This window comes from Triticum urartu, chromosome 3A (assembly GCF_056163025.1).
Source record: "Triticum urartu cultivar PI428250 chromosome 3A, HENAU_Tu73, whole genome shotgun sequence".
In the NCBI taxonomy this organism is placed as follows: Eukaryota; Viridiplantae; Streptophyta; class Magnoliopsida; order Poales; family Poaceae; genus Triticum; species Triticum urartu.
Window position 1 is genome coordinate 300,522,441 of NC_141875.1, and position 72,089 is coordinate 300,594,529.

The 72,089-nt window shown below is 49.7% G+C and overlaps 1 protein-coding gene across 1 annotated transcript; it reads right to left on the bottom strand.

Annotated features, from left to right (window-relative positions):
• Window positions 1–31,779: 31,779 nt before the first annotated feature.
• On the bottom strand, window positions 31,780–34,084 carry LOC147979518 (chaperone protein dnaJ 15-like). The gene is made up of 9 exons (XM_087515248.1): window positions 33,952–34,084; window positions 33,759–33,870; window positions 33,583–33,687; window positions 33,422–33,472; window positions 32,820–32,909; window positions 32,635–32,743; window positions 32,412–32,560; window positions 32,105–32,299; window positions 31,780–31,884 (listed from the first exon to the last, which is right to left on the bottom strand). The coding sequence occupies exons 1-9, from the start codon at window positions 34,014–34,016 to the stop codon at window positions 31,780–31,782; spliced, it is 981 nt and encodes a 326-aa protein (XP_087371374.1). The 5' UTR covers window positions 34,017–34,084.
• Window positions 34,085–72,089: the final 38,005 nt, after the last annotated feature.

Genomic DNA, 72,089 nt, shown 5'->3' on the forward strand with positions numbered 1-72,089 from the left:
CGGCGAAGCAATGAGGGTGTCCGGCACCTCTATATCGGGCCATATCGCGACGTAGCTCTGATGGGGTCTGTCTGCGGCTTTCAGCCCGCGTATGACTAGGTTTTTCACGTCCGAACAGGTGGCCGTCGTCGCGTGTCGGGGCACGTCCTCTTGATCCATAGATCGATCTGGTATTTACCTCTGCCTTTGTGATGAGGCAGGGTGGGCTGGTGTTTGGCTTGAGTTGCCGCGTTGTCCTGGCCACGTGGTGGTCGGTCAGCCGCATTGCACGATGGTGGTATGTGTTCCGGCGCCTCATCGTCGAACTAAGGTATTAATTTGCGCTTCGGGTTGCTTTTGGCCGGGCGCATGAGGCCGTATTCTTCGACTGCTAGGACGTCAGTACATTTATCGTTGAGCAGATCTTGGTCAGCTTGAAGTTGCTGCTGCTTCTTCTTCAGGCTCCTTGCAGTGGCTATTAGCTGGCGCTTGAAGCGCTCCTGTTCGAGAGGTTCCTCATGCATGATGAAATCCTCGGTGCCAAGGTTCGCCTCATCATCGGAGAGCGGAAGATAATTACTGTCCTCCAATTCCTCATGTGTGGCATGTTTACCAGGGCTAACCTACCCATCTTCCCGTTCATCATGTTCGGTAGCTGTGTCAATGGGGTCTTCGTTGTCTTCAACACCTTCCGGAGTGTTATCTTCTCCTGTGTCGGTGTTGCTATCTTTACTGAGGCGTGACTTAGAGCGGCTCCGCTGTCGCCGGTGTTTCGATTGTATCTCAGGAGGTTTATCCTCAACAGGATCTTCTTTGTCATCGCCGCTGTTCTCCTTTGGTGTGTCCACCATGTATACATCGTACAAGGAAGTGGCCGTCCATCGTCCGGTGAACGGTGGGTCCTAGGCCTCTTCTTCTCTGGCATCGTCGTCCATACCGTCGATGTCGTCGGAGCCGTAATCAAGTATGTCAGTTAAGTCTTCGACAGTGGCTATGAAGTGGGTGGCGGGTGGGGAGCAGAATTCCCTGTCATCAGCTTCTAGTTCGAACCGGGTATAGTTCGGCTACGAACCCCCCGCTAAGGATAGATTTTTTTAATGAGTTTAGCACATCGCCCAAAGGTGAGTGCTGGAAGATATCTGCGGCGCTGAATTCGAAGATCGATAAACGATCAAGTTCGGTGTCCGCGGACTCACACGGTTCGAAACTTATTGCCAGAGAAGAGTCTGGAGTTCCGGTGACACAAATATTGTGCGAGGTTAAGTCCATGTACAGCTCCAACGCCGGCGAATCTGTGGCCTCCGTGGTGGGGTTGAGCCTCCAGTCCTCGTATGGCGCAGTATGCTCCGGATCTAAGGCCAGAGCGGTTACAGGAGCTATCTCTTGGATGCGGTCCGATGACAGATTTAGGTCATGTCCATCGGGGTGACCAAGAGTGGTTACCGCGGTCTCGAATCCGGCGAAGATCAAGTCTCCACGGATGTCCGCAACGTAGTTCAAGCTCCCAAATCTGACCTGGTGGCCAGGGGCGTAGCTATCGATCTGCCCCAGATGGCCAAGCGAGTTGGCCCGCAGTGCGAAGCCGTCGAACACGAAGATCTATCCAGGGAAGAAGGTCTCACCTTGGACAACATCATTGTCGACGATTGAAGAGGCCATCAAACCTTTTGAGGACGGCACAGTGGAACTCTCAATGAAAGCACCAATGTCGGTGTCAAAACCGGCGGATCTCGGGTAGGGGGTCCTGAACTGTGCGTCTAGGATCGATGGTAACAGGAGACAGGGGACACAATGTTTTACTCAGGTTCGGGCCCTCTCTATGGAGGTAATACCCTACATCTTGCTTGATTGATCTTGATGAATATGAGTGTTACAAGAGTTGATCTACCATGAGATCCTAATGACTAAACCCTAAAAGTCTAGTCTGGCTATGATTATGAGGATTCGGCCTATCTATGGACCTAGCCCTCTGGTTTATATAGACACGGGAGGGATCTAGGGTTACAAAAGGTTGGTTATAGAGAAAGGAATCTTCATAGTTGGACGCCAAGCTTGCCTTCCATGCCAAGGAGAGTCCTATCCGGACACGGGTGGAGTCTTCGGTCTTCGTATCCTTACGGCCCATCAGTCCGGCCCATATCCAATAGATTGGACACCCGATGACCCCTTAGTCCAGGACTCCCTCAGGCTCCATGCTGGCCTCCATCGTGTCATCCTGCTGGTCTTGGTCTTGTTGAACTGATATGGAAACCTTTGCCTGATGCCCCAGGACTCCTCGCTTGCACTTGCCTCTTTAGCACCAAAGAGGAAACGAGGACACTGCACGCATTGGCCCCTCTTAGCTCCAGTTATCATGGCTTGCGTCACAGAAACCTCGCGAGGTGTCCCTTGCCTTGATCTCTCCGCCTCCTCGCGAGCCAGCCTAGTGAGGCCGCCCCTGAGGAGGACTTGCATCGTCCGCCTCGCGAGGCTTGGCCCCTCGCGAGGGTCTTTAGTGTTTGCTGGTGAAAATGGGCCATACAGGGCCACTGGTGGAGCCACGCTGCGGGCCGCAGACAGGCAAGCTTGGGGACCCCCATTCCCAGAACGCCGACAGTATCCCCTGGGCCCAAAGCGCGCTTGGACTTGGCTTCAAGGAGAATCCAAAGGGCAAGTGCGGAGCGCCGCAGGCCCCAAAAGCCTGCGGCCCCGCTCGACGCATGGCGATCGATTGGACGTGGGTGGCCCCGCTTCCCCACACAGCCTTGATATCCGCCTGGCTAGGCGGCCACAGCGTCCCACACAGTTATTTCCCCATTGCTGGCAACACACTCCCCAACTCCTCCGCTTCTTCGAACCTCAGCCTCCTCTCCCAATCCAACCTGAGCTCAGTCCTCTCCATCGCCATGGCGCCAAACTGGACAGAGAAAGGGAAGAAGCCCCTGTCCTCAGCGAGCCCGCCTTTGGCCGTCGAGCCCGCCGTCGGCCGATCGCGGGTGCTCAATCAGGAGGCCATGGAAAAGGTCCTCCTTGCGCTAGCCACCAGCTTCAACGAATGGGGACGGATGGCGGCCTGGCCTGCGTCCCAAGCTTCTGTCGATAGAACAGGTACCGAGGTCCAATTCTTAATCGACGCCCTGTGGGCCGGCCTGGTTCCTCCCTTCTTCAACGCCGTGCTTTCCCATTACTAGATTCATATGGCGCACCTAGATCCCCAATCTATCGCTCTTCTTGCCGTCTTTGCCTTTGTCTGCGAGGCCATGGTGGGCATCGCCCCCTCCGTGGCCCTTCTGCACCATTTCTTCTCACTGCACCTGACCGACCCCTCGCAATCCTCGGGGTGCCTGAGCTTCCAGGCCGTGGCGGCGACGGCCGGCTCGGGGATTGACTTTGAACTCCCGCCGTCTGTGAGCGGGCTCTGGACACGGTGGCTGTATGTGGATGTCGGAGTGCTCAACCCTTTGCTATTGCCTCTGTCGGCACCCGTCGTCCCCAGCTCCGGCTGGGCTCACAAGCCCCCGCCTCGCCTTTGTCTGGCTCCAGTTGAAGAGGTTGAAAGATCTTGGCTTGACTGCGCCCATGGTGATGATGGAGTTCCTCCGACGCCGCGTCACCCCACTCCAGCGCCATTCCCAACCGATGTGGGCCCTGTCTGTCAGCCAGGATCACATGAGGCTTCAGCGTCTGGTCGGCCTTGAGGGGTCCTGTGAGAACCCCGTCACCGTGGTTCCCCTCGTTATCGCCGGTGCCGAACTTTCCCCAAGAGTGGACGCGGGGGGCAAGCACGACTGAAGGCCAGAGGCGTGGGTGCCAACGTGTCGACGGCGCCCGTGGCTCTTGTGGCGCCATCTCCGGGAGCCCGTAACTCTCACTCTGGGGTGGCAGTTGAGGGGGCGACGCAATCCGCTGCTCCTGAGGTCGAAGCTCCCGAGGCCTCAGGAGGTTATCGCGAGGCGGAACTCGATGGCTCTCCCTAGCTTGGCGCTCCTGAGGTCGCCTCCTCGGGCGCTTCACCAGCCGCGCCCTGCGCTGGTCGCCATGTCCGACGGTTCGGCCGGCTCCGTGTAGACTTCGATGTGCTGCGCAAAAGGAAGGGGTCCCCAAGGTGCAGCAACGGCGCCTTCCGGCCATTGAAACAGGGGGAGTACATCGCCATAGATGAGTAAGTACCTTATCTTTGTAATTCATCGAGTGCCGCTTCCCTTCCTAACGGTGGCTCTTCAGTATCCCATCTGCTAAGGCCCTGAAGCCTCCCAGGAAGCAACCTCCTGCTGCCTTGAATCCCCCGCTGGCCTTGAGTGTCCCAAGCTAGCATGATGTCCCTGGCGCGAGGTCGGCCGGAGAGGCAGACACGCTAGCTTGGCGCCTCGATCCCGCGCTCCTGCCATCCCTTCTTCGTGGCCTCGCCGGCGGTGCACCGAGTGTGCCAAGGGCTCCTCCTTTGGTTGTAGGCGGCGGCTGGACGGCTTCGGTCTTGGTTTCTTCTTCGAGTAGCGATCCTGAACCCAACCGGGCTCCCGCCGAAGCCCAGTCAGCGACCGAGGGGGGGGGCAGCCTCTAGCCCCCTGCGAAAAGGGAGTGAGCCACTTCGGATCCCGTCGGCGACCGCCGCTATGGAGGACGGAATCGGCCGCGCGCTCAAGTTTGCGCACGAACAGAGTGTCGTCCGCCACGAGATATTTTGGGAGGCGATGGGCGCGATGAGCCGGCTTGGCGAAGAACTCGAAGATGTAGACGCACGCCTTGAGGCCGAGGGTCTTCGCCTGATGGAGGAGCGGCATAAACTGAAGGTGGCCATCAACCTCGGGTGCCACCAGCACGAGCTTGATAATGCGAAGGCCGAGGCGTCTCTTGCGACCTCTCGCGAGGCCCGCGCTTGAGCCTTGGAAGAAGCCCGGGAAGTTGATTGTCGCCGCGAGATCACAGAGAAATGCGTGTGGGAGCTCCAAGCCTGGAGTGCCTCCCTAGAGTAGCAAGTGGAGGCGCGCAAGGCTGCCCTAGCATCGATGAAGGGGATGCCTGCCGAAGAGGAAGAGATCCTGAGGCATGAGGAAGCGCTGGCACTTGAAGCCACGGAGCGCAGCCTTGAGCTTGAGCGGTTGGAGTCGAGGGAGCACCAAGTCGCCCAAGAGGAGGATGTTGTCGGCGCACGCGAGGCCAAGACCTAGGAGGAGGTCGATCGCCGGGTGGCCGAGGCTTGCGCGGATCTTGTGGGTAGGTACGACTTGAAGCTGAAGCTCGTGGAAACCGAAGCAGTGGGCAGGACTACTGCCCTTAAGACGGGGTTGGCTGAGGCGGGACAGCGCGAGGAAACGGCCGCAGCCACCCTGATCTCAGTGCAAGCTGAGCTGGCTTCCGCCCGCGCCGAGCTGCTTTATCTTCAGCAGCGGGTCGCCAACGCCGAGTCCTCTGCATAGTAGAGCTAGGAGGAAGCGCTTCGGCGGCGGACGCTGGAGCGCAAGCATGCCCCCATGCTCCAAAGCCTTAGGATCAGAGCTAACGCGACGCTGGGCACCATCTACGACGAAGATGCCCCTCATCCCCACTTGAACAATTATGCCAGTCACCTCCTCTTCTTCATTGATGTGGTCACACGCCTGGAGAATTGCTCCGAGAGGGCTCGCGAGCTTGTTGAAGAGAGGAGCCGTGGCCTGCTCAGGCGCACGTTCTTCCGTGTCTTCAGCCACCTCCAGAACACCTACCCCAACTTCGATTTTGACGCCGCCATTGCCCCTGTGCCTGAGGCCACCCGGGGCGACCTGGCGCGCTGGGTAGAAGACAATGTGGATGCTCTAGTCAAGGCCTTCACCTCCGAGGACGACGCGGTGGTGGTCACGGCAGATGAAGGTGACGTGGTGAATGATGGTGTGGGCGACGCCGGCAATGGTGACAGTGATGCCGACGGTGGTGATGGTGATGCCAGCGATAGTGACGGCGACGCTAGCGACGCGTCTGAGGGCGACCCAAAGGGCGCGGTGAGCGATATGTCCTTTTAAGCCCGTGCATCCTTGTCGTTGACCCTGCCTGTGAAATCTTGGGCACCGCCCTGAAAGTTGTAAGAGCATTTTGGGAGGGGGAGCCCCTCATGTAAACAGATTACTGCCTCTATTCCTTAGGCCAAGCTGGAGATGTGTTTTTATGAGCCTGCGAGTCCCGCCGCGAGCTTACTGCTGCAGTTTACCTTAGTTAGGGCCAGTTCCCGTCCAGCTTGTGAGGTCGTGAGCTTCTGAGGGGCCTGCCAATCCGTCCGAGAGGGCCTCGCGAGAAGCAAGTGCCAGCCATGGAAGGACGTGCGTGCAGCGCGCATGCGCCACGCCCATCCCCCGCTAGCGAGGAGCTCATGATGGGGGAGGCAGTAGGTGCAAACTCCAAATCAGGGGAAGGAACCAGATTGCAAGAAATCGCACGAACGAGAAAAGACACCCCTTGCGCATACCAACGAACATTCAACTCCAAATTTAAATCCAAAGCCAGAAAACAGGGCTGCAGAAAAGACAATAAAAGCAAATGGCCACACCCGGCGCCCAGTCTAGTCTTCTTGTCTTCTCACCAGCGTAGAGCTAAGTCCTACCACTAGGACATGGGAGGGAGCCCCCGAGGCTAGAGGGCGGCACTCTTGAGACTCCGGGGCGTGTACAGCCCCACTCATTATTACGTGAGAGTCTCACGAGCAGAGATCTGCACAGGCGCGAGCCTTACTTCATATCGCCAGACGAGGGCCCTGGCTTGCGCCACCATCGACCACCACTGGTGCGTCCGGAAACCATGGTTAGTGTAAGCTTGCTCCTAAGAGATTAGTGGTACCCTATAGTTGTTGTCGCCGGCATGGTTGGCGAGGCTCCGGGGGGGGGGGGGCTCCTGGAAGGCCTCAGCTTCGACCGCCTCCTCCTCCCAGCCTGTCTCGAGGAACGAGCCACGGTCGTCTTCCAGCACATACTCCTGGTCCATCATGCGGGGCACGTAGGCCTCTGAGGCCGTCACCCCGAAGACCTCGCCGAAGTGCCACACGCTCCACATTGCCAGGCCCAGCGCACCGCCCCGAGGATGGTAGGGCGGCACTCCGCTGGGGCCACGGGTGGCAACGCTCGTGCCCACGCTCATTGGAGGTGGCATGGGTGCGATTGGGCGTCCGGTGCTGCTGGTCGCGCCGGTGTCGATGAAGCCTCCTCGCGCACCTGGGGGAACGTGGGCGCGGCAAGGCCCGCCATGCGATTCGGCCGCAGCCTGAGGCATAAGCAGGGAGCAGAAGGGCGGTGCTCCCGAGGCCACAACGTCTAGTAGCTCGGCAGCGCGTGCCAGCAATGCATCTCGGTCGCTCTCCATCAGCCGGCATCACAGCAGCTCCCGAGCCATCGTGAGCGCGGCCCTCATGTTTTGCTTGTTCCCGTCGGGTGTGCGGCGCTATGGCCGCAGTGTGGCTTGTGGCCCTTGCGGCTGCCCGCGCTTGTCGTGGAGTAAGGGTGGATGGCTTTTGACCGCGCCGCCCGCGCCCCACAGCGTTTGGTGGTGCGCGTGCCGCCTGGGGCGCAGGGTTGAGGTCTTCTAGGGCGGACGGTGCCGCTCGGGCCGGCCAAGCTGCCATGCGGTCGGCGTTGGTCCTCTGGTCGCCGGACATCGGAACCGCGGAGTGTTGGCGGATCAACTTGCGGAAGAGAAGCTCTGACGCACCCCTACCTGGCACACCAAATGACGAATTTCGGGTTCCGGCAAAACCCTTGAGGTTCGAACACTAGGGTGCGCACGAAGATCTCTCCCCCCCCACTAGCTCGCACATGTCATGATCTCATGGCCTAGCTCGACGAACCCAAAGAACAGGAGACACAGGAGTTTATACTGGTTCGGGCCACCGATGTGGTGTAATAACCTACTCCAGTGTGGTGTGGTAGATTGCCTCCTGGGCTGAGGATGAACAGTTACAAGGGAAGAACAACCTCCTGAGGAGAGATGTTCTTGTGCTTGGCGAACTTGTGTGGTTGAGGATGATCTGGATGTGATCTCTCCTCTCTCTCTCTGGATGGGCCCTTTTTACTGTGGTGGCTAGTCCTATTTATAGAGGCCTTGGTCCTCTTCCCAAATATAGTGTGGGAAGGGACCCCACAACGGCCAAAATGGAAGGAAGACAACTAGTAGAAGTTATCCTGAGAAAAGTAGTCTTCGCCTGCCAAAGGTCTCTGGTGGTGACGCCGTCTTAGGCTCCACGGTGACCTCCGTCGTGTCGTCCTGCTAGTCTTGGTCTCGTTGCACCGATATGGAAACCTTTTCCTGATGCCTCAGGACTCCTCGCCTGCGCTTGCCTCTTTAGCACCAAAGAGGAAACGAGGACACTGCGCGCGCTGGCGCCCACCTGGCGCCCGTCGTCATGGCTTCTGTCACAGAAACCTCACGAGGTGTCCCCTGCCTTGATCTCTCTGGCCCTTGCAAGCTAGTCTGGTGAGGCCGCCCCTGAGGAGGTCTTGCATCGTCCGCCTCGCGAGGCTTGGCCCCTTGCGAGGGTCTTGAGTGTTTGCTGGTGAAGATGGGTCGTACAGGGCCGCTGGTGGAGCCACGTTGCGGGCCGCAGGTACGCAAGTCTAGGGACCCCCGTTCCCAGAACGCCGACAGAAAGGTGAAGATCACCATGACGCCCTTCGCAGAGGGAAGCTGAAGTTGTCAGGTGCTTTTATGGTTGGATGCAAAAAATCTTAATACGAAAGAACGTCACTTTATATTGCCACTTGTGATATGGACCTTTATTATGCAGTCCGTCGCTTTTATTTCTTCCACATCACAAGACCATATAAAGATTATTTTCTCCACACTAATAAAACATGCATATTTAGAGAGCAATTTTTATTGCTTGCAACGATTACAACTTACTTGAAGGATCTCACTCAATCCATAGGTAGATATGGTTGACTCCCATGGCAAAACTGGGTTTAAGGATATCAGGAAGCACAACTAGTATCTCTACTTGGTGCAAAGAATTTGGCTAGCATGAGAGGGAAAGGCAAGCTCAACATGTTGGATGATCCATGACAATATAATTTATTTCAAATGTAAGAAAACATAACCCATTACGTTGTCTTCCTTGTCCAACGTCAAGTCTTTAGCATGTCATATTTTAATGAGTGCTCACAATCATAGAATATGTCCAAGATAGTATATTTATATGTGAAAACCTCTCTTTCTTTATTACTTCCTATTAATTGCAACGATGACCAAAACTATGCTTGTCAACTCTCAACAACTTTTATTAATCACACTCTTTATATGTGAAGTCATTACTCTCCATAAGATCCATATGATCTCTCTATTTCTTTTTATTCTTTCTCTTCCCTTTTATTTTATTCCCTCGAGATCATAGCAAGGTAATCAAGCCCTTGACTCAACACTAATATTTATTACATATAGCTCACAGACTCGATTACATAGAAGAATCATAAAGCAAAACTGAAAACTAGATCATACTAAAACATTAGTCTACTAGATTAAGATATTACCAAAAGGATTGAACTAAGAAAAACAGTAAAGATAAAAGTGTGATGGTGATACGATACCGGGGCACTGCCCCAAGCCCGGGAGTGCCCATACCCATGTATTTATGACTCTTTCTTCGGAGGTGAAGGAGATGGTGATGATGGAGTTATTGATGATGTAGGTTTGTTGTCCATCTTCTAAGGCATAGGCTCACGATCATAGAAGGATGATCGAGTCTCCGGGATCCTCGAATCTGCAGCCAAACTCATCCTATGGAATCTATATTCATACTCACAGTTTTGGTTTTGCAGGTCATAGATCTGGGCTCGGAGATGCTCGATTTTGCCGTGAAGCTTGAAGATGGTCTCCCCGATGTTCCTGGCATCTAGCTTGGTGGTGTTGGTGAACTCCTTGATCATTTTGTGGTTGGTGTCGAGTCCATGTTCCACCATCTCCTGGCACTTGAAAACTTTTTGCTCCATTGCTTCGAGTCTTGCCTCCAAGCTTCTGGTCCTCCTTGGTCCCTCAACATCGCGGATGTGCAGCAACCCCTCACGCATCTCAATGGTTTGAGGGTGTTGCAGCACCTCCGTGAGGTAGGGGTTGATGACCTTCTCGAAGAACTTGTCCTTGGGGGCGCTTGAAGATGTCATGGTGATCTAGATCTGTCAAAAAAACAACTCGAAACAAAGACAGAAGATATTTGCGGGATACGGTGGTCAAAACCTTCGAGAGATTATATAATGAATTTTTACCGACCAAAAGAAGTATCGTGCAATGAAATGGAGTCCAGAGGGCACACCAGGTGCCCATGAGGCAGGGGCCATGCCTTCCACCCTCATGGATGCCTCGTCTCCTTTCCGGACTGCTTCTTATTTTCCTATTTTCTTAAATATTCCAAAACAGAGAAAAATTGCTATTAGAACTATTTTGGAGTCGCTTTACTTACCGTACCACATACCTCTTCCTTTTCAGAGTCTAAAACATTCTGGAAAGTGTCGCTTATGTATTCCTCTGAGGTTATGGTTTCAATAACATTGGTTTCAACATTTATGGGATTACCTGACATAAATGTTTGATTCTTTGACCGTTCACCACCCTTGGATTTGTGCCTTCGAAGTTGTTGATTTATGGCACCGGGACGATAGAACTCCTTGATGACGTAAGGATCTTCTCATTTAGAGAGGAGTTTGCCTGCAAAAAATCTTAAACGAGAGTTTTATAGCAAAACATAATCACCTACATTAAACTCCCGCTTTTGTATCCTTTTGTCATGCCATCTCTTAACCTTTTCTTTAAACAGTTTGGCATTCTCATAGGATCGGGTTCTCCATTCATCAAGTGAGCTAATGTCAAAAAGCGTTTTCTCACCGGCAAGTTTGAAGTCATAGTTGAGCTCTTTAATGGCCCAATATGCCTTGTGTTCTAGTTCGAGAGGTAAGTGACAAGCTTTTCCATAAACCATTTTATATGGAGACATACCTCTAGGATTTTTATATGCAGTTCTATAGGCCCATAATGCATCATCAAGTTTCTTGGACCAATTCTTTATAGATCTATTAACAGTCTTTTGCAAAATTAACTTAAGCTCTCTATTACTTAGTTTTACTTGACCACTAGACTGGATGATATGGAGATGCAATTCTATGATTAACATCATACTTGGCAAGCATTTTACGAAAAGCACCATGAATAAAATGTGAACCACCATCAGTCATTAAATATCTAGGGACTCCAAACCTCGGAAAAATAACTTCTTTAAGCATCTTAATAGAGGTGTTATGACCAGCACTACTAGTTGGAATAGCTTCTACCCACTTAGTAACATAATCAACAGCAACTAAAATATGTGTATACCCATTAGAGGAAGGAAACGGTCCCATATAATCAAAGCCCCAAACATCAAATGGTTCAATAACAAGTGAATAATTCATAGGCATTTCTTGACGGCTACTAATATTACCAATTCTTTGACATTCATCACAAGACAAGACAAATTACGGGCATCCTTGAAGAGAGTAGGCCAATAAAAACCGGATTGCAGTACCCTATGTGCAGTTCTATCTCCAGCATGGTGTCCTCCATAAGCCTCGGAGTGACACTTGCGTAGGATATGTTCCTGTTCATGCTCAGGTACACAATGTCCAATAACACCATCTACTCCTTCATAAAGGTGTGAGTCATCCCAAAAGTAATGTCTTAAATCATAGAAGAACTTTTTCTTTTGCTGGTATGTGAAACTAGGTGGTATAAATTTAGCAACTATGTAATTAGCATATTGAACATACCATGGAGTAGTACGAGAAGCATTTATGACAGCTAGTTGTTCATCCGGAAAGCTATCGTCAATAGGTAGTGGGTCATCAAGAACATTCTCTAACCTAGACAAGTTGTCTGCAATGGGGTTCTCAGCTCCCTTTCTATCAATAATATGCAAATCAAATTCTTGTAGCAAGATAACCCATCTAATAAGTCTATGTTTAGCATCTTTCTTTTCCATAACATATTTAATAGCAGCATGATCAGTGTGAATAGTTACTTTAGAATCAACAATATAAGGTCTGAACTTATCACAAGCAAATACAACTGCTAAAAATTCTTTTTCAGTAGTAGCATAATTTATTTGGGCACTGTCTAGAGTTTTACTAGCATATTGGATAACATTTATTTTCTTATCAACTCTTTGTCCTAGAACAGCCCCCACAGCATAATAACTAGCATTACACATAATTTCAAAGGGTAAATTCCAATTAGGTGGCTGAACAATAGGTGCAGAAATCAAGGCTTTCTTAACTATTTCAAATGCTTCTACACAGTCATCATCAAAGACAAAAGGAACATCTTTTTGTAAGAGATTAGTCAGAGGCCTGGAAATTTTTGAGAAGTCTTTAATGAACCTCCTATAAAAACCAGCATGACCAAAGAAACTTCCCATACCTTTAATGTCCTTAGGACATAGCATCTTTTCAATAGCATCAACTTTAGCTTTATCAACTTCAATACCTCTTTCAGAAATTTTATGCCCCAAGACAATACCTTCATTAACCATAAAGTGGCACTTGTCCCAATTCAAGACAAGATTAGTTTCTTCACATCTATGCAAAACTCGATCAAGGTTGCTTAAGCAATCATCAAAATAAGTTCCATATACAGAAAAATCATCCATGAATACTTGAACAATGTTTTCACAAAAGTCAGAGAATATAGCAGTCATACATCTTTGAAAGGTAGCAGGTGCATTGCATAAACCAAAAGGCATACGTCTATAAGCAAAGGTACCAAAAGGGCAAGTGAAAGTTGTCTTTTCTTGATCCTCTTTTGACACAGGTATTTGAGAGAAACCATAATCACCATCTAGAAAGAAAAAATGCGTATCTTTGGATAATCTTTGTAGCATTTGATCAATAGAAGGTAAAGGGTAATGATCCTTTTTAGTAGCTTTATTTAATTTGCGAAAATCAATTACCATTCTATAACCTGTAACAATTCTTTGTGGGATCAATTCATCTTTATCATTAGGGACAACAGTAATACCTCCCTTCATCGGGACACAATGGACAAGACTTACCCACTGACTATCAGCAACGGGATAAATTATACCTACCTCTAGAAGCTTTAGTATTTTTTTTTGCCACTTATTTCATCTTAGGATTTAACCATCGTTGGTGATCAACAACCGGTTTAGCGTCTTTCTCCAATTTTATTTTGTGCTGACATAGAGTGGGACTAATGCCCTTAAGATCATCAAGAGTATATCCAATAGCAGCATCGTGCTTCTTCAGAGTTTTTTCAATAATTTCTTTTCTTCATGCTTTGAAAGGTTAGTGCTAATAATAACAGGATATATCTCTTTCTAATCAAGAGAAGCATCTTTAAGAGTATCAGGTAAAGGTTTAAGCTCAAACACGGGATCACCCTTGGGTGGAGGAGGATCCCCTAGGATTTCAACAGGCAAGTTGTGTTTCAAGATAGGTCCCTTTTTAAAGAATAATTCATCTATTTCCCTTCTTTCACTCATAAACATATCATTTTCATGGTCGAGCAAATATTGTTCTAAAGGGTCATTAGGAGGCACGATAATAGAAGCAATACCAATAATTTCATCTTTACTAGTAAATTCTTTATCATGGGGTTGTCTATGAAATTTAGCAAAATTAAACTCATGAGACATATCCCCCAAACCAATAGTAACAACATCCTTTTTGCAGTCTATCCTAGCATTAACAGTATTCAAGAAGGGTCTACCAAATATAATGGGACAAAAGTTATCTTGTGGGGAACCAAGAACAAGAAAATCATCAGGATATTTAACTTTCCCACACAAGGCTTGAACATCTCTAACAATCCCCACTAGTGAAATAGTGTCTCTATTGGCAAGCTTAATTGTAACATCAATTTCCTCTATCTCAGCAGGTGCAATATCATGCATAATTTCTTTGTATAAGGAATGAGGTATTGCACTAGCACCCATATCACATAAGCCATGATAGCAATGATCTCCTATTTTAACAAAAATAACAGCCATGCCTACAATAGGTCTATGTTTATTTTTAGTATCGGGTCTAGAAATTCTAGCAGCTTCATCATAGAAGTAAATAACATGTCCATCAATATTAGTGGCCAAGAGATCTTTCACCATAGCAATACTGGGTTCAACTTTAATTTTCTCAGGGGGTGTAGGTGTTCTAGTATTACTCTTATGAACCACAGTTGAAGGTTTAGCATGATCTTTTATTCTAACAGGGAAAGGTGGTTTCTCAATATAAGCGGTAGGAACAATAGGATCAACATTATAAGTGATAGTCTTTTATTCAACTTTAATAGGTGCAACTACTTTTAGTTCAATGGGAGGATTGTATTTAAACAACTTCTCCTTAGGGAGATCAACATGAGTAGCAAAGGATTCACAGAAAGAAGCTACTATCTCAGAGTCAAGTCCATATTTAGTGCTAAATTTACGAAAGGCATCGGTGTCCATAAAAGATTTAACACAATAAAACTTTGGGGTTATACCTGACTCCTTACCTTCGTTGACATCCCAATCTTCAGAGTTGCGTTTAATTATTTCCAATAAATCCCATTTGAATTCAATAGTCTTCATCATAAAAGAACCAGTACAAGAAGTATCGAGCATGGAGCGATTACTGAGAGAAAGCCGAGCATAAATTTTTTGAATAATAATTTCTCTTGAGATCTCATGATTGGGGCATGAATATAACATTGACTTAAGCCTACCCAAAGCTTGAGGGATGCTTTCTACTTAGAGAGGCCAAAAATTATATATATAATTACGATCACGATGAACAAGATGCATATGATAAAACTTCTGATGAAAATCCAATTTCAATCGGTTGTACTTCCATGATCCCATATCATCACATAGCCTAAACCATGTCAATGCCTATCCCATCAAAGATAAAGGGAAGACCTTCTTCCTGATAACATCCTCGAGCATACCTGCAAGCTTAAATAATCCACAAACTTCATCCACATAGATTAGGTTGCAAATCGGGATGCAATGTTCCATCTCCTGGAAAAGGATTAGCTAGCAGTTTCTCTATCATACCCGAAGGAATTTCAAAGTAAACATTTTCAGTAGGTTCAATAGGTTGAGGAGCAACTCTTTGCTCTACTGGTCGGGGTGAAGATACCCCGAACAAGCCCCTCAAAGGATTATGTTCCATAGTAACAAGCGACAGTAAATTTCAGCACACTATATAAATTTTTCCTTATGAAATTCCACCTACCAAAGGCGCTTCACTCCCCGGCAACGGCGCCAGAAAAGAGTCTTGATAACCCACAAGTATAGGGGATCTATCGTAGTCCTTTCGATAAGTAAGAGTGTCGAACCCAACGAGGAGCAGAAGGAAATGATAAGCAGTTTCCAGTAAAGTATTCTCTGCAAGCACTGAAATTATCGGTAACAGATAGTTTTCTGATAAGGTAATTTGTAACAGGTAACAAGTAATAAAAGTAAATATGGTGCCTAAAGATGGCCCAATCCTTTTTGCAGAAAAGTACAAGCCTGGACAAACTCTTATATAAAGGAAAGCACTCCAGGGACACATGGGAATTATCGTCAAGCTAGTTTTCATCATGTTCATATGATTCATGTTAATAATCAGAGAGGTATTAATATGCATAAAGGATCTGAACATATGATCTTCCACTGAATAAACCAACTAGCATCAAGTACAAGGAGTATTCAACACTACTAGTAACCCACAGGTACCAATCTAAGGTTTTGAGACAAAGATTGGATACTAGAGATGAACTAGGGTTTGAGATGAGATGGTGCTGGTGAAGATGTTGATGGACATTGACCTCCTCCCGATGAGAGGATTGATGGTGATGATTTCCCCATCCCGGAGGGAAGTTTCCACGACAGAACAGCTCCGCCGGAGCCCTAGATTGGTACCGTCAAGGTTCCGCCTCGTGGCGGCGGAGTTTCGTCCCGTGAGTGTGCTTATGATTTTTTCTCGGACGAAAGACTTCATATAGCAGAAGGTGGGCACCGGAGGCCTGCCAGGGGGCCCACGAGGCAGGGGGCGCACCCAGGGGGAAGGGTGCGCCCCCACCCTCATGGATGGTGGGTGGCCCCCCTCTGGTACTTCCTTCGCCCAATATTTTTTGTATATTCTGAAAATTATTCCCGTGGAGTTTCAGGACTTTTGGAGCTGTGTAGAATAGGTCTCTAATATTTGCTCCTTTTCCATCCCAGAATTCCAGTTGCAGGCATTCTCCCTCTTCATGTAAACCTTGTAAAATAAGAGAGAATAGGCATAAGTATTGTGACATAATGTGTAATAACAACCCATAATGCAATAAATATCGATATAAAGGCATGATGCAAAATGGACGTATCAATAGTCTCCCCAACACTCAACTCTCTCTCACAGATTTGGATTTGGTGGAAAGATGATTTGAGTGGAAAGCAACTTGGGGAAGGCTAGAGATCAAGATTCAAATGGTTGGAATGGAATATCTTGGTCTCAACACATGTGTAGGTGGTTCTCTCTCAGAAAATGAATGCTGAAGTGTAGGCACATTCTGATGGCTCTCCTTACTAATGAAGGAAGGGTGGAGGGGTACATACAACCTCCACTCAAAATCTAACCGTTACACACAATTTACCAAACTTGGTGGGACTGAATCATAAAACTCGGTCGGACCGATTCAGTTCAAAATGTGACCGTTAGGCATTTCGGTGGGACCGATATGATCAACTCGGTGGAACCGATGTGCTAGGGTTAGGGTAAAACCTCCACTCGATTTGACCGATTACACAAACTCGGTTGGACCAATTTTGGTAATAAGAAAAACAGAGAGTTGTTCAGGAAAACTCGGTGGGACCGAAATAATTACGACAGGTAACAAAGAGTTTTTGAGCCCATCTTGGTGAGACCAAGATCCCATCGGTGAGACCGAATTGATTAGGGTTTCTGGCAGTGGCTATGTCAAGTGAGCTCGGTGGCGCCGGATAGAATATTTCGGTGGGGCCGAGTTTGACTTTTGGTTTGGGACATATGTGGATATGAGAAAGTGGTTGAGGGTTTTTGGAGCATATCACCAAGCATTTTGAGCAAGCAAGCCATTAAGCAGCACCTCATCCCCTTTTAATAGTATTGGCCTTCCTAAGGATTCAATGTGATCTTGGATCACTAAACTGAAATTGTAGAGCCTTGAGCTTTTGAGCTTGAGCCAATCCTTTGTCCTTACCATCTTGAAGGGGTTCCACATCCTCTTGTCCACACCACTCCATATGTTGAACTTATCTGAAATATACTAGATAACAATAGTAGTCAAACAAGAGACATGTTGACATTAATTACCAAAACCACCCAGGGATCACTTGTGCTTTCACGTGGCGGCGCTGGGAGCGCACGTGAGTCACCTTGTGTCCGTGACACCACCTGGAAGCTTGCCTCGTCTTGCGCCAGTGCCCCATGCGGCGGGTCGCATGGTTGAGCATCACGCTTGGGCACGTGGTCTGTGAGGGAGTCCTGGACTAAGGGGACCTCGGGCGTCCGACCTATTAGCCATGGGCCGGACTTATGGGCTGTGAAGATACGAAGACCGAAAATTGTACCCGTGTCTGGATAGGATTCTCCTTGGCGTGCAAGGCAAGCTTGGTGTCGAATATGTAGATTCCTTTCTTTGAAACCGACCTTATGTAACCCTAGATCCTCCCAATGTCTATATAAACCAAAGGACTTAGTCCGGATAGAGGAGACTCATTATCATAGCCATACAAGCTAGACCTCTAGGGTTTAGCCATTACGATCTTGAGGTAGATCAACTCTTGTAACACTCATATTCATCAATATCAATCAAGCAGGACGTAGGGTATTACCTCCATAGAGAGGGCCCGAACCTGGGTAAACATCGTGTCCCTTGTCTCCTGTTACCATCGACCTTAGACGCATAGTTCAGGACCCCCTACCTGAGATCCGCCGGTTTTGACACCGACATTCCTGCTTTCATTGAGAGTTCCGCTGTGCTATCGCCAAGTGGTTTGATGGCCCCTTCAATCGTCAATAATGATGTTCTCCAAGGAGAAACTTTCCTCCCCGGACAGATCTTCATGTTTGGCGACTTTGCACTGCGGGCCAATTCACTTGGCCATCTGGAGCAGATCGAAAGCTACACCCCTGGCCATCAGGTCAGATTTGGGAGCTTGAACTACGTCGCGGACATCCATGGAGATTTGATCTTCGCCGGGTTCGAGACCGCGGTAGCTGGTCCCGGTCACCCCGATGATCATGATCTAAATCTGTCATCTCGACGCATCCAGGAGATTGCTCCTGTAACCGCTCTAGCCCTAGATCCGGAGCAAGCTGCGCCGTCCAAGGACAGGAGGATCAACCCCACCACGGAGGCCACAGATTCCACGGCATTGGAGGCACACATACACTTAACCTCTCACGACATTCTTGTCAATAGAACTCCGGACTCGTCTTCGGTTGAAAGTTCCGAACCACGTGAGCCCACGGATGCCGAGCTTGATCATTTGTCGATCTTCGAATTCAGCACCGCAGATGTCTTCCAGCACTCGGCTTTGGTCAATGTGCTAAACTAATTAAAAAACCTGTCCTTGGCGGAGGACTCACAGCCGATCTATATCCGGCTCGAACTAGGGGCTGACGGTGGAGAATTTTGCTTCCCAACCGCCACCCACTGCATAGCCACGGTCAAGGATTTGAACGACGAACTTAATTACGACTCCGAGGACATCGACGGTATGGACGACGATGCCGGAGAAGAAGAGCCCCAAAACCCGCCGTTCACCGGACGCTGGACAGCCACTTCCTCATATGATGTATATATGGTGGATGCACCAAAGGAGAACAGTGGCAATGACAAAGAAGATCTAGCTGAGGATAAACCCTCTGAAATACAATCCATGCGCCGACGTCAGCGGATCTGCTCCATGTCATGCTGTAGTAAAGACATCAACACCAGAACAGGAGAAGACAACACTCCGGAGGGTGCTGAAGACAATGAAGACCTCGTTGCAACAGCTAATGAACAAGACGAACGGGAAGATGGGCAGGCTAGCCCTGGTAAGCAGGCCACGAACGAAGACTCAGAGGACGGAAGTTATCTTCCACTCTCCGAGCCTCGGCACCGACGATTTAATCGTGCCTAAGGAACCTCTTGAGCAGGAGCGCTTCAAGCGCCAGCTAATTGCCACTGCAAGGAGCCTGAAAAAGAAGCAACAGCAACTTCAAGCTGACCAAGATATGCTCAATGATAAATGGACCGATGTCCTAGCAGCCGAAGTGTACGGCCTCAGGCGCCCAACCAAAAGCTACCCATAGCACAAATTGCTACATCAATTCGACGAGGAGGCGCCGGAATACATACCTCCACTGTACAAAGTGCCTGACCGACCACCACGTGGTCGGGACAAAATGGCAACTCACGCCGAACACCAGCCGGCCATGTCTCATCGCACATGTAGAGGTAAATTAGCCCACGGTCATACATATGACCTCCGGCAAAGCCTGGACAATAAAGCAGGATATACTAGATCAATCTACGGATTGCGAGGACGTGCCTCGACACGCGACGATGGCCACCTATTCAGACATGACAAATTTAGTCATGTGCGGGCTAGAGACCGCAGACAGACTCCATCAGAGCTACGTCGCAATAGGGCCCGATATAGAGGCGCCGCACACCCTCATTGCTTCACCGATGAGGTCCAGGATCATGAATTCCTAGAAGGATTCAAACCCGTGAATATAGAAACATACGATGGAACCATGGACCCCGCATGTGGATCGAAGACTTTATTCTCCGCATTCATATGGCCCGCGGCGATGACCTCCATGCCATCAAATACCTTCCTTTAAAACTCAAGGGGCCAGCTCGGTACTGGCTCAACAGTCTGCCTGCAAATTCTATTGACAGCTGGGAGGACTTCGAAGAGGCCTTCCTCGATAACTTCCAAGGTACATATGTTCGACCTCCGGACGCTGATGACTTAAGCCATATAGTTCAACAGCCCGGAGAGTCCGCCAGGAAATTCCGGACTAGGTTCTTAACTAGAAAGAACCAAATCATCGATTGTCCGGATGCCGAAGCCCTAACATCCTTCAAACACAGCATCCGCGACGAATGGCTCGCTTGCCATCTGAGCCAGGAAAAGCCAAAATCCATGGCAGTCCTCACGGCACTCATGACCCACTTTTGTGCGGGCGAGGACAATTGGTTGGCCCATAGCAAAAACAATGCAAGCGACACAGGCACCCCTGAAGCTAAAACTAGCAAAGACAAGTCTCGACGCAACAGATACAAGCACCGAAACAACAGTGATAACACCAAGTACACGACAGTCAATGCCGGATTCAGGGGCTCTAAAAGAACAGTTGAGGCCCATCCAGCTTGGACCGCATACTTAATCATCCGTGCCAGATTCATGGCACCCCAGACAAACCACCCAATCATACAAATACAGATTGCTGGGTTTTTAACAGGCCGGCAAATTAAACGCCAAAAACAGGGAAAAGGGATCGCAAAGCAAGGACGATGACGAAGAGCCCCAGCAACCGAACACAGGGGGACATAAGTAGTTTCCCCCTCAGGTCAAAATGGTGAACATGATATACGCTACCCACATCCCCAAGAGGGAGCGCAAGCGTGCGCTCAGGGACGTCTACGCGATAGAGCCAGTCGCCCCCAGATTTAATCCATGGTCATCACGCCCGATCACCTTTGATCACCGGGATCATCCGACCAGTATTCGTCACGGTGGCTCAGCCGGACTTGTCCTAGACCCAATAATTGATGGGTTCCACTTGACTCGTGTCCTTATGGATGGAGGTAGCAGCCTTAATCTGCTCTATCAGGATATAGCGCGAAAAATGGGCATTAACCCATCTCAGATCAAGCCCACTAGGACTAGCTTCAAAGGAGTCATACCAGGTGTAGAGGCCCACTATACGGGCTCAATCACACTAGAGGTTTTCTTCTGATCTCCGGACAACTTCTGAAGCGAGGAGTTAATCTTCGATATCGTTTCTTTCCACAGCGGCTATCACGCACTGCTCGGACGAACTGCGTTCGCTTGATTCAACGCAGTACCACACTATGCTTATTTCAAGCTCAAGATGCCCGGTCCATGGGGCATCATAGCAGTCAACGGAAATACGGAACGCTCCCTCCGTACAGAAGAGCACACAGCTGCCTTAGCAGTAGAAGGACAGAGCGACCTTTTCAGGCAGAACCCTTATTCGGCTGTCGAGCCCATGGACACCGTTAAGAGGGTCTGAACTACTCTATAGAAGGAGAGCTCGGCTTGTCAGGAGCTCGTCTAGCAATTCGGCCTCCGTCGCGGTTCTGATCAAGTGGTGGCATTCGTGCCGCGCGTATATAATTACGCACGCAAAATCCCATGTGCATCGATGGACGCATAGCTAGCTTGTGATCCGTAGTATGGCTCAACCGACATCGGATACACACATACTTTCACTTTTATTTGTTTCCTTTGCAGGTCTCAATCCCATAGGCACCATCTGGTGGTCTGGTCATCGGTCCTATTGAAGGATAAACACTCCAAGACGACGAGAAACACAGACATATGGGGGACTTCTTAGGTGATTCCGTTAACGATAACTCTACCTGTTTTTAGGACCCATATCCAGCTCTCCCTTGGTTTCGGCATGTCAAATAGCCTGTTGCTTATCACATTACCTGCATCAATGCGCCTTGACATACTAATTAAATTATAATGAGAGCAGTTTGTAGCTGGAGCTATAGGACTCCAACTTTTTACCTTCATATCTTTTCTGTTTTCTTTCTTTTTTTCTTTCTTTCAACTCCCCTGTGGATAACCCTATCAGGTAGCACCTGTACACTTTGGTAAGTTTCATGTTTGCTAGGGGCTGCACAGCACCCCACACTATGGCAAAAAAGTCCGAACAATTTTTATAAGTATAGTTCGGCACCCCGAATTCAGCATTATATGCATTGTCTCTAAATCATGTCTTTGGTCAATAGTTGGGTTGCCCGGCTCCTGTGCTTGCTACCTTACGTTCCTCTATATCGGCTAAGGTAGTAAAGGGAGAACTACTGTGATTGTGCCTTGGTTTATCCAAAGGAGCACCTCAGTAGAGAAAGCCGAAAACTGACTGTCATGATGCGGCGAGAGCCGGTCAGCTATTCGGAGGTTGCAAATCATTGGAGATTTCTTCTGCATTACGCGAAGGATTGGTACTTCCCGATCAGGCGCCTATAGCAATCTAGTTCGGATACTAGGGGCTGCGCCCATGTTTTTATTGTCGCACTCCTATGGCTAAGTGAGGGCGTTACAGCCGCATAGTCTGGTTGCCTAGTTCGTTGCGCTAAAAAACTCCTTCAAGGACCATCTAATTGGATCAAGATTGTTTAGATTCCATCCCGAACACCCCCGTACTACCTACGTGGGGGCAGAAGCCGACGACTGGTTAACCCTCATATTTCATACAACACGACTGCACATGAAGTAAAAATTTAAAAATATAACAAACATTATATTGCATAAACGACTTGTTTTATACAAGGCAAAGGGAGCTCGAGTACATTCATTCAAAGATAATGTCTTTCGCACAGTGATCCGCAACAATGCGGGACCACTCCAGGACACCATCAAAATACAACTCGGGTCGGCGGTGCTCCTTGCCCTCAGGTGGCCCCTCGGTCATTACCTTCTTGGCATCCATCTTCACCCAGTGCATTTTGACGTGGGCAAAGGCCATTCGTGCACCTTCGATGCAGACTGACTGCTTTATAACCTCAAGTCGGGGGCAGGCATCAACAAGCTGCTTCACAAGTCCGAAGTAGCTGCTAGGTATTGGCGCGGCAGCCCATAGTGGGACTATCAGCTCCTTCATGGCAAGCTCGGCCGCCTTGTGGAGCTCAACTAGCTGTTTCAGCTGGTCGCTGAAGGACACTGGATGTTCAGGCCTAAGATATTGGGACCAAAACAGCTTCTCCGTCGGACTCCCTTCCTCGGCTCAATAGAACTCGACAGCGTCTGATACCGTAAACGCCCCTGGAGAGCCCCAAATTCGGGTAAGTAAAAGGAACGCTTCCTCCACAGACTTGCTTTGCACACTGAAAGCCTTACCTGCCTCGATCTTCCAGGCCGCCTGGATTTCTTGAAGGGCTCTCTCGGATTTGGCTCGAGCCACCTGCACGCTCTAGAGGGCCTTCGCAAGTTCGGATGCTTGCATCTTAGAATCATGCTCCAAGGACTCGCACTTCTTGATGGCGTCCTAGAGCTCTTGCTGAACCTCGCTGACCCGGGCCTCGTGCTTCTCGTGTGCGGTGCGTTCCCTGGCCGCTTTATCCTCGGCCTTCTCTAATGCCTTCTTGAGGGCCGCCACCTCGGTCATGGCCCCTAATAAAGTTCATGGCACTTTAGTTAGCACGAACCATTCATCCTTCCTAAACATACATGCATGTTACTGCATACCTTTGCTGTCCTCCAGCTACTTCTTCATGAGGCCGAGCTCTTTCTCAACCCGCTCCAAGTTCTGCTTCAGTCTGGAGACCTCCGCAGTGTGAGCGGCAGTAGCCAGCAGTGATGCCTGCTTATTCACAAAGACATATTGTGTTAGACTCCTACAGAGATTATTTTGATCCCCTGTTCGGCTTTTCCTTTCCGGACATCGAATAGAGCATCAGGGGCTACTGCGGGCCTCGGTCAGTCCGCTTTTGGCGGACTGAAACTTTTCGATCACCGTACCCATAAGGATACGGTGCTCATCCACAATGGAGGCGCCTCGCAGCGCCTCCAGTAGATTATCCGGTGCCTCTGGTTGGACAGAGGTCACTGGTGGAATAGGTACACGTCCTCCTTTCCGGGAAGGCCGTTCGCTGGACTCCAGAGCCATGTAGGTCTCCAGAATGGTATCCGGCTGAGGGTTGATGGGAACTTGGCCCCCATTGCCAGTCTCCATGGGGGCTTTCTCCCCCATGTGTCCGGCAGCCGAGGAGTCATCTTGGGGCGCCACCTTAACGATTTCTGGAACCTCCCCTGGTATGGGAAGGTCCTCTGGTATGCCACCTCGTCATCACCCCTGGGTGAGGTAGAGTGAGCGGGCGGCGGAGACATGCTATCCATCTCTTTTGAGTCTAGCGAACCCTCTGTCGAGGACCGCGGGGAGCCGTCGCGGGCCGGACTGTAACGACACAGTTTAAGCATATCAATATTATAAACTGGAAAAGCCAGGTATTAGGAGGTGCGTAGGGTTTTTGGTACTTACGAGGCAGCCCAAGGCTTGGTCCGGGGCATTCGCTCCGGACTGCTTTCAACAGCCCATGTGGAGTTATCTGAAAGGGAGCCCTTCCCCCTCTTGGGCGCCTCCACCTCCAGATCCGTGGAGGCCTCTCTTTTCTTCTTTCCCCCGCCGGGGGGAAGCCGCTTTCTTCTTCCTCCTCCTCCTCCTCGCCATCGTCTGCGGTGGCCGAAGAGTCGGTCTCATCTTGGGACGACATGTCTGAAGTACCCTTTCGACACAGGCCACTCCTGCTCCCTTTGGCCTTCTTCTTGGCCTTCTTCTCCGGCATGTCATAAGGCGCCGGAAATAGCTTCTTCGTTAGGAGAGGGGTTTCCTTGTCTTCGGGTAGTGGAGCTGGACAATTAATCCGCCCCGCTATGTCCATCCAGGCCTACAAATTGATAGGAAGGCTTAGACTCCTTCTTGAAATATGCCAGTAAAGGCTATACCTCGAATACATGAAAGAACTTACCGAATTGGCCTAGCGCTTTAAGCTGAGCCCATGATCTTCGGTCGTGGGCAGTGGTGTCTCGCCAGCTTTGAAGAGCACTTTCCATATACCTTCGTGTGTTGTGCCGAAGAGCTCTAGTAGCGTCTGGTGCTAGGCCGGATCAAACTCCCACAAATAGCAAGTCCTGCGTTGGCACGGAAGGATCCGGCGAATGAGCATAACCTGGATCACGTTGACGAGTTTGATCCTCTAGGTTATCATGCTCTGAACGAACGTTTGGAGCCCAGTCAGCTCACTCGAAGAGCCCCAAGCGAGGCCCTTCTCTTGCCAGGTGGTGAGCCACAGCGGAGCTCCGGATTGAAATTCGGGGGCCGCCGCCCAGTTGGTGTCGCGCGGCTCGGTGATGTAGAACCACCCTGATTTCCACCCCTTCACCGTCTCCACAAAGGATTAATTATCCAGCTCAGGCCATGTAACGTTGGGCATCTTGCCCACCATGGCACCTTCGCACTCTGCCTGTTGGCCTCTCACCACCTTCGGCTTTACATTAAAGGTCTTCAGCCATAGGCCGAAGTGAGGTGGGATACGGAGGAAGGCCTCAGAAACGATAATAAATGTCGATATTTTGAGGACAAAGTTGGTGGATAGATCGTGGAAGTCTAGCCTGTAGTAACACATTAGTCCGCGAACGAACGGGTGGAGAGGGAATCCCAGCCCGCGGATGAAATGTGCGAGAAATACAACCCTCTCATGTGGCTCTGGGGTAGGGAAGATCTGTCCTTTGGCCGGGAGACAGTGAACGTTCTCCTTGGCCAGGAATCCGGCCCCTCAAAGTTCCTTGATGTCTTTCTTCTTGACAGAAGAAGCCATCCACTTGCCACCAGCTCCGAATCCAGACATGGTTGGAGTACTTTCTTCGGCAGGGGAAGCTAGGGCTTGGGCACTGGAGCTCTAGAATGGATCTGCGGAGGAAGGAGAAGGCAGGGGTGAGTAAGGATTAATCCTTACCCCTTATGAAGGCCGCGAATATAAAGCGCCTCCCTGCTCGCCTTAAAACTTGCCTACTCCCAAGGGCTGTGTAAATGGCACGGTTGGGTTACCCACGCCCGTATTGATGAGAATCACGTAATAAGGGGACACAATCTCTTCTTTGACAAGACGTGCCAATGGCAACCGCGTCTCGAAATGTGGAGCGGCAGGCAAAAAAATGGTTTGAAATTATGACCGGATGGACATGATGTCATGTTGTACAAGTTGTCAGTGGAATCGACTCATGTATTATTATATTCTCTCTACGGTTGTGTGTACTGTTTGTTACAGGTCCGGACACGATCAATTCGTCTGAAGTCTATTTTGGAGTTCGGAAGGAGCAACCCACCTTGCAATGCTGAAGACAGCACTACGCGCCTGATACTGGCGGATCACGGGTTCTGGAAAAACGCTCGAGGTTCGAACACTGGGGTGCATGCGAAGGTTTTCTCCCTATCGATCCACGCCCTAGCTTGCTAAGATCTCGCGGATGAACTCCACGAACTTGCAACACAAAGACACAAGATTTATACTAGTTTGGGCCACCGTTGTGGTGTAATACCGTACTCCAGTGTGGTGGTGGTAGATTGCCTCTTGGGCTGATCATGAACAGTACAGGGGGAAGAACAACCTCCTGAGGTTGAGGTGTTCTTGTGCTTGGCAAACTTGTGTGGGTGAGATGCCTCTGAATGAGTTCTTTTTCCCTCTCCTCCTCCCTATTGTGGTGGCTAGTTCTACTTATATAGGCCCTGGTCCTCTCCCCAAATATTGAGTGGGAAGGGAGCCTACAACAGCCAATTTGAAAGGGGACAGCTAGTACAACTTATCCTGACAAAAGTAGTCTTCGCCTGCAAAAGGCTCTGGTGGTGACGCCGTCTTGGGCTCCATGGTGACCTTCGTCTTGCCGTCCTGCTGGTCTTGCTCTCATTGCATCGATATGGAAACCTTTCCTTGATGCCTCGGTACTCCATGCCTGCGCTTGCCCCCTTGGCACCGAAGAGGAAACAAGGACCCTGCACGCGCTGGCACCCGCCTGGTCTCGATCGTCATGGATCACGTCATGAGGACCTCACGAGGTTTGCCTTGCCTTGATCTCTCTGCCCCTCGTGAGCTGCCTAGCGAGGACGCTCCGGAGGAGGTCTTGCGTCGTCAGCCTCGCGAGGCTTGGCCCCTCACGAGGGTCTTGAATACCTCGTCGATGAAGATGGGCCGTACAGACCTGCTAGCTCAGCCACGCCGTGGTCTGCAGGCAGGCAAGTCTAGGGACCCTCGTTCCCAGAACGCCAACAGTAGCCCCCGGGCCCAAGGCACGCTTGGGCTTGGCTTCGAGGCGAAGCGAAATGTCAAGCACGGAGCGCCGCGGGCCCCAAAAGCCTATGACCTCGATTGACGCGTGGCGGTTGATTGGACGTGGGCGTCTCCACTTCCCCACGCTGCCTTGGCAACTGCCTGACTTGACAACTCGCGACATGCAAGGAAAACCATCATTACCTGTGATCGTGGGGGCGCTGGTTGGCCTTCTCCTGCTATAAATGTGGAAGGGGGCGGAGCCCCCGTCCCCCACTTCTTCCCATTCCACTTGCTTCTTCTTCCCCCGCTCTACTGCTAGTAGAAACTTAAATGGCGCCGATCTGAAGGTTCTCCGCTGACGAGAAGGGAAAGATTCCCCTCGACATGTCGGCGCTGCTTCCGCCGAAGAAGAGGTCAGTCCACTATCGCGACGCTGCGGCGATGCAGGTGGTGATGAGGACTTGGTGTGAGCGTCCTCCTCCTAGGTATCCACTGCCCTTGCATGCCCAAGCTGGGGGCTCGAGAGAAAGGAGGAACGAGCATCGGTGCGCGCACCGTGGCCAAGGTCGACGCGCTGCGGCAATGAGTGCCGTCGCTCCTGGAGTCCACGTCGCGGGCTCCTCACGCGAGCTCATGCTGTGGGCAGCGATGCCCCCAAGCTCGTGGATCTGCTTCCCGCGCTTCTTCTCTGACATGATGCCGCCGAGGGGGCCTCTCGAACTCTGGTTGCAGCATGCCGACTACGACGCTCTGGCGACCGGAGCAGAGATTGAAGCAGTCTCCAGCGGCAAGATCTTCACGACCCGTGGCTGGGGCGAGGTCGCGCGGGTTTGCCGTGCGGAGGGCACCCTCGCAATCCACTTCGAGTACAACGTCACCTCCACGCTGTTCTTCAAGGTCTTCGACGCGGAGGGTCGCCGCTTGGAGTGTTGCCCTGAAGGGGAGCGCCAGGATGAGGTGCGCCCCGCTCGTGGCTGCTCCAGCAACTCTTGGGAGTCCAGCGGTTCTCCCGAGCTCTACTAGACTCCGGAGACATGCGACGACAGCTACGTGCCCCCGAGCTCTCGCCGCGCCCGGAGCAGGGCCGCAAAGTCCGTCCGCCACCGTCGCTGATACGGATGGGGTTGGCGCCGGCCTCCCGCGGCCCACTGTTGATGATGGCATTGGCCGCAGGGGTGTGTAGATAGGATTCTCCTTGGTTCTTGTCTTTTGTTCCCTGCAAGGAATCGAGAAGTACCCCGTGGGGGCATGTAAAGAGTCTGCAATGTCTTTTTTTGATATTATCCCAATTATGGAAGCCTTGTGAGCATAAGTCCTGTTTAGGCTTGGTCTTCCCTTTCCAATCTCGCGACAGCTTGTTGCTCTATGCTGATAGGTCCCGGTCCCTAGGCAAGCTTCAGCCGTCGCTGGTATGCCAGGTCGCGTGCCGTGGTCAAGGCCAGGAGGCGAGCGGCCCGAGGTCTAGTAAGAGCTCCTGAGGCGCGATGCTCAGGGGGTCCCCTTTAGCGATCAAGCAGCCGCGGTAAGATAAGAAAGGGAGGCGACGTTTCCGCAACAGGGCTGCAGCGAGCGTGTCCCCTAGGTTCCAACGATTAGTTGATCTGAGCTCGTGACTTATCTTGGTGGTCCGGGGTCGATTCTTCATGATGTGCCGCACCTGTGCACGAACATCTGCAGCGTAGCTAGGTCAGGCCCATACGAGCCTTCCCCTTTCCTGTGCTCTCCTTTGTGCTCAACGTCCTCAGGTCCCGGCCCTCGAGCAAGCTCAGCCGCCGCTGGTATGCCAGGTCGCGTGCCGTGGTCAAGGCCAGGGGGTGAGGGCTGGAGAGCCAGTAAGAGCTCCTAAGTCGCGATGCTCAGGAGCCCCCCTTTTAATGTGCAAGCGGATTACTTGGAAGAGGAGGGAGCTCGCGGTGCCGCCTGGTGTTATGCTCGTGAGATTCCTGCGAGCCAGCACGAGGAAGAACACGATCTGTCGTTATGGTTACCAGCCTACCGTTGGTTGCTCCGCGAGGGGGTGAAGGCACTGAGGGCCCGATGAGGTGATGTGCGCGGGGCATGCCGCGAGCCAGAGCTCGACCGCTCAGGTTTTTCGACGTGGCAGGGATGGACCCGTGCACCAGCGCCGTGCCGGCGTTAGGAAGCCCCGTGGGAGGCGACGATTGAGCAGGTAGTAATCATAGGTAGATTAAACATGAGAGTAGCAGGCTTAAGTAAGTGCATGGGAGATACGTGGCACTGGGTCAGGCCCGAGCGGTTTGGGGATGATGCAGCCCGAGGGGCCTTCCCAACAAGGTAAGCTAAAGACATAAAAAGGGATACATGCCACAGGGACGGACCCACGCGGCCTGCGAATGATGCAGCCCGAGGGGCGCTCCCAGCTAAATGAACTAGGAAAATGTCACCTGGTTATGTTGACAAAGGAGAGTTGGGGCAGCTGAAGGTGCGCGGCGAAGGGGTTGCTTCTCACGAGCCACCGGGGCCCTGAGCCTCAGGAGGCTCTGGGGGCTCAGGTGGTTCCTTGAGGACCGTCTCCATCTCCATCAGGACGGCGTGGTGTCTGGCCTCCTAAGCCACTAGGATGCGCCGCAAGTTGCGCTGGTAGGCAGACGACACGCTCGGCAGGCCGAAGGGCATGCGAATGTAGCTGTGCGGTCGGCCCTCGCAGCGTCCCACGCGTGAAGGCTAGAAAAGCTCCTGAGAAGCGGCCATGTTGAGCCCTGGAACGTCAATGCAGACGTGCAGCCCGGCATCCTCGCCTGGATGGGAAGCTGGGCCTCGTGAGTGGCGGTCGCCGCGCATGGCCCTTGCGTCTTGCAATTCCTCGGTGGTCTTGGTGATGAACTCCTGAACGGTGGGCGATCCGTTCCCTGTGCCCTCCTGAGGGAAACGTGCCGTGAGGCACGCCTCCAAGTGGTGCCCAAGCGCCTCCCTCGTGATGTGGGCAAGGTCTGAGGCCTTCCAGAAGAAAGCCCCCGAGCCCTGCCCGAGAAGGGCGCCGGGCGCGCCTTCCTATGCGATTGAGGGAGGCGCCTCGGGAGCGGGCACAGATCCTGACGAGGCTCCAGCTGTGACGCCACCCTCCTGAGGTCCTGAACGGCACAACTGCTTCTTCTTCTTAGGGATGACCTCAGGACGGCCCTCGCCCTTGCTGTCGGGGTTGTCGATTGCTGCAGCTTGGAAGGCACGCTCGAGGGAGCACACCGCATCTCTTTCTTCACATGGGACCGTGATGATCCCGCCGCTTCCCGGCATAGGACATTGTAGCCGTGATGGGTCACCACCATGAAGTTGGCCAGGGCTGGATACTCAAGGATGGCATTGTACATCAGACGGTTGTGCGCGACATCGAAGTCGATGAGCTCGCTGTGGTAGTTCTTGCGTTCCCCGAAGGTGACAGGGAGGCGGACCTGCCCTATCGGTGTGGTGGAACCGTCGGTCACTCCTGAGAAAGGCTTGGTAGGCTGAAGCTGGTCATATGGCACTTGGAGGTTGTCGAACGTGTCGACGGACAGGACGTTGAGCCCTGCGCCGCCGTCGATGAGGGTCTTGGTAACTTGCAGGTTGCTGATGACTGGGGATTAAAGCATCGGGAGGGCGCCAGCGGTAGCTGCGCACTTGAGCTGATCTGCCGAGTTAAGCGTGATGGGGCACTGGGACCATCTAAGCGGGTGTGTGGCTTCGAGCTTGGGGAGGACTGCATTCACTTCATGAGTAAACTGCTTGAAGATACACTGCGAGGCTGGGGCCTGGGCTCCACCCAAGATGCAGGCGATAGCACGTGGTTCCTGGAAGCCCCCAGCCCCCTCGTCTTGATGGTGTTCGTCATTCCTTCTTGGAGGTGGCGCCAGCGGAGGGAGTCTGGCGTTCCCTTGAGGTCGATCCTCATGAGGCCGGTCGCCCCACTCCTGGCGCGGGCCATGGTCGTCTCAGCGTCTGCCACCACGTCCTCCTCCTCGGCTGTAGCCCTGGTCGCCGTGCTCGGGGCGTCGACCAAAGTGTCCTTCGCGAATGGCTCTGAGCTCTTGACAGTCGCTGGTGTTGTGGGCATTCAGGTTGTGGAAGTCGTAGAACGAATGGCTGCTCTTGGATGACTCTGGTTAGTCTCTACCATGCTTGGTGTCTGGTTCCGCTGCGAGCACGACTGCTCCCTTGCGCTTCAGGTCCTTGGCCTTGGCTTTCTTCTCCTCCGGGTCTGCGGCTGGGAGCTCGAGGAGGGAGAGGCGCCCCCCTCCACTCTTGCGCACTTGGTCGCTAGGTTGAACAACTCCAGGGACGTGCACAACTCCTTGTGGATAGCGAGCTCTTCCTTCATCTTAACGTCGCGGACGCCATCAGAGAACGTAGAGATGATGGCCTCGTCCCTCACCTTGGGGATCTTGAGGTGGACATTGTTGAAGCGCTGGATGTACTTCTAGAGGGTCTCTCCCGGTTGCTGCCTGACGCTGCGCAGGTCACCCGTAGCAAGCGGGCGGTCGCGAGTGCCCTGGAAGTTGGCGACGAAGCGGTTGCACATCTCGTCCCAGGAGGAGATCGAGCCCGGTGTCAGGTTCAGGAGCCAGGAGCGGGCGCCATCCTTGAGAGCCATGGGAAACCAGTTCGCTATGAATTTCTCGTCGCCGTTGGTCGCTTCAATGCTCAGCTCGTAGAGCTACAAGAACTCCGCGGGTTCGGGGGTGCCGTCGTAGCGAGGAGGCAGATCCGGCTTGAACTTGCCTGACCAGAAGACGCTACGCATCTCGGGGGTGAAAGTGGGGCAGCCGGTTGTGGTCACCGGGGCCAGCCTTGGGGGTGGAGCTTGGTCTTGATGGGGTCCGCGCCATGCCGCTATAGGTGGTGCGCGGTCTTGCCGCAACAGCCGGTCCTGGGGCGGTGGCACGAGGAGCGGCAGAGCGTTTTCTTGCGGTCGAGGGACTTCTTGACAGCTTCTTTCTTCACGCGCAGGCACGGGACACAGTGGGTCGCGTCATGGTGCCGCGCGCCTTGGCGCCAAGGCGCCGTCTTGGGGCAGAGGTGGTGGAGGCGCTGCGTGAGCTACGTGGCCCGTAGCTGGTGGAGGGCGAGGCGGAGAGAGGGACGGCACAGCGGAGCCCCCTGCGGCGTGGACAAGCTCGGCGATGCGGTCGAGCCAGTCCTGGTAGAGGTCGTCGACCGGTCGGTAGTGTAGGAGCTCGTGCGGCATGAGGAGCGCGACCCGTGCGTCCATGGGCGGGCAACGTGCATGGGAAGAAGAACCGGGCGGGGTCAGCGATGGAGTGGCGGTGCGGCCGTCCCGCCGCACCGAGGGGTGCACCACTTCTTTTTCTTGTGTATATCTGGTGGTCGCTTCCTGAAACCGTGCCAAAGCCTGCATAGCCATTTCATTCTGTCAATGTTACCTTGAAATGCAAAAGAACACCTAATATTATGCTATATTTATTATCACATAACAAAGAGGGAACGAAAATATTCTGACGGACTTTTCTGTACTCAGTTTCGAATTGACGCAGATCAGTTCTTTTCTCCAGAATTTTAGCCTCTATTTCTTTTAGCCTCTCTGTTGTGTCTTCGTAACTCTTTGCGCACATTGCTTCAATTGTATAGCTGGCTGGCTTGAAAAAATTGTCACCTGAACATATCAATTAGGATAGCTCAGAACAGAGAAATGTCATAGATATAAACAGAGAAATAAAGAATGCGTACCATATACAGCAAATATATGAGTTCCAGGTTTAAGTGTCGAGACTTCGCAAGGTTGGAGACCTTCCAATCTTTTAAAGAATGCAGCCTCAGGATCTTTAGCCATTGCCAACTGTAGTACGAAAGCGACTCTGCAAATTAGTTACAAGGAGCATAAAGACTAAAGCCACTAGATGCAGCATACATACCGCATTCACTGTCGAGTCCATACGGTAGACTTGAAAATGCAGGAAATACATGCCTGCAGATGTCACCTTGCCAGTCTTCTGACTATCTTCCTGCAGAGAATAAATGATATGTTATTAAACACAACGACACAACCCCTAGCCAGAGTTTCCCAACAGCCTTAATGATATGAGTGTAATTTGAGCAAGCAAATATTGAGTGGCTAAGAAGCTTGACTGATAAATGGGAGATAGAGATGTAACAGGAAACGATATGAAGCATTCCCCAAGGAAACGTAGAAAATCTAATGTTTTAAACAAGATGAGGAATATTGTATATTCAAGATAAGGGAGTAAACAAGGTGTCTGGGTTTGGTTGGCAAATTAATAACATGATAAAAGTTGGTTTGGATGGTGGCACTTGCTTTTTTAGCACACCTACATCTTAAAAGTTGGACTGGTGAATATGGTGGAAATTTGAGCTCTCCAAACTCTTGCTCAAGGTTAATACACCATGCACAGCAGGTATAATAATAAGGATTACACTATTAAGCCATTGGAATATAATCCATGGCATGCCATTGCCAAATAATGACAACCAGGAAATGGAATAAAGCAGGACATACCTGTAGAGCTAGTCCATAGCCTCCGTTGACTTCTTGTTCGAAGAAAAGAAGCTGTAGACAATATTGGAAAATTAAGAGTGAATAGTATCTCAATACTCGCACGGAAAACAACAAGCAAAGCTTCAATGCAAGTGAAAATGAAGAAAGAATCAAACTCGTACCTTAAATTTACTTTGTGCAACTGAAGTGGCTCTAACTACTATTCCTGAATGAGCTTGCTCTTCACTTATTGTCACACCAAAGAAATGAGCAGATTGCTTTTCAACCTACACACACAAAAATGACATTTTACAACCCTCCCGTATAACTAATACCACAAGAATGGCAGCAGTAGAACCTTTCCCATAGCTGATGTCCCAACTGGGAGTGGTCTCACTGTCACTGTTCCATTCATAGCTTCTTCAAGAACAGTAGGAGATACCGTCGTCTTGATAGGAACCCCGAGCTTGCTAAAAGTAGTATAAGAGAGCAGGTAATTAGGAATCTTCAATCATCACTGAAGAATAATTCTCACTGTATTCTGCAATCACCTGAAAAGTGCAGCAAACATTGTGTTCACAGTTCCAAGATTGGACAAATCAATCTCCATATCCATTCCTTCATTTTCCAACGCCTGAGAAATAAAATACAACAAGAGATGTAACCTATACTCCCTCCGTCTCAGTATATAAGCAAGAGATGTAACCTTCGCTGCTCGTTCCCCGCAGGGCCGGTGGCGGCAGGCGACGGGGAATGACGAAGTGGACCGCCAATGGGAGCCGTCTGAGCGACGCGGGCGGCGAGGGCAGCCCGGCGCTTAGCACGAGCGTGCCGCGCGTCTGCCATGGAGACGATGGAGCAACGGGGCGCAGAGCGACAGAGGGAAGCTTCGGCGCACCCCTACCTGGCGCGCCAAATGTCGGATTACGGGTTCCGGCAAAATCCTCGAGGTTCGAACACTGGGGTGCGCGCGAAGGTTTTCTCCCTATCAATCCACGCCCTAGCTCGCTAAGATCTCACGGATGAACTCCAAGAACTTGCAACCAAAGACACAAGATTTATACTGGTTCGGGCCACCTTTGTGGTGTAATACCCTAGTCCAGTGTGGTGGTGGTGGATTGCCTCTTGGGCCGATGATGAACAGTACAAGGGGAAGAACAGCCTCCTGAGGTTGAGGTGTTCTTGTGCTTGGCGAACTTGTGTGGGTGAGATGCCTCTGAATGAGTTCTTTTTCCCTCTCCTCCCGCCTACTGTGGTGGCTAGTTCTACTTATATAGGCCCTGGTCATCTCCCCAAATATTGAGCGGGAAGGGAGCCAACAATGACCAATTTGAATGGGGACAGCTAGTACAACTTAACCTAACAAAAGTAGTCTTCGCTAGCAAAAGGCTCTGTTGGTGACGCCGCCTTGGGCTCCATGGTGACCTCCGTCTTGCCGTCCTGCTAGTCTTGGTCTCATTGCACTGATATGGAAACCTTTCCTTGATGCCTCGGTACTCCATGCCTGCGCTTGCACCCTTGGCACCAAAGAGGAAACAAGGACGCTACGCGCGCTGGCGCCCTCCTGGCGCCCGCCTGGTCTCGATCATCATGGCTCACGTCACGAGGATTTCCTTGCCTTGATCACTTCGCCCCTCGTGAGCCTACCTGGCGAGGCCGCTCCTGAGGAGGTCTTGCATCGTCCGCCTCGCGAGGCTTGGCCCCTCACGAGGGTCTTGAATACCTCATCGATGAAGATTGGCCGTACAGACCTACTAGCTCAGCGACACCATGGACCGCAGGCAGGCAAGTCTAGGGACCCCCGTTCCAAGAATGATGATAGATACCTTGTCATTGAAGCCAGGTTCATGGGCTATTGAGGGAGTCCTGGACTAAGGGGTCCTCGGGCGTCCGGCCTGTTAGCCATGGGCCGGACAGATGGGCTGTGAAGATACGAAGACCGAAGACTGTACCCGTGTCCGGATAGGACTCTCCTTGGCGTGGAAGACAAGCTTGGTGTCAAATATGTAGATTCCTTTCTTTGTAACCGACCTTATGTAACCCTAGACCCTCCCGGTGTCTATATAAACCAAAGGACTTAGTCCGGATAGAGGAGACTCATTATCATAGCCATACAAGCTAGACCTCTAGGGTTTAGCCATTACGATCTCGAGGTAGATCAACTCTTGTAACACTCATATTCATCAATATCAATCAAGCATGATGTAGGGTATTACCTCCATAGAGAGGGCCCGAACCTGGGTATACATCGTGTCCCTTGTCTCATGTTACCATCGACCTTAGAAGCACAGTTCGGGACCCCCTACCCGAGATCCGCCGGTTTTGACACCGACAGTCAGTGCCGCCATGGGCTATGTCACCCGTCTGGGATGGCGGGAGAGAAAGCGATTGGGATGGAGCTGGGACCTCACCGACGGCATTCACGAGCTCAACGATGTGGCCAAGCTAGTCGTTGGCAGGGTAGTCGCAGCAGCTCTCGCGCCATGAGCAGCACTGCGTGACCGTTCGCCAGCCCGTGGCGAAGAAGGGAGGACGACACCGTGGCGGGAGTGGGCGACAGAGTGGCGGTGCGACCATCATGCCACACGGAAGGTGGCAGTGATGAGTCCTGCTGCTCGTGTGCAACAGTGTCAGTGGCAGCATTAGCCACGGGAGAGGCAGAGCGGCGGAGCGCGTCATTGCCCACAAGTGCCATCTGGGCAACACGAGCGGCCCTGTGCTCGCCGCGGCCCCAGCGCACGTTGGCCATGGGGACGACGAAGCGGGGATGAAGCGGATGTGGAAGAAGGACTTTGACACGCCCCTACCCGGCGTGCCAAATGTCGGATTCAGGGTTCTGTAGACCCAAGGAGGTTCAAACTCTGGGACACATGCGAAGATCTCGGCCCCTCAAGTCCCAGGCTCGTCACCCTACAGCCTAGTCTTGTCGAGTACGCGTGAGCGGGGACATAGATGAACACAGAAGTTTACCTAGGTTCGGGTCATCTTGCTGTGTAAAACCCTACTCCTGTTTTGTGGTGGATTGGCATAACGAGGGGCTGAGGTTGAACAAGTACAGTGGATGAACAGCCTCACGAGGGCTTTGGTGGTGAGGGTGGAAAGGATCTGATCCCTCTACGGTGGTGGCTAACCTATATTTAAAGTGGCCTTGGTCCTCTTCCCTCGAAACTTAGGCGGGAAGGGATCCCACAATGGCCAATTTGAAAGGGGACAAGTAGTACATATTATCATGATGAAAGGTGTTCTTCTCCTGCAAATCTTTTGGTCGTGACGCAGCAGTAGGCTCATTGATGACATTCATCCTGCCGAGCTCGAGGTCTTGGTGTTGTTGCACTGGAATGGAAACCTTTGGGGGGCTCCTCGGGAACCAGCGCTCTTCCTTCTCTCCTTAGCACCAAAGAGGAAACTACCTCCTCTGTGCCCGCTGGCGTCCGCCTGGCCTTGGTCGTCATGGCTTACGTCATCGCAACCTCTTGAGCTTGGCTACATGGTGTAACGCCCTCGATGCGACTATAACTCCCATGTGTCGAGGCACGACTTAGAGGCATAATCGCATTGAAAGCAATGTCGCAAGTTAGGCAATCTTCACAACATCCCATGTAATATAGATAATAAAAGGGGAGAAACATAGTTGGCTTACACTCGCCACGTCAATCAAAGTACATAAATAGCATTACAACATTCAAACACTCATGGCTCGACTACGGCACCAAAATAAAAGACCAACCCAACATGCGACACGGTCCCGATCGCCCCAACTGGGCACCACTACTGATCATCAGGGAAAGACACGTAGTATCGGCGTGAGTCCTCTTCGAACTCTCACTTGAGCTCAAGCGCGTCATCTGGAAAGGAATCATCAGGCCCTGCATCTGGTTTGGAAGTAATCTGTGAGCCACAGGGACTCAGCAATCTCGCACCCTCGCGATCAAGACTATTTAAGCTTATAGGTAAGGCAAGGTAAATATGAGGAGCTGCAGCAAGCGACTAGCATGTATGGTGGCTATCCTGTTCGCAAAAGAGAGCGAGAAGAGGAGGAAAAGCGCGAACGAGTAACTAGAGGGCATCCTGCGGCAAACATTACTCCAACACCGTGTTCACTTCCCGGACTCCACCGAGAAGAGACCATCACGGTAACTCACACAGTTGATTCGTTTTAATTAAGTTAAGGTTCAAGTTATCTACAACCGGACATTAACAAATTCCCATCTGCCCATAACCGCGGGCACGGCTTTCAAAAGTTCAAATCCCTGCAGGGGAGTCCCAACTTAGCCCATGACAAGCTCTCACGGTCAACGAAGGAATAGACCTCCTCCTGAGACATTCCGATCAGACTCGGTATCCCGGTTCTACAAGACACTTCGACAAGTTAAAACAAATCCAGCAACACCGCCCGAATGTTTTGACAAATCCCGATAGGAGCTGCACATATCTCGTTCTCAGGGCACAATCGGATAAGCAATCTGTACAACTAAAACCAGCCCTCGAGTTTCCCCGAGGTGGCGCTGCAAGGGGCTCTAGGTTGGACCAACGCTCAGAGGAGCACTGGCCCTGGGGGTTTAAATAAGATGACCCTCGGGCTCCGGAAACCCAAGGGAAAAAGAGGCTAGGTGGAAAATGGTAAAACCAAGGTTGGGCATTGCTGGAAAAGCTTTAATCAAGGCGAACTATCAAGGGGTTCCCATTATATCCCAACCACGTAAGGAACGCAAAATCCGGGAACATAACACCGATATGACGGAAACTAGGGCGGCAAGAGTGGAACAAAACACTAGGCGAGAGGCCTAGCCTTCCACCCTTTACCAAGTATGTAGATGCATTAAGATAACATGGCAATATAATGATATCCCAACAAGTAAATAATGTTCCAGCAAGGAACGGTCTCCAATCTTCACCTGCAACTAGCAACGCTATAAGAGGGCTGAGCAAAGCGGTAACATAGCCAATCAACGGTTTGCTAGGATATGGTGGGTTAGAGGTTTGACATGGAAATTTCGGAGGCATGATAAGCAAGTGGTAGGCAGCGTAGCATAGGCATAGCAAAAGAGCGAGCATCTAGCATAGCAAAGATAGTAGTGATTTCGAGGGTATGATCATCTTGCCTGCAAAGTTGTTAGAGTTGACTGGATCCTCGAAAGCAAACTCAACGGGCTCCTCGTTAGCGAGCTCGTCTCCCGGCTCTACCCAAACAAGACAAACAAGCAACAAGGACACCATCAACCACGTGCAAATCTCAAACAATATGATGCAAACATGGTATGCTATGCGGGATGCGATATGCGATGCATATGCAAGATTTGACAAGGACTGAATGAACCTGGCATCAACATGTAAATCCAAGGGTTCCACTGGAAAGGTGAGATGAAATCGCTTGAAAAAGATATAAAGATCACCGGAATCGGAGTTACGGTTTGGAAATGGCAAGCAATTCAAATATGGCCACGTTCTGCGATTTACAGCAAGTAGCCATCTAAATGCAACAAGATGAACATGCTACAGCACTCAATCATGGCAACAAAATACATGGCAGGGATCCACTCATGATGCTTAACAAAAGACTAGCACTGAGCTACGGCCAATTCAGCCATTAACAGGTTCAAACACGCATGGCAAAAATGCATTTGGCAAACAGATTTCAGACTTAGTGAAATTAACACTTGTCTGGAATTTCAGATCAGATAGCACTCTTTGGAGCATGCAAACTATATGCTACAGGACCTGAACATGGCAAAGTAAAGCATGGCATGAATCTACTCAAAGAGCTTAACAAAAGTCCCTTAATGACCTTGAGCCAAAAGGGATCAAAAAATACATTTGCAAGCATGTGAACATGGCAAAAACATAAACAGTTCTCAGACTTAGTTAAAACTGGAGCATGCTGAAACAGATATCAAGTAGGCATGTTTACGAGCTCGATGCACTCACTACAGAGCATGTCATGACAATCTAAGCATACACCCATCAAGAATACACAAAATGCAAGCTATACATGGCAAGAACAATAACATAGCATGCACGGATCAACTACAACATCCTCGGCAAAATCACTAACAAGTAGACAATCTGCCCAGATTCACGAAATAGCAAAAGTAGAGCTCGATTAACTCAAGCTAGGGTGCTCCATAATTGCAAAAAAAACATGGATGGATAGAGCACTACAAGATTAACAAACATCCTTACTGATCATCCTCAAAAGAGGCACGGATCATTAGGAAACAACATGAACATATGGCATATTGAGATAAACAGTTCAAGGACTTAGTGGAAATGCTAAGTCCCTGAAATCAGCATTAACGAATGCTCCACTTTGCAAGCTTGTGCTAGTCACCACTCACATCACAAAAATACATGGGTTGCACCTCTGGATAGATGGCAAAACATATAACAAAACACATGTAGAGCTCAGGGGCATATCATGCACACAATAATCATGGCAAAAATGACAAACATCTAATTGGAGCAGCAGATCTGACAATTATCTCAAATAGCACTCTTCCAACAACATTTTGGGCATCAAGATGAACTCAAATGAAAATGATGCAATGAGATGAAATGATGTGCTCTCTGAGACGAACATTTTGGTATGCTATATGCCTAAAACGGAGCTACGGATGCAAAGTTACGATGCGATGAACATAGCCAAATATTTAGGGTTTCGGGCAAAAAAGTCAACCGAGGCAAGATCCGGATCTAGATCTGGCCGGGCGCGGTTTACGAGGTTGGCCGGCAACTGTTCACCGGCGATGGGGCGCGGCCGGAGCAAGCGGACGAGGAGGAGGTCGGCGGCGGTCGGGCACCAGAGCCGGAGATGGCGGCGCGAGGCGGATGGAGCAGCGACGGCAGTCGCCGGAAGCGGCTCCGGCGCGGGCTTGCGGCGGCGGCCCGGTGTGGGAAGCCGGGCGGCGGCGGAGCCACCGGAGATGGCGGCACAGTGCTCCGGGAGGCCGGCCTCGGGGAAGAGAGGCGGCGGGAGGCGAGGAGCCTCGGGCCCGGTCGGCGTCGTGGAGGGCCCGCGGCGGGCTTCACGGGCCGGGCGCGATTCGCTGCGAAGTGGGGCTCGCGGGAGCTGACGTGGCGGCAGCGGCGCGGGTCGGACAATGTCCGGCCCGGCGGATTTTGTCCGGCGGCGGCGGGTGGAGATGGACCTAGGGATTTCGGGGGGAAGGAGAAGGAGATTTTCGGGGGTGTCTTTATATAGGCATAGAGGGAGCTAGGAGAGTCTAAATAAGGTGCGGTTTTCGTCCACACGATCGTGATCGAATGCTCTAGATGATGGAGAGGGTTTTGGGCCAACTTGGAGGGGTGTTGGGATGCAAAACACACGAGGACTTTCGGTCCCTCAGTTAACCGTTCGAGCATCAAACGAAGTCCATATGGTACGAAACTTGACAGGCGGTCTACCGGTAGTAAACCAAGGCCGCTTGGCAAGTCTTGGTCCAATCTGGAAATGTTTAATCCCCACACACGAAAGAAAGGTAGAAATGACCACCGGAGGAGAACGAAACGCCGGAATGCAAAACGGACAACGGGGAAAATGCTCGAATGCATGAGATGAACACGTATGCAAATGCAATGCACATGATGAAATGATATAAGATGCATGACAACGACAACAACACACGGAGACAAAAACCCGAACCCGAGAAAATAAAATAACTTAACGCCGGAAACGGCAAGAGTTGGAGTACATAATAGGTAAATCATATCCGGGGTGTTACAACACTCCACCACTACGAAAGGATCTCGTCCCGAGATCTAGGACTGAAAGAACGCCGGGTACTCAGAACGGAGGTGATCCTCGCGTTCCTAGGTAGCTTCACGGTCGGAATGGTGTGACCACTTGACTTTGAGGAATTTGATTGACTTGTTGCGAGTCTTGCGTTCAGTCTCTTCAAGAATAGCAACGGGGTGCTCATGATAAGAGAGATCTTCTTGGAGCTCAATGTCTTCGAAGTTGACGGTGCGGTCAGGAGTCTTGAAGCACTTTCGGAGCTGAGAGACATGGAACACGTCATGCACATTTGCAAAGTTTGATGGAAGCTCGAGTTGATAGGCGAGATCGCCTCTCTTGCTGACAATCTTGAAAGGTCCCACGTATCTAGGGGAAAGCTTCCCTTTGATACCGAAGCGGCAAGTACCTTTCATAGGAGAGACGCGGAGGTAAACATGATCTCCGATCTCGAAAGCGAAATCACGGTGCTTACTATCATAGTAGCTCTTCTGGCGGGATTGGGCTACTTTGAGGTTATCTCGAATGACTTTGCACATCTCCTCTGCCTCTGTGATTAAGTCATTTCCAAGAAGCTGACGTTCACCGGTTTCAGACCAGTTGAGAGGGGTACGACACTTCCTGCCATACAGAATTTCAAATGGGGCCTTGCCCGAACTTGCTTGAAAACTGTTGTTGTAGGAGAATTAAGCATAAGGAAGACAATCCTCCCACTTCATGCCGAAGGAGATCACACAAGCCCTGAGCATATCTTCAAGAATCTGGTTGACACGCTCGACTTGACCGCTAGTTTGAGGATGGAAAGCTGTGCTGAAGTAGATGTTGGTGCCCATGGCCTTCTGAAAAGAATCCCAAAACTTGGAGGTAAAGATGCTGCCACGGTCTGAAGAGATCACTTGTGGAATACCGTGCAGAGAGACAATTCGAGAGGTATAGAGCTCCGCCAATTGAGCTGCAGTGATAGACTCTTTGATAGGCAGAAAGTGAGCCACTTTAGTGAGTTTGTCGATGACAACGAATATAGCATCATTGCCACGCTTGGACTTTGGAAACCCAGTCACGAAGTCCATCTCAATATGGTCAAACTTCCATTCTGGAATGGCAAGAGGTTGGAGGAGACCAGCTGGCCTTTGGTTTTCTGCCTTCACTCTTCTGCAGACAACACATTCATTCACGAACTGGGCAATCTTGCCCTTCATTCGAGTCCACCAATAAGCCTGCTTGAGGTCCTGATACATCTTCGTGCTCCCAGGGTGGATGGAGAGGAGAGAATTGTGAGCCTCGTACATGATCACTTTATGAAGGTCACCTTTGGGCACAACAATACGATCCTCGAAGAAGAGAGTATCCTTGTCATCAAGGCGGTAGCACTTGTACTTGGGTTGACTCTTGGCAATCCCAATCTTCACCTTCTTCACCATAGCATCAAGAAGCTGGGCTTGGCAAATCTGTTCTTCCAAGGTAGGAGAGACTTGAAGGTTAGCGAGGAGACCTTGAGGAACAACTTGCAGATTAAGTTTGCGGAAAGCTTCACAAAGCTCGGGTTGATAAGGCTTGAGAATAAGACTGTTGCAGTAAGCCTTCCTGCTCAATGCGTCAGCAATCACATTGGCCTTGCCTGGAGTATACTCGATACTCGGATTATACTCTTGAATCATTTCGACCCATCGAGTCTGCCTGAGGTTGAGATTAGGCTGAGTGAAGATGTACTTGAGACTCTTGTGGTCAGTGAAGATGTCCACTTTCCTTCTCAATAAGAGATGTCTCCAAGTCAAAAGAGCATGCGCAACTGCCGCCAACTCGAGGTCATGAGTGGGGTAGTTCTTCTCGTTGGGCTTCAACTGGCGAGAGGTATAAGCCACAACTTTCTTCTCTTGCATCAACACTGCACCAAGACCTTGGAGAGAGGCATCGCAAAAGACCTCGTACAGTTTGGATTCATCAGGCGGAGTCAGAACTGGAGCAGTGACCAATTTCTCTTTCAAAGTGTTGAAAGCGATGTCACATTCTGGAGACCAAACATACTTGACGTGCTTATGGAGAAGGTTTGAGAGAAGCTTCGCGATCTTAGAAAAGTTTTCAACGAATGTTCGACAATAGCTTGCGAGACCGAGGAAGCTGCGGAGTTGCTTCACGTTCTGAGGTGGTTCCCAATTCACAATTGCAGACACCTTCTCAGGATTCACCGCAATGCCCTTCGCAGAGATGATATGACCAAGATAAAGAACCTCATCGAGCCAAAATTCACACTTGGAGAACTTGGCGTAGAACTGGTGTTCCCTCAACTTATCGAGTACCAAACGCAAGTGCTTGGCATGATCTTCCTTGTTCTTCGAAAAGACCAGAATGTCATCAAGATAGACCAAAACGAAGTCATTGGTGTAGGCGTTGAAGATGAAGTTCATCATGCGAGAGAAAGTCGGAGGAGCGTTGACGAGGACAAAATACATGACAGTGTATTCATATGAACCATAGCTTGTCCTGAAAGCCGTCTTGGGAATATCTTGCTCACGGATTCGAATCTGATGATAACCCATACGGAGATCAAGCTTGGAGAATACTTGGGCGCCTTTGAGTTGTTCGAACAGCTCGTTGATGTTGGGAAGTGGGTATTTGTTCTTGATGGTCTTCCTGTTCAATGGACGGTAATCAACACAAAGTCGGTCCGTTCCATCCATCTTCTTCAGAATAAGAACACCACAACCCCACGGAGAAGAACTAGGTCGGATGAGACCCATTCGCTCTTGAACATCGAGTTGCTTCTTCAGCTCCTTCAACTCTTCAGGTCCGAGATTGTAAGGACGCTTGCACAGTGGTTCCATGCCAGGCTCAAGATCGATGACGAATTCAACTGGCCGGTGCGGAGGCATTCCTAGAAGCTCTTCTGGAAAGACGTCTCGATATTCGCAAATGACTGGAATTTGCAAGATGGCATCTAGTTCACCCTTCTCATTGAGAGAAAACAGACGGATGGTATCATCACGAGCGGCAAAGACAATTACATCCTCAGACGAATGAGTCAATTGAATCTGCCTAGTTGCACAATCAAGCTGAGCCTTGTGCTTAGAAAGCCAATCCATTCCGAGAATAAGATCAATATCCGAGTCACCAAGAACATTTGGAGAGGACAAGAACTTATAGTCGCCCAAAGTGATTGTAACATCCGGAACGCATACTCGAGATGTCATTTGATGGGCCGGAGAGACAATAGCCAACGGTTTCGACAACACTTGAGTTACAAAATCATGCTTAGATGCAAAAGGTCTCGAGATGAAACAATGCGATGCACCAGTGTCAAAAAGAACTCTTGCAGGAATATCGTTAACAGGAAGGTTACCCATGATGACATCTGACGAGTCCTCTGCCTGAGCTGCATTCACCATGTTAACCTTGGCGTACTTGGGGTTATGCTTGACCACAGCTGTACTTGCCGATCTCATAGGAGGAGGAGGAGGGAGGCGCCTCTGATTGAAGAACTTGTTGGCATAGTGACCCTTCTGTTGGCACTTGTTGCACGTGACCTCTGAAAGCAGACGGTGATACGGAGCACTCGATCTTGGAGCTTGAGACGAAGTCTTGTTCTGAAAGCCAGGGTTGGGTGGGTGGGAAGATCCACTGCCACCTTTGCTCTTCTGATACGGCTGATGAAACGGAGGAGGAGGAAGCCAATACTTCTGCTACTTGGCCACTTGAGTAGAGGAAGAAGGAGTAGTGTCTCTGACTCGCTTCTTGGAAGCATCACACCTCAGTTGAGCAGCCTCTTGCTTCAATGCCATGTTGTAGAACTCATCGTACCTCAAGGGCTCAAAGAGAACAAGAGCTAGCTGGATTTCTTCTCTGAGACCACCCCTGAACTGGTATATCATGCTCTTCTCATCAGGGACGTCCTGCTTAGCAAAGCGGGCGAGCTTCTGAAACAACTTGTTGTAGTCATAGACAGATAAAGAGCCTTGCTTCAGGTTGCGGAATTCCTCACGCTTGCTTTCAACCACGCTCTGAGGAATATGACGAGCTTTGAAGTCTTGACGGAATTCATCCCAGGTAATCACACGGCCTCCTTTGGAATCCTTGTACTGCTGGAACCATTCTGTAGCTTGGTCTTTGAGTTGGAAGGAAGTGAACTTGACGAAGTCCTCAGGCCTGACGTTACTGCACTCGAAATGCTTGCACAGATCCACTAGCCAGTCGTCAGCATCAGTTGCCTCAACACAATTGCTGAAAGTCTTTGGCCCGTTAGCAGGGAACTGGTTGAGTGTAGCAAAGTGATTCTGATTGTTGCCTTGGTTCGCTTGATTGCGCTCTTGAAGAATTTGCATGATCAACTGCGTGTTTGCATTGGTTTCGGCCATCACAGCTTGCCATGCCTCCAGAGGAGGGGGAGGTGGTGGCGGATCAGGATTCGGAGTCGTGCGCGTTGGAGGAGCCATCCTGAAGAGGTTGACACCCATTAGCACATTGATAGATGAATATTGAAGCTAAATCCAACGGAATGAAAATTGCAACATATAGTCTTCACATCCGAACAAAATGAACGAATGCATTCCACTAGAAATGGTCACATATCAATAAATTGAGAAGCCACTTAGAATTTAGGTAGAGGAATAAATCAACAAGGTACGGATCAAGAACGAATACTCAGTAAGAAATCCCAATCTCGAACCAAATATCCGTGGAAGAAGGACTAGAGCTACAAGAAATCCCACCTATGAAACTCCCGAACCTTTCTGATTATGCAATCAGGTGTTGGGGATACAGGGGAAGCATAATATCTCACCCAAATCTAGAAAATCCTACATCCAGCTGTATCCATCCTTCAACACATAACCGAGAAAAACTTCGGAAACCATCTACCTCAACCTTCGAAAAGCATCCGTTATACAAGTTATGGCGATACTCCCGAACTCCCGCCCCAGTACTGGGTGGCGTCGAGGTTATCTCACCAACGAACTGCATAAAAAAGATTTTGATGTCGGCGTACTAAACTCAGGTATTCCAGAATTGCAACGATAAAATTGTGACGACAACACCTCGGAACTCAACTCCTCGGGACACTGCCACAACCCCTAAAGACAGGAGGCACCAAGAACAATGTTCTCGTCACAAAACCATCGGAACGATTCCAAGATACCCGCGTGATCCTAAATTTTTTTTAGTGAAATTTGAGAAGAGAAGAGTTAAAACTCTATGTCAGGATGCCTTACCAGAGCGATAAGGAGACTGGGGAGTAAAAAGAATTCCTAATCTCTCTGATATATAATTCCTAAATGACTCAAAACATTTTTCTAGACTCAACAACGGCTGCTAAAAACGATCAATCAGTGGGGGCTCCTAAGGTCGGCGAAGGCTCTGATACCAACTTGTAACGCCCTCGATGCGACTATAACTCCCACGTGTCGAGGCACGACTTAGAGGCATAATCGCATTGAAAGCAATGTCGCAAGTTAGGCAATCTTCACAACATCCCATGTAATATAGATAATAAAAGGGGAGAAACATAGTTGGCTTACACTCGCCACATCAATCAAAGTACATAAATAGCATTACAACATTCAAACACTCATGGCTCGACTACGGCGCCAAAATAAAAGACCAACCCAACATGCGACACGGTCCCGATCGCCCCAACTGGGCACCACTACTGATCATCAGGGAAAGACACGTCGTATCGGCGTGAGTCCTCTTCGAACTCTCACTTGAGCTCAAGCGCGTCATCTGGAAAGGAATCATCAGGCCCTGCATCTGGTTTGGAAGTAATCTGTGAGCCACAGGGACTCAGCAATCTCGCACCCTCGCGATCAAGACTATTTAAGCTTATAGGTAAGGCAAGGTAAATATGAGGAGCTGCAGCAAGCGACTAGCATGTATGGTGGCTATCCTGTTCGCAAAAGAGAGCGAGAAGAGGAGGCAAAGCGCAAACGAGTAACTAGAGGGCATCCTGCGGCAAACATTACTCCAACACCGTGTTCACTTCCCGGAATCCGCCGAGAAGAGACCATCACGGTAACTCACACAGTTGATTCGTTTTAATTAAGTTAAGGTTCAAGTTATCTACAACCGGACATTAACAAATTCCCATCTGCCCATAACCGTGGGCACGGCTTTCGAAAGTTCAAATCCCTGCAGGGGAGTCCCAACTTAGCCCATGACAAGCTCTCACGGTCAACGAAGGAATAGACCTCCTCCTGAGACATTCCGATCAGACTCGGTATCCCGGTTCTACAAGACACTTCGACAAGTTAAAACAAATCCAGCAACATCGCCCGAATGTGCCGAAAAATCCCGATAGGAGCTGCACATATCTCGTTCTCAGGGCACAATCGGATAAGCAATCCGTACAACTAAAACCAGCCCTCAAGTTTCCCCGAGGTGGCGCTGCAAGTGGCTCTAGGTTGGACCAACGCTCAAAGGAGCACTGGCCCGGGGGGGTTTAAATAAGATGACCCTCGGGCTTTGGAAACCCAAGGGAAAAAGAGGCTAGGTGGCAAATGGTAAAACCAAGGTTGGGCATTGCTGGAAAATCTTTAATCAAGGCGAACTATCAAGGGGTTCCCATTATAACCCAACCGCGTAAGGAACGCAAAATCCGGGAACATAACACCGATATGACGGAAACTAGGGCGGCAAGAGTGGAGCAAAACACTAGGCGAGAGGCCGAGCCTTCCACCCTTTACCAAGTATATGGATGCATTAAGATAACATGGCAATATAATGATATCCCAACAAGTAAATAATGTTCCAACAAGGAACGGTCTCCAATCTTCACCTACAACTAGCAACGCTATAAGAGGGGCTGAGCAAAGCGGTAACATAGCCAATCAACGGTTTGCTAGGACATGGTGGGTTAGAGGTTTGACATGGCAATTTGGGAGGCATGATAAGCAAGTGGTAGGTAGCGTAGCATAGGCATAGCAAAAGAGCGAGCATCTAGCATAGCAAAGATAGTAGTGATTTCGAGGGTATGATCATCTTGCCTGCAAAGTTGTCAGAGTTGACTGGATCCTCGAAAGCAAACTCAACGGGCTCCTCGTTAGCGAACTCGTCTCCCGGCTCTACCCAAACATTACAAACAAGCAAAAAGGACACCATCAACCACGTGCAAAGCTCAAACAATATGATGCAAACATGGTATGCTATGCGGGATGCGATATGCGATGCATATGCAAGATTTGACAAGGACTGAATGAACCTGGTATCAACTTGGAAATCCAAGGGTGCCACTGGAAAGGCGAGATGAAATCGCTTGAAAACGATATAAAGATCACCAGAATCGGAGTTACGGTTTGGAAATGGCAAACAATTCAAATATGGCCACGTTCTGCGATTTACAGCAAGTAGCCATCTAAATGCAACAAGATGAACATGCTACAGCACTCAATCATGGCAACAAAATACATGGCAGGGATCCACTCATGATGCTTAACAAAAGACTAGCACTAAGCTACGGCCAATTCATCCATTAACAGGTTCAAACACGCATGGCAAAAATGCATTTGGCAAACAGATTTCAGACTTAGTGAAATTAACACTTGTCTGGAATTTCAGATCAGATAGCACTCTTTGGAGCATGCAAACTATATGCTACAGCACCTGAACATGGAAAAGTAAAGCATGGCATGAATCTACTCAAAGAGCTTAACAAAAGTCCCTTAATGACCTTGAGCCAAAAGGGATCAAAAAATACATTTGCAAGCATGTGAACATGGCAAAAACATAAACAGTTCTCAGACTTAGTTAAAACTGGAGCATGCTGAAACAGATATCAAGTAGGCATGTTTACGAGCTCGATGCACTCACTACAGAGCATGTCATGACAATCTAAGCATACACCCATCAAGAATACACAAAATGCAAGCTATACATGGCAAGAACAATAACATAGCATGCACGGATCAACTACAACATCCTCGGCAAAATCACTAACAAGTAGACAATCTGCCCAGATTCATGAAATAGCAAAAGTATAGCTCGATTGACTCAAGCTAGGGTGCTCCATAATTGCAAAAAAAGACATGGATGGATAGAGCACTACATGATTAACAAAACATCCTTACCGATCATCCTCAAAAGAGGCACGGATCACTAGGAAACAACATGAACATATGGCATATTGAGATAAACAGTTCAAGGACTTAATGGAAATGCTAAGTCCCTGAAATCAGCATTAACGAATGCTCCACTTTGCAAGCTTGTGCTAGTCACCACTCACATCACAAAAATACATGGGTTGCACCTCTGGATAGATGGCAAAACATATAACAAAACACATGTAGAGCTCAGGGGCATATCATGCACACAATAATCATGGCAAAAATGACAAATATCTAATTGGAGCAGCAGATCTGACAATTATCTCAAATAGCACTCTTCCAACAGCATTTTGGGCCAGCAGATCTGACAATTATCTCAAATAGCACTCTTCCAACAGCATTTTGGGCATCAATATGAACTCAAATGAAAATGATGCAATGAGATGAAATGATGTGCTCTCTGAGACGAATATTTTGATATGCTATATTCCCAACACGGAGCAACGGATGCAAAGTTACGATGCGATGAACATAGCCAAATATTTAGGGTTCTGGGCAAAAAAGTCAACCGAGGCAAGATCCGGATCCAGATCTGGCCGGGCGCGGTTTACGAGGTTGGCCGGCAACTGTTCACCGGCGACGGGGCGCAGCCGGAGCAAGCGGACGAGGAGGAGGTCGGCGGTGGTCGGGCACCGGAGCCGGAGATGGTGGCACGAGGTGGATGGAGCGGCGACGGCCTCGGGGAAGAGAGGCGGCGCAGTGCTCCGGGAGGCCGGCCTCGGGGAAGAGAGGCGGCGGGAGGCGAGGAGCCTCGGGCCCGGCCGGCGTCGTGGAGGGCCCGCGGCGGGCTTCACGGGCCGGGCGCGATTCGCGGCGAAGTGGGGCTCGCGGGAGCCGACGTGGCGGCGGCGGCGCGGGTCGGACAATGTCCGGCCCGGCGGATTTTGTCCAGCGGCGGCGGGTGGAGATGGACCTAGGGATTTCGGGGGGAAGGAGAAGGAGATTTTCGGGGTGTCTTTATATAGGCATAGAGGGAGCTAGGAGAGTCCAAATGAGGTGCGGTTTTCGGCCACGCGATCGTGATCGAACGCTCTAGATGATGGAGAGGGTTTTGGGCCAACTTGGAGGGGTGTTGGGCTGCAACACACACGAGGCCTTTTATGGTACGAAACTTGACAGGCGTTCTACCGGTAGTAAACCAAGGCCGCTTGGCAAGTCTCGGTCCAATCCGGAAATGTTTAATCCCCACACACGAAAGAAAGGTAGAAATGACCATCGAAGGAGAACGAAACGCCGGAATGCAAAACGGACAACGGGGAAAATGCTCGAATGCATGAGATGAACACGTATGCAAATGCAATGCACATGATGAAATGATATGAGATGCATGACAACGACAACAACACACGGAGACAAAAACCCAAACCCGAGAAAATAAAATAACTTAACGCCGGAAACGGCAAGAGTTGGAGTACATAATAGGTAAATCATATCCGGGGTGTTACACCTGGTGAGGCCGCCCCTCTGGAGGTCTTGGCGTCGTTCTACTCGCGAGACTGGGGCCCTCGCGAGGGTCTTGTCTTGGGGACCTTGCAGCTGGGCCATACAAGGATGTCGAGGGCACCACGCCATGGGTAGCAGGCAGGCAGGTCTGGGTACCCCTGTTCCCAGAACGCTGACGACGGCCCCCCAAGGCCCCTCGCGGGACGGATATCTCTAGGCTCACCACCCCACCTCGCGCTGCACGTGGGTGACGCGAGCCACGATGAGCGGAGCCAGGAAGGCGCCAAGCGGGCGCAGGCAAGGACGGTTTCCTCTTTGGTGCTAGAGGAAAAAGGCTAGCGCACAGGTTCCCAAAGCAGCCCCAAAGGTTACCTCTTTGGTGCAACAAGACCAGGATGGCAGGCTCGTCGGGACGGAGGTCATCGCCGAGCCCACCAACGCGTCATGCCCAAAAGCTTTGCAAGCGAACACCACCTTTTGTCAGGATAAGATGTACTAGTGTTCCCCTTCAAAATTGGTCGTTGTGGCATCCCATCCTGCCTAGGGTTTCAGGGGAAGAGGACCAAGGCCAATATAAGTATAGGTTAGTCTCCATCATAGAGAGGGGTCGATCTTTGAGCCCTCCCGAGGCAGTTCATCCTTGTACACTCATACTCACCCTCCTCGCGAGGCAAACCACTAGAAAGAAGGAGTAGTGTCTTACACTGCAAGGTGGCCTGAACCTGGGTAAATCACCGTGTTCCCTCCCTTCTCCCCGCTCGCCTGAGCATGGTGGAGCATCTCTGTGAGGCCATGAGTAGTGAGCTGTATCCTATTGGAGTCCTCCGCACACACCCCAAAGTTCCAACCTTTCCTTGGGCCCCCCGAGCCCCGATTACGACATTTGGCGCGCTAGGTAGTGGTGTGCAGGAGTTCCTTCACTTCATTCCAACCCTGCACCACTGTCCCCATGGCCGACGCTCATCGTGTTTGTGCCGAGTGTCATGCGGCTCATGTCGCCCAAACAGAGCCAATGGGCCGCAGAGACTGCCGCTTCTACCCATCAGCCGCAGCCAACGTCGCCATTGACCGGGCTGCTCACGAGCAGTGGGACTCTTCCCTGCCACCCTTCAAGCAACGAGACGGCCGCACCGCCACGCCTTCTCTCACACCGGCCATGACTTTTGTCCTCCCCTGCTTACAGCAGGCCGACAAACCCACAGGCTGGGCTGCTCATGGCGCGCGAACTGCTGCGTTACCGCCCCGCCAACAAAGGCTACGACATATGGCTTGGCCGTGTGACCAAGCTTATCAACGCCACGCGCGAGGTCCCTGCGCCCTCCCACTCACTCCGTCCCCCGCCATATCATGCACGCGACGTGGCACACATCATCCCTCCGCCTCCTCCCCTGTGCGACGACAACGCCGAGCGCCGACATGACGCACGGCCGCGTTGCTCCCCGCGTGGAGCACCGGTGCTGGCTCGAGATGGGGCCAGTTGCCAGATTGCGCATTAGCCATTGCATGATGCACATGCGCCTACTGCGCCCCGCATCAAACCAAAGACCGAGCTGTCGAGGAAGCTGTGGTGCCTGGGCACCAGGACCATGTCGCTCGCAACTGTGTTACCCCCGCGCCGGTGAGCACTGCCGGCTGCCGCGCCTTCAGCTGAGAGATGCGTCGGGTGGTTTGGTCGGTCAAGCTCAAGCCAGAGCTGCCCCCATGCTACGACGGCCTCCCCGACCCTGCGGAATTCGTCCAGCTCTACGCGCTGAGCATCGAGGCGGCAAACGGCGATGACAAGGTCATAGGGAACTGGTTCTCCATGGCCCTCAAGGATGGTGCATGTTCCTCACTCATGAACTCGCTGAGGGGTCAATCTCCTCGTGGGACTAGCTCCGTGAGTAGTTCATCGCTAACTTCCAAGGCACCCGTGACCACACCCTCACCATCGGCAACCTGCAACACGTGAAGCATTGCCCTGGTGAGACCCTTCGCAAGTACATTCAGCGCTTCACGCAAGTCCGCCTCAAGATCCCAAAAGCCTCGGGTGAAGCCATCATCTCGGCATTCACCGAAGGCATCACAAATGTCAGGATGAGCGAGAAGCTCACCATCAACGATGACCTATGCACGACGCTGGAGCTGTTCAACCTGGCTGACAAGTGCGCCAGGGCGGTGGAAAGCTGCATCTCCCTCCTCAACAACCCCGACGTCGAGCCTGAAGACAAGAAGGCCAAGGTCAAGGAAGTGAACCACAACGGCCCCGCCTTGTTGGCAGTGGAGCCTGAGCTGAAGCGTGGCCGTGACCATGACGAGCCCGCCAAGGAGGGTTGCCATTTTGTGTCCTCCACAATGTGTGCACCCACAACACTGTCACAGCCCTAGAAATTTCCTGCAAATAGTTTCCTCTGCATCCATGCATCATGGTTAAATTTTGTTATACTTGAATTGGGGATTGTTCAAACTCTAGCAGATAATAATTTCAACTAGGTTCAATTTAAAATTGTTTTCAATGAACCCAAAATGCGCTTTAAAAAAGTTCATGATTTTTTATAAAGGTGAAAACCCATGCCAAAAATGATGCACTTATTTCTAGGACATTCTGGATTTTTGAATTAACTCATATCGTATTTGAATCGAGGCATTTAAAATGAAATAAATATATTTTAAATGCTCCAACAATTCTAGAATTAGTTAAGGGCCTCTGGAATAAATCATGTAGTGCCCCTAATTATTTTCAGAATTTCTAGAAGTGTTTTGGTTTGAAAACCAAATTAAAACAATTGCATAATTATAAAACAAAACAGAAAATAGAAAAAGAGGAAAACTTACCCAGCGGCCCACTTACTTGTAGCCGGCCAAGCTGCACCAGCCCACCTCCTCCTCCCTCCTACTGTCTTCAACCTCCTACTAGTGGGCAGGGGGGCGTGTGGCCTGTGCGCGTGACCACGTGCTACACCACTTCCTGCTTCCCGCTGTTGCCTCGACGCACCTACGAACGACACGTGATCCCTCGACCATCTCTCCCTCTCTCTTTCCCTCATCCTGTCCTTTGCTCCCTTCCCTCTCTCTACCCGTGGGTGCCCGAGAACACCGATGAGCACAACCATGTCCACCGCCTCCCCCTCACCTCCTCGCCCGCTCCACGAGCTCCGCCATCGACCGCTATGCCGTATCCACCGACCCACGCGACCGGAAGGCCCTTGGAGCACCGTCACCCACCTCTTCTTCACCGTCGGCCGCCGTGGATCTCCACCGTCGATTTGCCGCCGTCCAAGCTTCCCCGAGAACGCTAGCCATTCATTCGGCACTGCTGTAAGCACCACAGGATTTTCCCCCTCTCCCGACAGTCAACCCCTTCCCCTAGCCAGCCTAGCCACCGAGGCCGAGAGCTCTGTGCCATCAGCCATGGCGCCGCCATGGCCAGAGCCTGAACCAGCCGCTCCCAGGTGCGTCATCTTTCTCCTCGCCTCCCCAGGAGCCCATAGCCACCACCATCTCCTCCCCACATGCCCTCTATCGCCAGCCCGAGCACGCCCGTAGCTCCGACCGCCGTCGCGAGCTTGCTTCCGATGAGCTCGGTCGAGCTCAGCCTCTCCCTCTTGCTCATATGGATGTGGCCGAGCACTAGCTACGTGTAGGTTGCCTCTGCCATCGTTTTGGTCATCAGCGGGCTTTTCCCGAGCCATTCCGCCGTCCCTGGGCTCGCCGGCGGATGAACGCCAGCGGGGTTGACCTTTTGACCGAGGTTTGACCTTCCCCGGGTCATCGACAGGTGGGCGCAGGCCCTGATGATTTTGGTTTAGCTGCTAATCATATTTAGGCAAATCACTAAGTTAATGACATTTGGGTGTCGAATTATGGGTTCTGGCAAACCCTTGAGGTTCGAACACTGGGGTGTGCACGAAGAACACACTCTCTCTCTAGCTCGCTCACACAACGATCTCAAGGCCTAGCTCGACGAACCCAAGGAAAAAGAGACACAGAGGTCTATACTGGTTTGGGCCACCGTTGTGGTGTAAGACCCTAATCCAGTGTGGTGTTGGTGGATTGCCTCGAGGGCTAGGGATGAACTGCCTCCTGAGGAGAGGTGTTCTTGAGCTTGATGAGCTGGTGTGTGTGAGGGTCGTCCGAATGATCCATCTCATGAGCCTTGACCCTCGCGCCCCTCGCGAGGGTCTTGAGTTGATGCTGCATATGATGGGTTGTACCAGGCCACTGGTGGAGCCACACCGTGGGCCGCACGCAGGCAATTCTGGGTACCCCATTCCCAAGACGTGGAAAGTGGGCCTAGAGATCTAATTAACCAAAATTAGGATTAACAATAGTGTTAAATAAGCCGGTTAATTAGAGTAGACACTGACATATGGTCCCATAGGTAAGGTTTGACCTGGCCGACCCAGTTGACTTGCTGACATCACAGTGACGCGATGCTAATGCGGTAAATGTTTCTGGAGTTTAAAGTAAATCAATAATGATTTATTTATGTCAAAAAATGTCCTAAACTTCTAAAATTCTAAAAAAGAATCAACCGTTGCCCAGAATGAAATCCAAAGAATCTGTTTATGGCATTTTTCATGCATGTTATAACAACTTATTGCTAATGTCTAGAAGAAATCAAATAAATAGCATTTAAATAACCACATGTGGAGTTTGAATTTGAACCTTTGGTTCAAACCAACTTCATTTAATTGTGTTGCTAGTGGCATTAGCTCAATGAACATCATATTGTCATGGCATGAACATGCATCATATTATTGCATTGCATTGATTGTGTTCTATCTTATTTGCCGGTGTTTGTTCCCTCTCAGTAGACGTTGTTACGACAATGTGATCGATGACACTGATGAAGACCTAATACTACCTTTAGAGTGACAGACAAGCAAACCCCTTTTGAGCATTCTGATACAATCCCACTCTCTCATTCTTGCTCCCCTTTATTGCATTAGGACAACAACGATTCAAATGTTACATGTTGCGGTACCTGAACCCTATCCTCTAGACGATATGTCATTGGCACAGTAAATAGTTGAAACCCACTAGCATGAGTAGGAGTTGTTTGAGCCATGAAGTGCCTACTCATTTATGCTTTCTTGTTATGCCTGCTATGCTTAGAGTTGCATCAGGTTTGATTCATTTGGGATGGATTGGAGTGGTGTGAACATGTCCTACTATTGAGAGCTAAGTGTGTGAACATGATTTGTTAAAGGTAGCAATGAGATGTCATGTAGGAGTACATGGTGGGTTGTCTCACTGAAACCATCCTCAGGAACTGAGTTCCGTGTTCGTGATCCAACAATAGTTACTGCCACGCATTGGGCCCGAAACCTATGGACTCTCTCGGCTTAGTAATCGCCTTGTTCTCTGTCCAGGAGTTGCAAGTAGTTTCAGGTGTTTGTAGGATGTTGGAGGCCGTCCGCAGTGCTGACCTTAGGGGTGGGCTGTGATGCGGTAGGCAAGTGGCCCGGTGTACCGAGGCACCCGTTTGGTGACTCGGGAACCCTGCAAACATCATTTGGGGCTGTAGTGGAAGCACCGGCCGGATTTCCTTGCGGATGGAACCCGAATAGGCGATAAACAAGGACTAGAGACTTGTGTGATTAGTTAGGCCATGGCCGACACCCTCACTGGGCTTCGCTTCAAGCTTTCCAAGTACATGTCGTGTAAATGGCAACAAGTGGTGACAGCATGTGTGAAGAAGTACACCCCTGCATGGTTATTAAAGATCTATTCTAATAGTCGCGTCCGCGGATATGGACTACTTGGAATGCTTACATTGTTCATAGATAACTGGAAGTGGATACTCTAAAATGCGCAAGATAAGCGTGAGTCCTATGGATGGCCTTCTCGTAGGGAGACAGTAGAGGATCCACAGTGGTGTATTGTTATGCTGAACTTGTGGACTCGTGTGTGCCACCTCAAAGAAGTTACTGGCAATCGTAGATAAGGACAGCCACCGATTCAAGGCTGGCTTGCTACAGTTAAACTCCACCACCCCCTTTGTTGATACTAATGCATATGTGGTTAGTTCTGATGTAAGTCTTGCTGGGTACATTTTTACTCACGTTCGCTTACTTTATGTTTTGCAGAGAGACTTCAATCTCACTAGTAGTTCCACGTGGGCTTCGACAATTAGCTTGGGAATCACAGACAGAGGTCTGGCTCTTTTCGAGGGTCTTGTAGATAGACATGCTTTCTAGCCTTCTTTCTTTTCAGTTGTCTGTACTCAGACATGTTTATGCTTCTGCATGTGCCTGTTGCTTGTATGACATGAATATTGGGTCATGAGACCCATGTTTGTAATATCTGGCTCCTCGGAGCCTATTGAATAAATACTTTCAGTCGTAGAGTTTTGTTGTGATGCCACGTTGTATTTACACATATCGAGCATATTGTGTGTATGTTACTGAAATACTTGGTGTCGGTGTCAAAACCGGCGGATCTCGGGTAGGGGGTCCTGAACTGTGCGTCTAAGGCGGATGGTAACAGGAGGCAGGGGACACGATGTTTTACCCAGGTTCGGGCCCTCTTGATGGAGGTAAAACCCTACGTCCTACTTGATTAATATTGATGATATGGGTAGTACAAGAGTAGATCTACCACAAGATCAGAGAGGCTAAACCCTAGAAGCTAGCCTATGGTATGATTGTATGTTGTCCTATGGACTAAAACCCTCCGGTTTATATAGACACCAGAGAGGGTTAGGGTTACCCAAGGTTGGTTACAAAGGAGGAGATACACATATCCGTATTGCCTAGCTTGCCTTCCACGCCAAGGAGAGTCCCATCCGGACACGAGACGAAGTCTTCAATCTTGTATCTTCATAGTCTAACAGTTCGGCCAAAAGATATAGTCCGGCTGTCCGGAGACCCCCTAATCCAGGACCCCCTCAGTAGCCCCTGAACCAGGCTTCAATGACGATGAGTCAGGCGCGCAGTATTGTCTTCGGCATTGCATGCCGGGTTCCTCCTCCGAATATACCACAGAAGAATTTGAATACAAGGATAGTGTCCGACCCTGCAAAATAAGTTCCACATACCACCGTAGAGAGAATAATATTTCCACAAATCTAATCTGCTGACTTTTTTTGGCGACATGACGTTATGCCATGGCCCGGTGATTATTCGAACCGTTTCCTTTAACTAGCCCCACACATAACGCGAAGCAGTTTTTGACACATCTCGTCAAAGCAGAGATCGTGTTCCTCTAATTACAGGATTCTCATCAATACGGTCGTGGGTAACCCAACCGCGTCTAGGACTCCTAGATTATAGGCAAGTCCCAAACGGCCACGGAGAGGACGCTTGATATTCACCCTCTTTATAAAGGGACAAGGCTTTCACTTTTTTCCCTCTCGTGCTCAATTGAACCCTTCCCTCGCCTCGAGGTCTAACACCCAAAGCCCAGGTCAGGTGTTTCGGATCTTCAATTATGTCCAGATCCAGCCTTCAAGGCCGGTGGATGCCCTCCTCCGTCATGGAAGAGGATATCAAGAAGTTGAGGGAGGCCATATACCTGACCACCGAGGTTTCGCATCGGCTGCCTGCCTGAGGGCAGGTCGTCCCTACTCCTGAACCCAACGAAGATGTCGTGTTCATCTCCCACTTAATCCGAGGCCTAGCCCTCACTCTGGATCCCTTCGTAAGGGGTTTGATGTTCTATTACGGGATAGACTTCCATGACCTAGCACCGGACTCCTTTCTCCACATCTCGGCATTTATTGTCGTATGTGACGCCTCCCTCCGCCTTAACCCTCACTTCGGCTTGTGGCTCAAGGCCTTTGACATGAAGCCGAAGACGGTTGAGGGAAGCAGATAGTGTGCGGAGGCGCATCAATAAGCAAGATCGCTGGAGCTCCATGGCCAAAAGGTTCCTTTCCAGAGGTGTCCGGATTATGGCAACGGGAGTGGTTTTACATCACAGCTCCGAGAAGCGCCAAGTGGGTGGCTGCCCCTACTTTCCGCTCGGGCCCTCCACCACAACTGATGTCATGCATTAGCAGAGGGCTGAGCTGGGGTCCAGCCAAGGATGTGCCTGTGCTGCAGAGCCGCATTCAAGATCTCTTCGAAGGAGATTTCAATCTGTTCATGGTGGTGCAAGTCATGCTGGTTCGACGAATCCAGCCATGCAAACGCCGACCCCTCCGCATGTGGGAGTTCAACCCAGAAGGACCGCGCTCTATTTAGAATTTCCTCGGCCTAACGCACGAGGAGATGTATAAATCATTCTTCGGACCCCAAATAGAGTGTTCGGATACTACCGAGGACGTGGGCCTGAGCAGCAACCGCACCGCTGAACAGGTAAATAATCCTCTAGCCGAACATGCCGTCTTTTATTTATTATGACGTCATTCTAAGAAATTGCTCTTTGACTAGGACTGGCTAACAAAGGCGAAGATGATTCGGTGTTTGGCTCCCCTTCCTGAGGGTTTGGAAAATCCGGTACTGGAAAAGATGCTCGAGCTGGCGCCTTGCTCGGAGCCCTCAAAGGAAGATAAAGGGGGGGATAACGAGGGCGAGAGCGGGCCCCCATCGCTACCAATTCCAACCGAGGGAATGAGCTCCTCCGTGAAGGAGGATAACCAAGGGGAAGAATCTGACCTTCTCTCGCTTCCGGGAAGGAAGAGGACCGCCTCCGAAGATCCGGAAACTAATGTTTCCAAACGGGAGAAGAAATCTCCACCAGAGGGTCCTACCTTGGGGGGTGCTCTTGCCGCACAAAGTCCACGCGGGGATCAGCCCTCCAACGAGCTGTAAGTAATCAAAAAGTACTTTAATAGTGAAGATGTACTACCTTTCCTCTGAGGAAAATAACTGAAGCCTTTATCTTGTAGTTCGGACCTTTATCTTCGGGGGATCTTCTTCCAGAGATGATGGAGAGCGAAACGCCTCCCCCGGACTCCCCCGCTCAAGAAGCGGGCGACCTTGAAGTGTCGTCACGGAGGGCCTCTCCGGATCCGGTGAGACCAGAAGATAATCCGATAGTCACCCGAAGTCCCCAGCGTCCGGCTCTTGAAGAGAGCAAACAAAAGAGTCCGGCACCGTCTAGTATGCGGTCGGACGTACTGAGGGAGCTGTTGGAGCAAGCGGCCATCTCAAAGGAACACCGTACGTTGATGAGTACGGTGATGGAAAGAATTTCGTCCACCGAAAGCGGATTGCATGAAGCCTTTATGAGTCTACTAACGGGCTTTGAGGTACGTGAAATGATATACTTTTTTGATAGTACCGCAAATGTTTAGGTGTGCCCTGTGTAGACAGTAGCCCCTGAGACTCTGGTTGTCGTCGAGAACGGCAGCGAACAGAGGATCATAGTCCCAGGTAATAACCAAACTGCCTTTATGTGCAAGTGATGGAAGCTCCGGTGGCTAGCCGGACTAATGAGTTTGCCGAACTAAAGAGGCAACTGGATGCGGCAGACCCTGACATCGAGCTTGTTAACAAGCGGCTTGACGAGTCACAGGGTAAGTAATGTTTTCTGGTGAATGTCACATAGTAAGAGCGGTGTGATGCCATTATCTTTAATATGTTGTGACTGCAGACGGAGCTGCCACCGTGGAGACCCTTCGGGCGGAACTTGCCCGAGCCAAGGAACAAGCAGGAATTAGTAATGCGGCTGCTTTGAAGGCGGCGGAGAGTTAAGAGCTGAGAAGGCCGCGCATTGCGAAAGCAAAGAGAAGATGGCCAAGATGGCCGTAAAATTAAAAGACACTGCCGACCATTGCCAGTTTCTTGAAGAAGAGAACCGAGTGAAGGCAGGAGACCTTGAAAAGGCCATGGTGGCGACCAAAGACACCGGCTCTGCTCTGAGGGCGAAGAAGGAGGAGCTGCGTGAAGCCGGGGATATTGCGGCTGGGAAGCCCTTTCTGCTGCAGAGGAAGTTCGGAGATCCGCGGTATGCACCTCTGGATCGGCTGTGGAGTTCGGCAGATGCATATATGGACTTGGCAGTGAGCGCTGTCGATGCGGCCGAGTACTTCCGAGATCAGACAGATCGGGAAGTGGACAAGCTGTTCTGGTCGCAATTTAACGTTCCAGAGCGTCCGCTTCCCTTAACTGATCAGCTAGCCGAATGGGCTGAACTTAATAGATTGTCCGGACTTGCCATGAGGTCCGTCGTAGATCATGTGTGGCCGGGAAGCCGAAGCCGAACAGCTATTTCGGTTTAGTGCAGCAGTTCCTTGGTGCAGTGCCGCGCATCAATGCGATGAAGAGGTCGGCGTGCATAGAAGGCTCGGGGATGGCCCTTGCCCGTTTCAAAGCATACTGAGCGGAGATGGATGCTACCGCTATAGCGGGGTAGGGTTCGGCCATAGGCCGGGTGGCTGCCGAGCACTATTTTGAAGAAGTTCTTGAGGGTGCTCGTTTGATAGAGGCCCAGTGCTTGAAGAATATTATGTTTGAGTGACATGTATTCCCATTGTAAACAGAATGTTTTTATAAAATGTATTAAGGCTGTATTTATACTTTTGCCTGAAAGTAATATGATGCCTCTTGTGCGGCCGTTTATGTATATGTGTATATAACCTAAAAGATTGCAGTAGTCGGCTTCAACCCCCACACATATAATGCGGAGGTGCTCGCAGAAGACGCGTGTTCACACTTAACCCAACGTCTTGGTCCTATTAAGGAGGTGATAGCGCAGCGAACGAGGCAACCGGACTATAATGCTTTAACACTTTCACTTAGCCATAGGAGTTTGACGGTGGGGCTACTTTATAGCCCCTGGTGGCTCCGCACTCTCCTGAACTCGGGGTGCGTATATGCCTGGCCGGGAAGCGGCCCTTCGTTGAAGAAGAGGGATTCTAACATTCCGATAGGTCATCGACTGGTTGACCAGTCTCGCGCTATATCATGACAGTTAGTTTTCGGCTTTCTCTACTAAGGTGCTCGTCCGGATGAACCAGGGCACAATCGCGGTAGTTCTCCTAGTGCTGCCTTAGCTGATAGAGCAGAACGTAAGGCACCAAAACACAGGAGCCGGGCGAACCCAACATTTGACCAAAGACATAATTCGGAGCTGATGCATATAAGGCCAAACTCGCGACGCCGAACACTCCCTAAGGTATTCGGTCTTTATGGTATAAACCGGGCCTAAATAGTGCCCTTTGTAAGAAGCCCCTTGTGTCCAGGTACGTGCATTATTTTGACGTGGCCACATGCCAAGACGCCAGCATCCTTCTCAATTTTACTGAGAATCCGAGGGATGTGTATCAACAAGAGACAGTAAAAAAGGTTTACACAGGGTCTTAATCTAAAAAGAATCCTTGGAACGGGTCCCTATTGCACGTCTGCGCCTGTGTCTCCATTGTGCCATATCCTGGACGGGTGTAGGACGATGGTCATCTGTAAAAGAGAGAAACTTAGGTGAAAAGTTGTCATGCAAAGAGGTAGTTTTAAAGAAACTATGTATAATTCGAGATGAATAAAAATTGCCACTTGTCTGCGCGCGTTGAGCCCCTTGTATTTGTGACAGGGGTGTAGCCACCAAACCTGTGTGAATTACATATAGCTGCGCCGGACTTGTCTAACCGTGTCCGTGGTCTTGACGGCCTATCAAATGCTTTAGTTGGTGAGGCTATTTTTAGTGTGCGGCTGCCAAGGTAGTCGCACTTTCTTCGGCGCGCAAAGATCGCTCAATATTTTCGGTCGCTGTAATGATGCCACGTGGACCGGGCATTTTGAGCGTGAGGGAAGCGTAATGCGGTATTGCATTAAAGCGAGCGAAAGCTTCACGTCCAAGTAGTGCTTGATAGCCACTTTGGAACGGAGCAATGTGGAAGGTTAAATGTTCGCTACGGAAGTTATCGGGGAAGCCGAATATAACCTCTAGTAGCAGGGAGCCCGTGCAATGAGCCCCTGTGCTTGGCGTTACTCCTTTAAAGGTAGTATTGCTATGGTAAATTTTCATTGGGTCTATCCCCATTTTGCGGATTGTGTACTGATATATCAGGTTTAGACTGCTGCCACGGTCCATCAGGACTCGTGTGAGGTAGTATCCTTCAATTATTGGGTCTAATACCAAGGCAGCCCATCCTGCACGTCGGATACTTGCTGAGTAATCCCGATGGTCGAAGGTGGTCGATTGAGATGACCAGTGGCAGGACTCTGCGGTGATAGGCCCTTGGGCATATTTCTCTGGGAGTGTCGCTTTGTTTCTCCCCTTGATCACGTGTAACACATTTACTGTTTTGACTTCTGGTGGAAATTTCTTTTGTTCCCCAGTTTCTTGCTTGAGAGGCTCATCCTCGTTTTCGCTTGGTGTATCCTCCCCCTTGTGTACGGCGTTGAGCTTGCCGGACTGCTTGAAGACCCAACATTCTCTGTGGGTATGATTAGCTGGTTTACCAGGGGTGCTATGGATCTGACATATTTGGTCTAGAATTTTGTTGAGGCTGGACAGTTCGTCTCTGGCGCCTTTAGAGGGCGGCTTTTGCTGACCTGTCCGAGAGCTTCTGAATCCGGCATTTACTGCCATGCTCTTCTGGCTGTCTTCTTTATTCCAGCGCTTATTATTGTTGCTGCGCCATGATTTCCCATTTCCATCTCTAACTTCGGATGTACTTGGGTCGCTGGTGCGGCATCTGGCTAGCCAGCTATCCTCACCCGCGCAAAAGCAGGTCATGAGGCTTGTTAATGCTGCCATTGTTCTCGGCTTTTCTTGGCCGAGGTGTCTGGAAAGCCATTCGTCACGGACGCTATGCTTAAAAGCTGCCAAGGCTTCGGTGGCCGGACAGTCGACTATTTGGTTCTTTTTAGTAAGAAACCTATTCCAAAGCTTTCGGGCTGACTCTCCGGGCTGTTGAGTTATGTGACTCAAATCGTCAGCGTCCGGAGGTCGGACATAAGTCCCTTGAAAATTTGCCCGAAAAGCGTCTTCGAGCTCTTCCCAGCTTCCAATGGAGCTTTCGGGGAGGCTTTTAAGCTAGTGCCGAGCTGGCCCTTTGAGTTGAAGGGGTAAAAACTTAATGGCGTGGAGATCATCTCCTCGAGCCATATGGATGTGGAGGATATAGTCCTCAATCCAGACCCCAGGGTATGTTGTTCCGTCGTATGCCTCTATGTTTAAAGGTTTGAATCCATCTAGAAATTCATGGTCCAGCACCTCATCGGTGAAACATAGGGGGTGTGCGGCACCCCTGTATCTGGGTATACCGTGGTGTTCGGATGTTTGGTGTGTTGCATCATATGCTGGAGCGCGCCTGCACGGTCCATAGATGGATCTGGTTGCGCCATCCTTTTGATGCGAGCCCTCGCGTGGATCGCGTATTGGCTTATGTGCGGCATTGCTTGCCGCTCTATGTTGGCCATGAGGTCGTCTATCCATCCAAGTGGCCATTTTAATTTTTGGTTGCGGGGGATCTAAGGCCTCCTCATCGAATTCCGGTAGCAACTTCCGCTTTGGGTAGCTCTTGGTGGGGCGATTACCGCCATACTTCGCTAATGTGTTGAGTACTTTACTCCATCTGATTTGGAGTGTGTCTTGCACAGCCTTGAGCCTTTGCTTATGCTTTTTTAGACTCCTCGCGGTGGCAACAAGCCTTTGATGGGCATTCTGTTGCTCCGGGTGTCTGCCAGGTGTTATGTCATCCAGGTTATTATCTTTGACAGAATCGGGTTGTTCGGTTTGATTCTCCATGTTGCCGTGGTCCGGCAGTGGTTCACCCTGCTCTAACGCTGGGTCTGTATGATCGTTATTTCTGCCTAGGCGGGATTTTGGGCGGCACTTACGCCACCGCTTTGACTGCTTCTCGAGGGGACAACCCTTCGTTGCGTCCTTCCGCTCCTCGTCGTCATCTTCTTTTGGTGTGTCCACCATGTAGACGTCATGTGATGGAGTGGGCGTCCAGTGCCCTCTGGGCAGTGGTTCCTGTTCGTCTCCTGCATCGTCGTCCATACAGTCGATGTCTTCGGATTCGAAGTTGAGCATGTCGGTTAACTCATCGACAATGGCTACTAAGTGGGTGGTGGGTGGGCGACGGATTTCTTTGTCATCCACATCCCAGTCCTGCCGGACATAGTTCGTCCACGATCCTCCTGACAAGGAGAGAGACCTTAATGAGTTCAGTGTATCGCCGAAGGGCGAGTGTTGAAAGATATCCATGGAGGTAAAATCCATGATCGGCGCCCAGTCGGATTCGATAGGAACGGGCGCAGGCGGTTCGGAGTCCGTGGCCGGAGAAGGATCCGGCAATTTGACAACACGGCTCTTGTGCAGGGTAAGTCGATGTTCGGATCGATCACCGATGAGGATAAGGCTTCCGTGGCGGGGTCCATCCACCCGTTCATGGACTGCGCAACTGGCTCCGAATTGAGGGTCGGAGTGGCTGCCGGTGCGATCTCCTGAACACTGTCTGATGGTAGAGCTAAATCGTACTCATCGTGACCGCGTGACGCACAAGGCAGAGGCTCGAATCCGTTGAAGATCAAGTCTCCACGGACAACGGCCATGTAGTTTAAGCTTCCAAACCTGACCTGGTGGCCAGGGGCGTAACTTTCGATCTGCTCCAGACAGCCAAGCGAGTTGGCCCGCAGTGCGAAGCCGCCGAACACAAAGATCTGTCCGGGGAGAAAAGTCTCACCCTGGACTGCATCGCTATCGATGATAGTAGGAGCCATCAAGCCTAACGGCGACAACATAGAGGAACTCTCAATGAAAGCACCAATGTCGGTGTCAAAACCGGCGGATCTCGGGTAGGGGGTCCCGAACTGTGCGTCTAAGGCGGATGGTAACAGGAGGCAGGGGACACGATGTTTTACCCAGGTTCGGGCCCTCTTGATGGAGGTAAAACCCTAAGTCCTGCTTGATTAATATTGATGATAGGTAGTACAAGAGTAGATCTACCATGAGATCAGAGAGGCTAAACCCTAGAAGCTAGCCTATGGTATGATTGTATGTTCTCCTACGGACTTAAACCCTTCGGTTTATATAGACACCGGAGAGGGTTAGGGTTACCCAAGGTCGGTTACAAAGGAGGAGATACACATATCCGTATTTCCTAGCTTGCCTTCCACGCCAAGGAGAGTCCCATCCAGACACGAGACAAAGTCTTCAATCTTGTATCTTCATAGTCTAACAGTCCGGCCGAAAGATATAGTCCGGCTGTCCGGAGACCCCCTAATCTAGGGCTCCCTCACTTGGTATGTGTGGGATCCGACACCTTCTTATTTATTCTAGTTAGCCTTCCATATGGGGAAATGTCTCCTAGTGCTTCAACTGAGCCATTGTAGTTCTATACAGCCCCGGAACACTCAGGTTGGCCGACATTGATCCTTCTTTGTTCCTATGTCTGTCCCTTCGTGGAAATGTCACATGTTGTCCCTTTAAGTCCTTGTAGCTTGCTACGACTTGGGTTCACACGTTGATGACCGACACGTTCATTGCTGGGTTACGTATGCTTGTCCCTGTAAGTTTGTGCCACCTTGGGTACACTACTAGTCATGTCGGCACGGGTTCTTGCTACCTCTTGAGCATGCGTTGGTTTTCCCTTGAAGAGGAAAGGGTGATGCAGCAAAGTAGTGTAAGTATTTCCGTTAGTTTTTGAGAACCAAGGTATCAATCCAGTAGGATACTACACGCAAGTCGCCTAATACCTACACAAACAAACAAGAACCTCGCAACCAACGCGATAAAGGGGTTGTCAATCCCTTCACGGTCACTTACGAAAGTGAGATCTGATAAAGATAATAAGATAATATATTTGGTTTTTTTGTTGTATAGATTGAAAATTACAACCGAGCAATTGATAGAAAAGCGCATAGTTATGATGATATCTAAGGCAATGATCATGAATATAGGCATCAAGTCCGTGACAAGTAGACCTAAGCGATTCTGCATCTACTACTATTACTCCACACATCGACCGCTATCCAGCATGCATCTAGAGTATTATGTTCATAAGAACGGAGTAACGCTTTCGGCAAGATGACATGATGCAGAGGGATAAACTCAAGCAATATGATATAAACCCCATCTTTTTATCCTCGATGGCAATAATACAATACGTACCTTGTCGCCCCCGCTATCACTGGGAAAGGACACCGCAAAATTGAACCCAAAGCTAAGCACTTCTCCCATTGCAAGAAAGATCAATCTAGTAGGCCAAACTAAACCGATAATTCGAAGAGACTTGCAAAGATATCAATTCATGCATATAAGAATTCAGAGAAGAATCAAATAATATTCATAGATAATCAAGTCATAAACCCACCATTCATCGGATCTCGGCAAACACACCGCAAAAAGAGTTACATCGAATAGATCTCCAAGAAGATCGAGGAGAACTTTGTATTGAGATCCAAAGAGAGAGAGAAGAAACCATCTAGCTAATAACTATGGAACCAAAGGTCCGTGGTAAACTACTCACACAGCATCGGAGAGGCTATGGTGTTGATGTAGAAGCCCTCTGATACGTCTCCAACGTATCTATAATTTTTTATTGCTCCATGCTATATTATCCACTGTTTTGTACATTATTGGGCTTTATTATCCACTTTTATATTTTTTTGGGACTAACCTATTAACTGGAGGCCCAGCCCAGAATTGCTGCTTTTGCCTATTTTAGGGTTTCGAAGAAAAGGAATATCAAACGGAGTCCAAACAGAATGAAACCTTCGGGAATGTGATTTTCTCACCGAACAAGATCCAGGAGACTTAGACCCTACATCAAGCAACCAATAGGGAAGCCACGAGGTAGGGGGGCGCGCCTACCCCCCCCCCCCCAGGCGCGCCCTCCACCCTCGTGGGCCCCCTGTTGCTCCACCGACGTACTCCTTCCTCCTATATATACCTATGAGATCCCATCTTGGGGCCTGTTCCGGGGCTCCACCGGAGGGGTCATCCATCACGGAGGGCTTCTACATCAACACCATAGCCTCTCCGATGAAGTGTGGGTAGTTTACCTCAGACCTTCAGGTCCATAGTTATTAGATAGATGGCTTCTTCTCTCTTTTTGGATCTCAATACATTGTTCTCCCCCTCTCTTGTGGAGATCTACTCGATGTAATCTTCTTTTTGCGGTGTGTTTGTTGAGACCGATGAATTGTGGGTTTATGATCAAGATTATCTGTGAACAATATTTGAATCTTCTCTGAATTCTTTTATGTATGATTGGTTATCTTTGCAAGTCTCTTCGAATTATCAGTTTGGTTTGGCCTACTAGATTGATCTTTCTTGCAATGGGAGAAGTGCTTATCTTTGGGTTCAATCTTGCGGTGTCCTTTCCCAGTGACAGTAGGGGAAGCAAGGCACGTATTGTATTGTTGCCATCGAGGATAACAAGATGGATTTTTTTTATCATATTGCATGAATTTATCCCTCTACATCATGTCATCTTGCTTAAGGTGTTACTATGTTTTCATGAACTTAATACTCTAGGTGCATGCTGGATAGCGGTCGATGAGTGGAGTAATAGTAGTAGATGAAGGCAGGAGTCGGTCTACTTGTCTCGGACGTGATGCCTATATACATGATCATACCTAGATATTCTCAGAACTATGCTCAATTCTGTCAATTGCTCAACACTAATTCGTTCACCCACCGTAAAATACTTATGCTCTTAAGAGAAGCCACTAGTGAAACCTATGGCCCTCGGGTCTATCTTCATCATATTAATCTTCCAATACTTAGTTATTTCCATTGATTTTTACTTTGCTTTTATTTTACTTTGCATCTTTATCATAAAAATACCAAAAATATTATCTTATCATATCTATCAGATCTCACTCTCGTAAGTGACCGTGAAGGGATTGACAACCCCTTATCGTGTTGGTTGCGAGGAGTTATTTTTTTTGTGGAGGTACGAGGGACTCGCACAAAGCCTCCTACTGGATTGATACCTTGGTTCTCAAAAACTAAGGGAAATACTTATGCTACTTTGCTACATCATCCTTTCCTCTTCAAGGAAATCCAACGCAGTGCTAAAGAGGTAGCAAGAAAGATTTCTGGCGCTGTTGCCGGGGAGGTTCGTGCAAGTCAAGATCTGACTCCCGACAACGAGCCATTTCTGGCGCCGTTGCCGGGGAGTCTACGCAAAAGTCAACATACCAAGTACCCATCACAAACCCTTATCTCCCGCATTACATTATTTGCCATTTGCCTCTCGTTTTCCTCTCCCCCCACTTCACCCTTGCCGTTTTTATTCGCCCTCTTTTCCGTTCGCCCTTTTTCAGTTTGCTTTAATGTCTTACTTGGCTCGTTTGCTCGTTTGATTGAAATAGTAGTTTATTTATTACTAAACAGAGAACCTAAGATCTATGGATCCTCATCGGCTTTCTAATCTTTTTAAGAGATCCAATTATGATGAACCAATTGCTAGTGAGTTTTGTGCACTAGATTATCTTTATAAGGTTTTGCTTGAAATTCGTGAATCTGAAAAGTGTGATGAATTACTTTTTGAAGCGATTCACGATAGATCTTTGAATAAAAAGCATGATTGCAATGATTTTATTATAAATTCTATTTATGTAAATTGTGCTAATAATATGCAAAGCCCTAAGCTTGGGGATGCTAGTTTTTCTATGTCCTCTACTTGTTGCAATGATCATGATTGGGGTGATTCTTCTTATGATCTTGAAAATTTATTTAAGCCCCATGATGAATATGAGATTGACAATAGTGTTTGAAATATTATTGAAAATGGGTTTGTAAGAGTGTCAACTTTAGATCCCACATATTTGGATAATGTTCAATCTTATGAAGTTTTTGATAAAAGTGGGTTTGAAGAGGTCATGACTTTAATTAATGTTAATCCCACTATTTTGGAAGAGTGTCAACTTTGCATGCATGTGGATCGTGTTGAAAATATTTTATGTGATGGCTATTTTGTTGAATTTGCTTATGATCCTACATGTAATTATTATGAGACAGGAAAATATGGTGGTAGAAATTTTCATGTTACTAAATTACCTCTCATTATGTTGAGATTGCTATTGTTTCTTTCTGCTTCCTTGTGTATGCTAGTTTTTGCTTGCCTTGATAATTTGTTTGCCTATAAGATGCCTATGCATAGGAAGTATGTTAGACTTAAATGTGTTTGTCACGTGTTTTATGTTCCTCTCTTTGTGCTTCAATTCTTGTCTTTCATGTGAGCATCGTTGAAATCTTATGCTTAGCTATAACACTTTAAAGAAAAGCGCTTGTTGGGAGACAACCCAATATTTATCCTCGCTGTTATTCAATAAATAATTTACCTAGCCTCTGTTTTGGTTGTGTTTTTTGTGTTTAATTAGTGTTTGTGCCAAGTAGAACCATTGGGAAGACTTGGGGAAAGTCTTGTTATCTTGCTGTAAAAAACAGAAACTTTAGCACTCACGAGAACTTCTGCCACTTTTATTTGGAAAGTGCTATTGTGGGGACCCCGACTCATAAGTCGTGGTCACCGAATGCACATGTACAGTGATCCAGAGATCAATGCTCACTGAACACACAGAAGCTGAATAACAAGAGTCTTACATCCATACATACCGTCTTACACAAATTATGACCATTATGGTCAAGTCTTACATAGATAAAGCCCTAAGGGCTGAACATCAAATGAAACATAAGCAGCGGAAATCTTCGTCGATAAGTAGAACCCATGCCATCTGCCTTACCCTTACAGGCATTCTGACTGGGAAACTTCCTAGTTCGCATGTTCGTCTTCAAAGAACTCTTCTTCAAACTCCTGTTCTTCCATGCCTGGCCAATTAAATAACCAGTGGCAAGCCAATGAGTACTTTGAATGTACTCGCAAGCAACCCATGTTTTGATTCAAGGTACAACAATGCATGATATAGGTAAATTTTGCGAAAAGCTAGTTTTTGAGTCCAATGACATGTTCAACAACTCGTAAGTCATGCATCAGGAGAATTCAAGTAACCATAAGGACAGGTTATAGATATCAACATAAATAGAGTGGGCACCAACCCAACTCAATCATGTCAAGTCCTCTGACTTGACCCGAGTAGTGGTATCATCATAAAAGGAGTGGGCACCAACCCAACTCAATCATGTCAAGTCCTCTGACTTGACCCGAGTAGTTTCCCCCACTTAACCAATCACTCACACTGGTTTGAAAACATGTGGACGTAGTTTAAGCAGCACCGCCCAACTGTCCTTGACCGTGGACACGGCTATTCGAATAGTTTTACACTCTGCAGAGGTTGCACACTTTACCCACAAGATCCGGGGAACTTCCGTGTCATCCACGACCCGCGGTACCTCAAGTACCCGGGGTAAGCACCCGATCACTATCTTTCCCTAGACGACACTAACAAGGAGTCCACTCGTTGTTCTGTATCCTCACAAGGTACATCATATGAGACTCACTCGAGATCGTAACATCCGAGAGGGGACACAACGGTGTATCCGGTGCCCTGTGAAAACAGTCATGGCCGCCCTACCTGGCACGACCCCGTCCCGAGAGAGCGCACCAACAACTCTCCCGTCACTAGTAATGCGGGCTCCAAGCTAGTATCGGCCTAGGTAATCAATAATGCCCTTTCCCATACAAGGGTAGAGTGGTTGCGCATTAAAGGTTGGGACAGTCGACAAATCTTAAATCTAATCCGTTTTCGAAAACCACACACACACTTGCCTTGGTACACCACTTCGTCATCAAGTGGTTACCCATATCATCATCTCCCTCGGGCATAAGTGGCACCCGACGGGGTTTTCGAAAAGTCCTTTGAAAAATACTTTGTCTCATCACTATGCATATTCCCGTCCCTTTTTGCGTAGCAACTATTTAGCATCCTATCTACTCCCACCGGCATAACCCTCATAAGAAGGTAGGGTCATGCACATTGCAGGTATCAATAAGGAGGAGATGAGGGCAACCCACCAAAGTGGCTACCCTCTCATCATGATTCCGATGCAACAATAGTAAAATGCTATATGAAATGCATAACAAGGGGTTTCATAGTCATGGTCAAAGGGCTGCTTGCCTGGCTCAACAAGGTCTTCTGGGTCTTCAAAGTCTTCTGGTCCAACACCTTCATCAGCAACGCAATCTGTCGTCGCAAAACAATAACGAGAAAAATAAGGCAATAATAAAACAGAAAAATCCAAGTGCTCAGAAAAATGTCAACTCATTTTTGTAAAATACTAGGTTGAAAACTAAGAAGGGGAAAATTCCTAGTTTTGGATTTGGTGCATCAGAATGGGAGAAATGGATTTACAAAGGCATATTTAAATGCTCAAAATCACATTTAAATATTTACAGTGAAGAAAAGTTTGTTGGACTTGAATGAAAGTTGCACCATTAAATAGGTTGCAATATTTTGGGAATTTAGAAATTGGAATTAATTCATTTGGACATATATTCTGTCCTGTGGAATTTTTGCAAGGTTCAAAAAAAAAGAAAAAGGGAAACAACACTGTGCAACTGGGCCAGAAGGGCCACAGTGCAGCAGACCCAGAGGGGAAAACAGCCCACGCAGGGCGGCCAAGTCGGAGGCGTAAAGGCAAA

Excerpts from the sequence above, each read along its gene's own strand:
- LOC147979518 (XM_087515248.1), bottom strand. The coding sequence starts at position 34,016 with ATGGATATGGAGATTGATTTGTCCAATCTTGGAACTGTGAACACAATG. Across the intron at positions 33,871-33,951 it reads ATGTTTGCTGCACTTTTCAG|CAAGCTCGGGGTTCCTATCA; the intron begins GTGATTGCAGAA and ends TACTACTTTTAG. Across the intron at positions 33,473-33,582 it reads TTGCACAAAGTAAATTTAAG|CTTCTTTTCTTCGAACAAGA; the intron begins GTACGAGTTTGA and ends TATTGTCTACAG.